Source organism: Abramis brama (assembly GCF_963993115.1).
Source record: "Abramis brama genome assembly, chromosome: 19".
Lineage (NCBI taxonomy): Eukaryota > Metazoa > Chordata > Actinopteri > Cypriniformes > Leuciscidae > Abramis > Abramis brama.
In genome coordinates this window covers 28,853,932-28,926,020 of record NC_139981.1, presented here as the reverse complement: position 1 = coordinate 28,926,020, position 72,089 = coordinate 28,853,932, and the positions used below count along the sequence as shown (strand labels likewise).

At 38.3% G+C, this 72,089-nt stretch overlaps 1 long non-coding RNA gene across 2 annotated transcripts; it reads left to right on the top strand.

Moving 5' to 3' along the window:
* Positions 1–24,132: 24,132 nt before the first annotated feature.
* Positions 24,133–63,906, top strand: LOC311069905. Of its 2 annotated transcripts, none has more exons than XR_014603575.1 (3): positions 24,133–25,198; positions 25,284–25,428; positions 63,605–63,906. It is a non-coding gene; the product is annotated as an uncharacterized lncRNA (long non-coding RNA). The 2 variants fall into 2 exon arrangements; XR_014603576.1 differs by lacking the exon at positions 63,605–63,906 and adding an exon at positions 26,576–26,814.
* The last annotated feature ends 8,183 nt before the right edge of the window (positions 63,907–72,089 follow it).

The following is a 72,089-nucleotide window of genomic DNA, read 5'->3' as shown; positions in this document are numbered from 1 at the left end:
AGAGGAAGTGACCTTATTTTAAGTTTTCAGAGGAACCAATTTGGTTTTACTCTCGTTTGACATTCATAATTGTTAATTCCATGATGGATATGGTTCAAAAATCAAATTAAACATTTTCTGTACATTTCTACTACTGATTTTTAGTCTGTATCTATAATAAGTTAAAAAGATGTTTCTTTTCACAGATCAATTTTATCTTATAGTTCTACAGAAAAAAAAAAAAAGTTTACAGGAAAAAATATAAACGTCACCATATAGCATTTCTAAGGAAGTCCTGAACTGCAACGTAAAAATAAAATAAAATAAAATAAAAATAAATAAATAAATAAATAAATAAATAAATAAATAAATAAATAAATAAATAAATAAATAAATAAATAAATAAAATTGAGCATTTCGAGATTAAAGTTGAAATATTTTGAGATTAAAGTTGAAATATTTTGAGATTAAAGTTGAAATATTTTGAGATTAAAGTCGAAATATTTTGAGATTAAAGTCGAAAAAATGTGAGAATTAAAGTCGAAAAAAAATTTGAGAATTAAATCGTAATATTTTGAGAATTAAGTCGTAATATTTTGAGAATAAAGTCGTAATATTTCGAGAATGAAGTCGTAATATTTTGAGAAAAAAGTTGAAATATTTAGAGAATAAAGTCGTGATATTTCTTCCGTAGAAGTTCTTTTAAATGTTTTTATTTTTTTGTAAAAAATAAAATAAAAATGCGCTCGTGAAGTTGAACTGCTTCTGATGGATCTAAATATAATAATAGCTTTTTACTTTTATCTGGGCTTTCAACAAAAGGAAGGGTTAGGGTTAGGGTTAGGGTTAGGGTTAGGGTTAGGCTTCCGTACTGTACCACAAAGAAATTGAAATAATGTATTTCCTCACTGAGAATTTAACAGTAGATAGTGGCATCAATTATATTACTGCACTTGTTTATTTTAAAATATTTATTGTAATATAATTGTGTTAATGCATAGATAACATATATCATGTGTTCAGAAATTGTTATACTCAACAGAAAGGCCAAGAAGAGTGCATAATTGACCATGGAAGTGAAGATGAGCACAGCCTTTAAGAGCAACATTAAAGAACAAATGATAATGATTCCCTCAGTTTGAGTATGGAAAGTCGCAGCATTCTACATGTTTTAATAGTACTCCAGATGGAAACAGTTCATACTATCGATGTCTCTCCAATCCTCCCTTAAGCATAACTCAATCAATGCCTGCACTGTCAGGACCCATGAGAGCGAAAGGCTGCATACTAACATGCTCTCCAACAACACTCACTGTATACGTTCCCATAGTCTCTGTGTAAAACAGAGCACTCCTGTGTTAACGGCGCATGCTCGAGCCATGATCCCGATGGCACCACATTAATTCACTTTCATGGTTATTTACAGGTCAGGGATGACGTGTAAACGAGCTAGAGTGTGTCTTTAGTCGTGAGGCTGAACTCCAGGCCTGGCTGCATGGTAAATAATGAGCTCCCATGGGTCATAGCTGTGCTGCCCTGGAGTCCATGTCCCCAAACTGCGGGCTCCTCATTACCTCACCAACAACCAATTCAACAACTTGCCTGGTGCGATTGTTGAGGTAAGCCGAGGCTTAGCAGCTCTGAGGGTAAAGGCTCCTAATCCAGCACTAAGAGCTGACGGTAGACGTGACGGTTTCTGGCATTTTAAAATTTCATTGTGTTACCGTCGCACTGAGGTAAAATATATACGGTCTAACAGCATAATTGCCTAATTCCCCCCATAGCCTATTTCTGAATGGGCTGACAGCTTTGCTTGGATGAAAACAGAAAATTTGACAACTGCGACATTTTCCCCAAACTGTTATATTGCATGTATGGCTACGAATTTAAATAAACTTGCAATAAAGTAAACATTTCACATAAAAATCTAACTCTCAACACTGAATATATATGTAATTAACATCACTGGTTCTTAACTGGGGGTCTCAATAAACATCTAAGGATGCCGCAAATGTCACTTGAAATCAAGATTGTTACAGTAAAATAATTTAACAATTAGACCTTTTCAATCTGGGATTTTTCACTCGTTTTAACGTCCACCAAGTAAAAAGTAAAGTATGGAATGCACTACATGACTTTTAAAAACTACACACATTTTAAAACACTATACTTGCCAATTTTGTAAATGGTAACAGAGGACCAGGATCATACATTAAAAAGTTATTGCAACAAACAACCACACAGAAAAATGTACCTTGTTGCTAGTAGACGCATGACAAATGAAAACAATATGTCTAAAATTGGCTCAAAATATCAAACATGTTTGGTATCCACAGACTGCGTGGGTTCATAGTCTGAAGCTAAAAAATCTGTCTGTGCCCTTCATGCACTGTAGGGCTTTTCACACTGTGCTTGACCCCTGGTTGTCGTCTTTTTAAACCCCGCTTGTAATATAGAAACCATGTTAGAAACACTTTTTACCAGAGCTGTAAAGAGTACCTAAAAACAATACTTGAGTAAAAGTACAGATACCTTACAGCGAAAATGACTCCATTATGATTTACAAGTCACCAGTTTCATTACAACTTTAGTAAAAGTCCTAGGCGCAGTTCTACAGAAAGGGCTTAGATTAAGCCAGGATTAGCCCTTAGTTCAATTTGGACATTTAAGCAGCTTTTATAAATGAGCCTTAAAAAAAATCTTACTGGTGTGCATCTTGAGACAAAACAATGGCACTGACATATTTTAAGATATGTCAGTGCAAGTTGCTTTCAATTAAAGCAGCATTTTAGTCTGAGATTGGGCTTAAGGCTTGTCTGTGAAACCAGGTATTAAAGTATCTGATTTTAACAGTACTTAAATATTTTACTCGCACTGAATGTAGGCTCAAAGACGCACTAGTCCTCAACACCTAAGAGGAATTAACACCTAAGATTGGTAACCAAACAGTTGATGAACAGTTTTTTCCTACTATGGAAGTCGATGGGGTACATCAACTGTCTGGTTACCCTATATTCTTCAAAATGTCTTCTTTTGTGTTCAGCAGAAGAAAGCAATTCATAAAGGTTTGAAACAACTTGAGGGTGGGGAAATGATGACAGAATGTTCATTTTTATGCGAACTATTCCTTTAAACGTCTACAAGCGCTGAAGTCTCAGTTGAGCTAAAAATAATCTAAATCAAATGATCTTTAAACGCCGCGCCGTTGTCTTCATTCACCCGCATGAGCAGAAGCGCTTTCAATTTGACAACATTTTTTGACATCTGAGTGGAAGGCATTTTTGCACAGAACGCTTTTTGCTCTTAAAAACACAAGACGCGCATAATAGTAACCAACTGCAGAGCCGCAGCGCTGATGAATGGAAAAGAAGGAAGGGTTTTGAGCACAAGACGTGGCACAACGGTCAAAGATGATCATTTAGCACATATTTAAATAGAAAAACTATTAAAAAGCTTACTGTAAACAGCGCTGAGTAATAATGTCATCTTCACAAGTCTTTATGATTGGCTCAAAGCAGACTTCTTATGTCATCGCGTTCTGACTTCGCACGTGCAAATACCTGTAATCTTCATTCCGCGTTCACACAGAGCACATTACCAGTAATTTACTGGTAATATTTATAACTTCCCTTACCGGCAAATTGCCGGAACCAATTTACCGGTATTTTTTAAATGGTCCTGTTCACACATGATCCATGTAAATTACCGTAGACTGTATGTGTGAAAGGGGCTACTGACTGTAAATATCCAAATAAGAACATTACTGTAACCCGAATTAATGTACTGTGTGAAACAGCATCTAATGAATACCCAGGATTAATTGTTAACCACGGGTAAATTGTGAGCAATGTGAAACGTAAAGCAAGATAACCCAGGACTCGGTTTACCCGGGGTTTAGAATAACCCAGGTTAACTATTCAAGTGTGAAAAGCCCTGTAGTGTATTCCAGTTATAAGTCTGATCACTTAGAGAAGTAATAGCACATCTTTCTCGAAAAAAACACAATAATTTATTATATCATTACATCTGTAACACATTTAGTATGGGACAAGTTACCCATCAAAGTTGAATTTTTAGCATTATAGGTTTGTTCAACACATGTTCAATGCATGTGTGTATCTGTGTGTGTGTGTGTGTGTGTGTGTGTGTGTGTGTGTGTGTGTGTGTGTGTGTGTGTGTGTGTGTGTGTGTGTGTGTGTACGTGTGTGTGTACGTGTGTGTGTGTGTGTGTGTGTGTGTGTGTGTGTGTGTGTGTGTGTGTGTGTGTGTGTGTGTGCGTGGAAGACAGTTCAGGATGCATTTGTTTTGCTGCCAAAGCATTCCCTGTCCTTGTGAGAAGAAAAAAAAACATTGGTCTGCAACACCTGAATGCAATTCCTCAGATTGCAGATGATATAAGCAGAACATTTTCATGCCAGTGGAAATGTGAGCTCTCACCAGCTGGCCTGGCCAGACCTTAGCCTCCAAATTCTATCCATCTGTTAGCTGACTCCCAATCCGCACTTCAAGGGCTCCTTCTGGGTAGTGTGGGACACTATGAAAAGCAGGAGAGAGACCGGCCGGCCTGATCTGGTTTTGATCTGGACCGAAAGAAAAGAGAGAGAGCCTAACTTTGGCAGAGCACAGCCTCATCGCAACATGCATGCAGCCTGAAGTCATATCAGAATTATAGTATTTATGTGATGAGCGCACATGAACCCCACCGTAATGACGTAATTACGCTGCTTTCAAGTCCTCCTGGGAAGTCCTTACTAACTAGTTCGGAAGTCGTAATTATAATGTGATTTAAGTTCAAGTGATTTTAGTCGGAATTCAATGGATTTGCTGAGCTATTTCATTTTTCTTTCTCTCCTTTTCAGTTCCTCACAAACAGGAAGTTTTCAGCTCTAATGAAATGAAAAAAGAGCAAATATTGCACATAAAACGTATAACTGATGTGTTTAATTAGTCTCATGCTGCCCGTCACCTCATAAACTGGATAAATTGGTATTATTACACTATCAGAAATTACCCAACATTTTATTTGACTACAATCACTTCAATACACATCAATATGTAAAACTCCCAAACCTATAATCAGGAGCTTCCCAGTAGGATTAGTAAACATTTCTCTCTATGTCTCCTTCACCTTGAGAGGCCATGGCAGGTGTAGAGAAGGTCAGCAGACCTCTGGCTCTCCACAGAAGAAGACATTTGTTCTGCGGCAGCTGCAGGAAGACTTTGCAGATGTTCGAACACACAGAATAAAGTGAACAAACAGGGGGTTCACCTTCCTGATTTTTGTGACAATCTGTTCCCACAGAATTTCTGTATGTTGTTACTACTATGAAAGATTCCAGTATTGTGGCAGTACAATGATACTTTGATTTATAACATGGTACTGAATGGTTAACAGATAACAGCATTTTCATGGTGATCCATGGTATCATGCTTAACATGTAAGTGATGAAATCAGCAGTATATATATATGTATGTATGTTTTAAAATAATGAAATTAGTTAATTAGTAAGTTTGTAATTTTTATAATTATGCATTAGGCAACATTTACATTTCATATATATTCACATACATATTTTAAACAGTATTTTGCTACATTATTGTGTCATGACCTCATAAATTGAATGTTTAATTAATTGATTAGATTAGATAAAATTGATAGATAAGATTAAATTAGATAAAAATAGATTCATTTAAAATATCGAATAGACTGCCGTTCAAAAGTTTCAGGTCAGTATGATTTTTATTCTTAAGAAAATAATCATTTTATTCTGCAAGGATGAATTAAATAGATCAAAATTGACAGTAAAGACTTTTACATTGTTACTAAAAATCTATTTTATTGTTATAAATGTTATTTTGAATATTCTATCAAAGAATGGTGGAAAAAATGTAAAAGTATATTTTTTATAAAACATAACTGTTTTTTAAATATATTTTACACAGAAATATTAAGCAGCATTACAGTTTACAACTGTTATAATTATACGAAATATTTCTTTAGCAGCTAATTTCTTGGCTGCTGAAAAGAAATAAATTGTTTTTATTATTAGTCTTGGCCATGAGAGAAATAAATTAATTTAAAAATATTTTACAATAGTTTTGATCAAATAAATGCAGCCATGGTTATTTCGCATGAGATACATATTTGAAAAACATAATAAAATCGTACCATCCCCACACTTTTGAACGGTAGTGTATTTTATCAAATTTTGTTAATCACAAATGAATTTGAAAAAAAAAGATTTAACATTCCTTTCAGTTCATTCACACTAAAAATGGAAGATCGAGCAAGATCTGTTATACTGCGCATTTTGACAAACACTGCATAAGGTGCCTAGTATATATACTATTTAAAGTCAAAATAGTACGAACAGCAGTATGTTATTCTGAACGTACTGTAGCCACTGCTTGGTGAAACAAATCTCCCTAAATGTACAGTAGCTACTCGAACTCATGTGAGACAGAAAACAGGAAATGTTATGTGAGGACATGAAGACGTTCCATTCATCCATTCTGATTTACAGTCATAATAATAATAATGCTCTCTCTCTTTCGCTCTCAAATGTAATCTCATTTGTGGCGTCTGGCTGTTCCTACGTGTCAGGCCACAACAAAGCCCACTGTTTCCTATAGATTTATGACAGAAGGAGAATTTGCCATGAAAGAGCATTTCTTTCCTGACCTGGTGCTGGGAGTCAGTAAATGATGAAGCCCATGTGTTGGGTTGTATAGTTTTGTGTTTTTTTTTTTTTTTCAGTAGTGAGCAGCAGCAGAAGTGGGTTCTCCACACAAGCCAACAGTGTGAACTGTGTGCACTACTTGACTTTGCTTTGGAGGCGTGACGGTGGAGGAAATGTGCGTGCATTCATGACCCTGCAGTGCACACACGCACACCTGTGTGCGCTCGGCTCCAAATCATCATAGAAAGTCATTTATCTTGACAATGTTACATGGATTAAGTACTTAATATGGAAAATGATGTCCATGGAACAGCGATCAACAGATCAAACACTGTGTATTCAGACCAGATGTTTTCAGATGTTTCTGTCCTCACTGAACAGCAATACAACACAAAGCAACACAATCACATTTAATGTTTAATAGATGTGTGAAGGATGATTTAAAATTTCACTGTGGGCAGCGTTATCACAATGAGAAGAAAAAAACTAGTGACAGACCATTTTTCTTATTATTAGTATAGTGCTTTAAACAATAAAGATTGCTTCAAAACACCTTCACGTTTAATAAACAGGAAAATAACAGTGATGTTAAAGTCACCATGAAATCAAAATTCTAATTTTTTTTATGGAATATTGCAGAATTTATTATAAAATAATGATTTATCAGTGCACATCATTATTTTCTTTTTTCATGTGTCCTCGTTATCTTTTTTTCTCTGATGATGTGTTTATTGGCGCGAGGGCGGGGCAACCTGTCACTCACATGTGATCGACCAATAGCAAATAACAATGATCCAACAATCCAAACAATTCCTCATGATGCACAAAATCAAGTCCTGCTCTACATTTTTTCTTGCTCGAGAAGCAGTTTTACTCAGATATATGTCACAATAGGGAAAAAATACTATTTTCTGTTTCTTGCCAACTTTCATGTTAAATAATCAATCAATTACGAAATTAATTAAATGTCAGCTGAGGTCTACAGAAGATAATAGTGTCATTATTAAGCTCAAGTCAGTTCAGTGTTGTTTCAATTTAGTTCAATGACAGTGTCAGTGGAGTTCATCGCACATGAAACAAGTTTAATTCAGCTAACAGCAACTCAACAGAAGACAATAGTGTCATTATTAGCTCAAGTCAGTTCAATGTTGATTCATTTCCGTTCAATGATAGTGGCAATGTTGCAGAGTTAGTGTCAGCTCGATTCAGTTCAAATTTTGTCAGTGTCTGAATTGTCTTTTAAACCCTTTTAAAACTTTATTTTGTGGCAACCGGTTACAATGCAGTGGTAGACACAGCATATAGTAATCAGCGGGTTGGTCATCTAATAATCAGGTGAATGAAATTAAGCCTATCTTTAGGGCAGTTAAGTATAAATAAGATGTAGATTAGATATAATTACTTTTTTACATTATGGTAATGAGAATGAGGTTTTTTTCATAATGGTAATGAGAATTGCTGGGGGAAATGTGCTTAATTATGATGAAAATAATCTTAATAAAAAAAATTAAAAGTAATGAGATATTATTTAAACTGTATTTATACTTAAATAATTGTTGGTGATTTATATATAAGGGTTAAAGGGATAGGTCGTCAAAAACTTACAGAGTTTTCATTTTTGGATGAACTAACCCTTTAAGTTAAGAGTTTTGTCAGGGAAAGATGTTGAATATTAGTTATGTCCATAAATGTCCACTAAAATCCAGTCATCCAATGACCTTTCAGAAAACTACATCTAATGTTGCTATGAAAAAAATGATTTGTTAGGTAACCTATATGTAACGAGGTTCAACAGTTATGGGAAGAAGGAGGCGGGAACCGGCGAACATTCAACATTTTAATGATAAAAATAAACCAAATACAAAATGAAAGTAAAAGCCAGCAGCCCCTCACGGACGACTGCTGGCCACACAAAACAGAAACAAAACACAACATAAAATCAGGCCTGTCCTCTCTCGCTCTTCACTGTCGTCGCTCCTCCTTTATGCTTCCGCTCCTCCGTGAGAGATTCGAGACCGGTGCGTCTCGCAGGTGTCGCTCATCAGAGTAATCACGCCCTCGGCCTCGTCCTGCTCGCCACACTATACTTCACATGTTAAAATCTAATTTAACTGGTTTTAATTTAAATTTAAAACTGTAATAATATTGCTGAAAAAAAAAGGAATAGATTAAGATATGGTAATAAAAGTCTTTTAAAGGTCACATCAGATATAAATAGCACATTAAAGGTAAAGTGTGTGCAGTATAACTAAACCATTTGTAAGTTAACTTCCTGAAGAGTGCAAAAACTGTGGCTCTGTGGTGCATCGTTTGAGCATGTGCCTCAACCAATGGCTTGGTTTGTCCATGGACCTGTTTGTCCAAACCATGAAAACCGAAGGGAACAATCATTGAGCATTATTCATGAAACACAAGCTGAACACATTTCTGTCATTAAACAACCAGTTTTGAAGACCTTTTACTGCAGTTTCCAGCTGAAATGAACATTATTGAGGGAGTAAAACACCAACAACAATTATGGGCAGATTATTGATTAATAAAGATGCCTTTGCAATTTAACAGATCTGGAATGATTTTGTGGGAAAATATTGCTAAGTCAAAATGTGCCAAGCTGATGTCCAAAATGTCCTATCCAAACACACCGAGTGCTGTGATAAAATCAAAGGGTGCTTCAACTATTAGTATGGAAGCTTGTTTTTTTAATATATATATTTGATATAATATAAAATAAAAAGGTAACTGCGACTTTTTATCTCGCAATTCTGACTTTTTGTCTCAGAATTGCATGATATAAAGTCGCAATTGCTAATTAGAAAGTCCGAATTGCATGATATAAAGTCGCAATTGTGTGTTATAAAGTCAGAATTGCATGATATAATGTCGCAATTGTGTGTTATAAAGTCAGAATTGCATGATACAATGTCGCAATTGTGTGTTATAAAGTCAGAATTGCATGATATAATGTCGCAATTGTGTGTTATAAAGTCAGAACTGCATGATATAATATCACAATTGTGTGTTATAAAGGCAGAATTGTGAGATATAATGTCGCAATTGTATGTTATAAAGGCAGAATTGTGAGATATAAACTCGCAATTGCGAGAAATAAACTTGCAATTCTGACTTTTTTTTCTCAGAATTGCATGATATAAAGTCGCAATTGCTAGTTATAAAGTCAGAATTGCATGATATAAAGTCGCAATTGCTAGTTATAAAGTCAGAATTGCATGATATAATGTCGCAGTTGTGTGTTATAAAGGCAGAATTGTGAGATATAAACTCGCAATTGCGAGAAATAAACTTCCAATTCTGACTTTTTCTCAGACTTTATAACATGCAATTGGGAGATATAAAGTCAAAATTGCATGATAGAAAGTTGCAATTAAGTGTTATAAAGTCAGAATTGTGAGATAAAAAGTCGTAATTATCTTTTAAAATGTTTTATTCTGTGGAGGAAACAAGCTTCAATATATTAGTTCAGGGGTATGCACACTTGAAATATGTCACTTTGGTTTTTAGTGGCAGACTTTACATTAAGCATGCTGATTAAAAGTTCTGAACTGATTTATCACAAAAACTAGCTGTTTTAACAGGGGTGTGTAGACTTTTATATCCACATCCAGAGTCGCATACTTCCAGTGAGTCTGGGTTGGTTTTAAATGTGAATATTATTGATTTTTCACAGAAATTTGTTCTGCCCGTGTTACATAAATGAGGTCCATTCATTTTACAATTCGGCTTGACGCCACAAAAATTACACACTTCACCTTTAACGTAACAACTGCAACATGTTCACATTTTACAGTGTTTCTAGGCCTAATCGCAAACAATAATCCATGTAAAGTGTGGTGAACACAGTGCAGATATACAATCCTGCCTCAGTTTTGTGTGTGTGTGTGTGTGTGTGTGTGTGTGTGTGTGTGTGTGTGTGTGTGTGTGTGTGTGTGTGTGTGGGTGTGTGTGTGTGTGTGTGTGAGTGGACAGTGGCAGTGTGAGGTGGATTCCAGTGCACTCAGGGGAGCAGTTAGAGCAGTCACGCTCTCTCACAGCACTGCTGAAGCGCTCCCACTGTCTGTTTCACATTAAAGTTTACTCACATAGGACCAGAAGGCACTGCTTTATGAAGGTATAAATTACCCACATAATTACACCATATGTAGCCCTCCCAAAACAACGACAGGCTCAGATGAATATTAAACACCCTTCCAGCCTACTGAAAGATAGATACACTGTCTGTGCGCGTGTTCATTATATCCAAAGCCACGTATATGTGCATCATAAACAATGCATCATTGGTTGTGCGGTATAATATCTTATCTTAATTTACTACGTTTCATGATTCGGTAGGCTTTCATGTAAACATTACAAAGGGTGGAACAAAGGCCACCCTTCTGCTGGGCTGATATAAACAATATGATTTAATGTACACATTAGGAGTGACGAGTGATTGAGGTTCCAGATTAATACAGAATCCACGAGAATCACTCAACAGAGTTCAAGCTTTAGCTTGTTCGTGTTTGGATTGGGATTCTGAAACCAAATTTCCCAGCCAATGGAATAACAGTGTTTTTTAAACAGTTTAATATTGAGGAAATAACACAGACTTTTAGATGAAAAGTGGAGCTATAAATAATGTGATGTAAGGAACAGGAAACCCACCGGTGCGTGGAATCAGAGACATGTAGGAGAAATATCAATGGGGGAAATGGTAACATTAATATGGCAGACTTTCAGTTAAAACTGCCTTTTTAGACCAGGGCAAAAAATATTCTTCTAGCCTGGTTTCAGTTAAAGAACAAAATGTCCTTTGAGAGCAAAAAAACACACATTGTTGTCAGATTTTTGTAAAAATTATTTTTACATGCTTTTATAAATGCTTTAGGAAAAAGTATGAACCTCATAAAATTAATGTTAATGTTAAATGTTAAATGTTAAACTTATATTTCTGGTGTCACGTGTGTTTGCAGCAAGGCAGACGAAGAATTAAGTTCCAAAACACAAAGTTTAATAATAATATTTCACTAGGCAGGTGAACAGGCAGAAGCAAAACACACTAAATGTAATGGAGGAGTGCAGGCAAGGGTGCAGCTTAAAGGCCCACTGAAGCGCCTTGGAACGCGCAGCTTTGTATGATGCGTTGACGTAATTCCACTAAAGTCCACTAAAACAGGGAGCTAAGATATTGCAAACATATTGAAGGGCTCCTCCCCCTTTTTAAAATAGCCAATAGCGTTTTAGTTTACCTCACAGATAGCAAGTCGTACTTGACAGCACCATGGAAGCGAATCTGAGCGCTGATGATACGTTAGATTCTAGAGAGCATTTGATTGGACAGAAGATGTGATGAGAAGCTGAAGTCTGCAGTGACGTCATAAAAATCTGTGATCCATTTTAGCTGAAGTGAGAGACTGTAAGTTTTGAATGTTTATATCTCCTAAATGCGAGTTTTGTCATTGTTTTGGAACATACTCATAACCTTAAGGCTAACATATTCATACTAAAAGCTAAAAAGCATAAATGTTGATTTCAGGGGGCCTTCAAAGATGGACTCAAACAAGGAAATTGTCTAATCTAACACAGCTGAAACCAACAAATTCATAACGACAGTGACCATGGAAACGAGTGGCGGGAATACAAACAAAGAAACACAGGAACTGATGAAATACAAACTAAAAGTCTGTGGAAACTGAACATAATGGAGTAAAAAATAAATTTGTCAAAACTTCTCAAGCCTCTTGGTTTAAGGATATTCAGGTATTTCTATTGGAAATCTAAACTAAACTAGATTAATTAACTTCTAATTAACGTCTACATTAATCCGGATACTTTGATGTGTCATGAGAAAATCATGCTAAATTCTGTCATCTTTGCAGGAGAGTGATATGAAGAGTGTGCAAAGTATTATATTTTATAATATTTTATAGTATTATATTTTATATATTTTAGCAACTGTGTGAAAGTGAATAGCAGGCACAATACCGCCGGGTATAAACATGAATATCTATTGGTACAATATAAGTCACATGACTAAACTTACATCGTCATTTTAAAACACCTCCGGCTTCACAGTCCACACACTACAACACAAAAACGGCGTTTTCAAATTTATCCACTTTGGAGTGCGTTTTCAAAAAGCTTTGTTTTATTAATAAAAACGCCATCTTGGTGTGGACGGAAGGCCAAAACGGAGAGAAAAACATGCGTTTTCAAACGAAAACGTATTAGTGTGGACATGGCCTAAGATAATCATTTTTGCAGTATATTCCTCTCTCTGCTCATGTCTCTCTCTCTCTCTCTCTCTCTCGATCGATGCATTTGAGATGGCCTGCTGGTAGGGTCATTAGTTAACATCAAAGAGGCAGATGACGGCCTCCTGTGAGGTGCAGAAAAAGAGCAGAGATTGATTACAGCCACAATTAGCATGAGCAGCACCTTTAAAGGAGCTCAGCCAGGCAAGAGGAGCAGAGAAGCTAGAGCTAAACACATTCACTTTAGCTGTAGCCATTTACAGCAGGAAGAAGTCGCTGCACAATACCCACTGATCTTTGACAAAATAATTAATAATAATTTAATAATGGCAAACATTTCCTTGACCAGTTCAATCAGGATCTTGTGGAGCTTTTTAATAATTAATGTGGCCCAAACAAAGGTTTGTAAAGGTGAATTTACGGGTTTTTTTTTTTTTTGGTTTTTTTTTAAAGAAGAAGAAGCAATTTTCGTATTGTTTTGTGGTGAAAAGTCACCATTAGCAGTTATTGGGTATTACATGGTCACTTTTGACTCTGTGGATAAAATAAACACTGTTTACACTTTTCATATATATTTTCTCACTAGTTTAATTGTTTAACATTTTTACAAGCATTTTTGGATTAAAATTACTCCTTTGTTTTGCTAAATCTAATTTCACAACTACATTGTATGTATACTAATTTTGCATAATATTTACCTTGGTTTTTATTTCATGACTCAAAATACATCTCAAGTTCTTCACTGATGCTATTTCACACTTTAAATCAAAGTTTTATAATAGTTTTTAAAGTTTAGTAAGTTCATGGTATTTTAAGACGTTTAATAATTAGTTAATAAGTTAAGGTATTTTAAGAAGGTCTGTCAGTGACAAGGGTAAAACAATAACATCTGTAGAAAAAATAAAGCAAAAAAATAAACGATGAAAGCATGGTAAAATCTTTCCAAAGCAGGTTTAATGTAAATCTTTCATATAAAAAAGAAAATGGTACACTTTATTTCGATAGTCCACTTTAGACATTCTACTAACTTTGCAACTACATTCAGTTCAATTCACATGTATTTGTATAGTACTTTTCACAATACATATTGTTTCAAAGCAGCTTTACAGAAAATACATGTACATTACAATTAAGAGTGATCTGTTATCAGGTGACTGTCAAAATAATGTCCATATGTCAGAAATGTACAGTTTTAAGTTAATACAAATCATGCCGTAAGCTAACATCATGTATTCATTTAGGCAGACACAATGAGTTTGCTAAAGTAATTATAACAAATTGTGATCATAATATATGGAAAATTTTGCTCGCCCCGACAATATCAAACATGTTTCACGGGATTATTACAACTATGATTGCGTCAGTACTTCCACAATAGCCAATGAGAGACAAGTCTACAAGGAGACGGAAGTGATGGAACTTTTGAAATGGCGACCGCGAAACGACAAGCAGCTGTACAGGTTCAGTGAACAACAGAGATGAAGGAACGGCTGGTGGAAATGTGGCAACAACACGACTGCCTTTATAATGTCTCCTCATATAATATCTACAGCAAGTTGCCACGACACAGTATCCCATTTTGTTTACATCCACTTCCCTGTGAGACTACGTGAGGTGCTAAATCTGGCATGATAATCTTAACAATATCTTGTAGTTCATGATGCGCCACGATTTTCAAATCTTGTAGTGTGTGCAGGTTTGAGATTTGAAAAAAAGAAAATCTGTGAAGATTCTCCTTATGTGAGTGATGCAACCAGATTTCACAATCGGTTGAGATTAAAAACTCCTGTAGTCTGAGCCCGGCTTTAGTGTACTAGTAGACTGTTAGGTAAGAGTTAGGGTAAGTTGAATAAGTTGACATGTACTTACAAAGTTACTTATAGTTACTTATAGAAGAATGTCTGTTGGAGGAGCATCAAAATAAAGTGTTAGCAGATATTAAGCAGAAGGTCTACTGATACTCTAATGACTGGTAGTTGACATGTAGTTGCAAAGTTACTTATAGAATCTCTAAAGTGGACAAATCAAAATTGTTACCAATAAAAAAGTTAAAATCTGTTTTAACAAATAAATAAATAATAAATGTAGTTCAAGAACACCAAATTGTGTATTTATGTGCCCATTGTTAAATTATGGAATTATCGGGACAGTTAATCAACTCATAATGTGTTCATCAGAATTAAAGCATTAGTTCACCCCAAAATGAAAATTTCCTAATAATTTACTCCAATGCCATCCAAGATATCCATGTCTTTCTTTCCTCAGTGGGAGAGAAATTATGTTTTTTGGGGAAAACATTTCTGGATTTTTCTTCTAACAATGGACTTCATTGGTTATCATCGTTTTTAAGTCCAAATCAATGCAGTTTCAAAAGTCTTTGAAGTGTTTAAACGGGCTGTACGCGATCACAGCTGAAGAAGAGGTTGTTATCTAGCGAAACGATAGGTCATTTTCAAAAAAGAAAAATAATTTATAGACTTTTTACCTTCATAGTTCAGATTGAGCTGATCAACAAACGGACAGGGAACTACGTCATCACGTTGAAAGGTCACGCCGGCGCCGGCAATACTATTTGAACTACTATTCATATTCATCAGAATGTTAATCATATACTATTCATATTCATATTCACTGAATACTATTACTATATATATAATAGCAAACAATACTATTTGTACTATCCTCCTACGTACGGTCGCATTGTAAACAGTGGGGCGGTACTTCTGCCGGCGCCGGCGTGACCTTTCAACGTGATGACGTAGTTCCCTGTCCGTTTGTTGATCAGCTCAATCCGAACTATTGAAGGTAAAAAGTCTATAAATTATTAAAAAGAATGAAAATGACCTATCGTTTCGCTAGATAACAACCTCTTCTTCAGCTGTGATCGCATACAGCCCGTTTAAACACTTCAAAGACTTTTGAAACTGCATTGATTTGGACTTAAAAACTATGGTAACCAATGAAGTCCATTGTTAGAAGAAAAATCCAGAAATGTTTTCCTCAAAAAACATAATTTCTCTCCCACTGAGGAAAGAAAGACATGGATATCTTGGATGGCATTGGGGTGAGTAAATTATTAGGAAATTTTCATTTTGGGGTGAACTAATCCTTTAAAATCAAGATTATGTTTTATTTGGAAAAACTGCAGAAATATGACAAACGTTGCAAAAGTTCCATGTAGGTGGTGTGGTTTAGTGGTTCAGGCTCAACTGAACACAGAACTGGCAAGGACTTGTGAAATTGCAAGCTGCAATGAGACTGCTTGACTGCAACAAACCTGTCTGTCTGGAAATTAAGTAAAATTATGTTTGCAAGATACCGGATTTGCCAGATTAAATCTTTAGTCTGAGACGCATGTTGGTTCGTAAACTAGATATCCACAACCAGAACTCTATATTCTACAGCAGACAATCTGGTTACAATGTCTACACTGTAAAAAAAAATCTGTAGAAATTACAGTATTACTGGCAGCTGCTGTACAGAATAAAACTAAAATAACAACCTCATGCAAAGCATTCTGGGAACCAAAATCTGAAGGAAAAAAAAAAACAGAAAAAGGTTGATGAAGATTTCTGGTTCCCGGAATGCTTTGCATTAGGTTGTTATTTTATAGTTTTATTCTGTAAAGACAAAGACTTGTTAATGTTTAATGTTCATTTAACTTTGAACAAACTGTTGCCAGTAAATAACATCAATTTAAATCTACAGTAAGTTACTGGCAAGCAGCTGCATAATTACAGCAAATTTTTTACAGTGTACACATATGCACAACACTACACATATCTATACGTGTTCTCTTTCCAAATTCAGAGTCTAACACTCACAACATTATTATAATTATAAATCTTTTTTTCATGTAGGTCTATTATTGTGCGGCATATTTTAGATAAAACCACCCCTAAATGGCACTTAAAAACAGAACAAGCACTGATTTTTTATTTTTTTATTTTTTTATGTCAGTCAGACAATCTCTTCCTGTACACAGTAAGTGGGTGGTTGTTGGTGGTTCTGGTCCAAAGCTGCAATGTGGACCAGACTTATTGTCACTAGTCAAAGGTCTGACAAGTGAGACTAAGTAATGGCCAACAAAGCAAACAAGTCAGGATTGTTTTGGAGAAAAACCTTAACTTGGGACTGGGCAAATCCACACATATACTTCCCTCATCTCCTTCAATCAGTACATTTCCTCTCTCTCTTAGCAGACCAGCAGCATGTCTCTGTGCTGACTCAACCTCTGACATTTCCACCACAGGATCCTTTGCAGTGGCCAAAACATGGGCTGAACAGCAGTGCCGGGAATGTTTTGACTCCTCTTTGTTGTTTGTAATGGCACGAAGACACGCATACGCGATTCCACCACTCCGAATCTGAGCTAAGATTTGTTATGGCACCTGTTTCTACTGTATACTGTGTCATTCATAGTGGTTGTGTGCTAGTCATTCAATAAGAGAGAAAAATGAAAGACAGCAAGTAATTCAAACAAAGTACAGTAAGATGGTACTTTGATACCATGGTACTGAGAGACCACCATATTCATATCATACTGGAGTAAGGTATTAAAAAACTGAATGACCATATCATAGTAATGTCTAAAACCCATTGTATTACCTTGGTACCAATTTCAAAAAACATGGTAATAACTTAAAGGCTACCACATAAGTGAAACAAAAACATGATCTATATGTTCTAAAACATACAGTTGCCTTCATGTTTACTACCTTAATAGGCAGTTGCCTTTTATAAGGCTGCATCCTAACTGAAGTAAAACTTCACAGAGGAATCTACTTACAAATTCATTTATTAGAGTTAGTGGGTTGCTACGCTAACAACAAATAAACACTAACAAAAAATACTCTCCCTTGTGAAAAAGTATACTTTAGCACACTTTTAGTAGGCCTACATATTATTTACAGAATAATATACTTTAAAAGAATATGCTTGAGTGCAAACTGAATGTACAGTTTTCGGACACTTAATTGCATGTTATTTGCAATTAAATGAAATTGTATTACAGTATAAAATGTATATTACATTCAATTAGTTGAACTTAAGAGTTCTACTGGTCGCGAAAATACATAACTTACACAAATTGGGTAAAAGATTTGAACTTGTATAGTCTAAAAAAGTGATGTTGGTAAAATTTTATTTTAAGGAGTTAAGGCTTAAAGGCTTAAGGCATGACACAGAGGAATCAATCCCGGCACCAGGACTCTCAGGGGTCTTGCGGGGGGGCTGGTCCCCCTCGGTTGAAAAACCCCAATACTATATACCTAAAATACCAGACCAAAGTTCCAGGACTGTATTTCTAGGACACTAGTTTTTTGTGACAGTGCCACTAGCCAATTCTACTCCAACAGAGTAAACCTGATTCAAACTTCAAACAAGCAGATGTAAATATTACTCCCACGGAAATTATTCATTTTTAATGATCTTTCTGTCCTTTTTTTAACGTGAGGATGGGCGTGGCCATTTTAAACTTGAATGTGCAAGGCTGTCGGTGCCAGCAGTCTCCAGTTAATTGGTTAGAACAATATATCAATTAAATGTATACAATTAAACAACTAAACCCTAAATAATAAATACAGAATTGAATAGTAAGTGTTATAAAATAATATGGGGGGGGTAACTAGAACACGCTAAAGACAAAACTGAAATGGTAAAACATGAAACCAAGACAACTAAACAAGACAAAACCCTGACAACTGTAGTAATAACAGTACATTATGCATAATAACAAGCAACTAATCCTAGACCAAATCCTAATCCTAATTATATGTAACCGGTACTCGACATGCTCTGAACGGGATTCGACCCGGGTCTCTGGCGTGGAAGGCCGGCGAGCTAACAAGTACGCTTAAGACCGCACACCTCTTGAGACTAGAGTGAGGTTTACACGCACAGCTCTTACTGGCTACATGTTGTTAATTAATATTACTCAGTACTTAAAAGTATAATTGCACTGTAAGGACACCTTAAAATAAAGTGTAACCGTGGTGTTTTTAAATGATAATATCTAAACTTTGTAGCCTATTATATAGTTGCACCATTTCTCTCACTTCATCCGCCATCTTGGATTGAAAACAGCCTTTACATCTGGTTCACTAGGTTTTTCAAAAACGGATTGCTGGTGACAACATAATAATAAATGCCCTTTCCTTCTCCAATTAACCTTTGTCAATGTATTTAATTTAATATGAGGGTTTGCTTTTAGACATGTTAGCTTCATTTATAGTAACTGTGATCCATCTGTTGGTCGACACAGCTGACAAATTGAAGGACTTCCTTCTTCTGTATGCATTATTAATAGCAGTGGTGGCAGTAGCTGCTTACTGGAAATGTTAAGAGCTGAAAACACTCTGCGGTGTTAGCTTAAGAACTAATGTTTACACCACTTTACATTGGCACACTCAGACACGAGGAGCGGACTGCCACTGTTGGGATTGAAACCTGAGAGTGCCTTTGCCTCTGAGGGTAACAGTGATGGGGTAACACCTCCATCTGCTGAGCAACACCATAGATCCACTGCATTGTACTAATGAGGACAGTCATTATCTGTATTTTGCATTGTGATTAATACAGCACCCATTTTATCACTGGTTCTTGGTTAAAAAAACGACTTTGGTACAAATTCCATGTTTGTGGAGTTCATATAATCTAATAAAATAAAATTAAAAAACTAGGATGAAAATGTGATAGTTTTGAACACATCAAATATCTGTATCCCCCACCGTTATATATGTTCCACCTCACAGGTTTTGACTTTCACTGTATTGACATTGTATTGGATAAATATAAATGATATATTGAACTGATATTCATTGTAGTTAAAAACTACCAATTTTAATGGCAAAAAATTTAGCTTTTGTTGGTGAAAATACTAAAATCACACAAATTGCTGTTTTAGACGTTCAGTTTTGGAAACAGGGTGGCAAAAATTGGAAACCTAATAAATAATTAATTTAAAAAATAAAACTGCTCATAGAATATTTAGTTTAACCTCCTGAGGTTCTGAAGGTTAAGCACCTCCTTTCACTGACCATTTGTTGGGAAATAAAAAGTACTAAAAGTACTCTATTTTGTACCTATGTGTAAAATGTTTTCTTTTCTTTTTTTTTACATAGAAAACATTTTCTCTTCCCCTTTAAAAGTTAATGCTTTTTATTTTGCAATTATAAATATTCATATTTATATGTTTAGTTGTATTTTTTAAGCTAATGGCCTAGAAACTAAAAAAAGACAGCAAAAACCATATCTCGCTTAAAAGCTGCTGCAGCTTGCTACGTTTCTTGTCAACCATAAACAGTCTGCTTTTATTTTAATGAACTATATTACTATATAGGTACTATAGATTGTAACTGACCCAGGCTCGTTGTAAAAATTAACCTGTGGCAGCATTTCTGTGAAATTATATTACGCAATTTTAAAAAAAACACTTTTTTTTTTTTTTTGAAAAGTCCAGTAAGTGGCTGTAAAAGCACATTTAGTTTCCAAAATAGATAAGTGCGAAGCTGGCAATGTTTTATTATGCTGGTTGTTGTAAGTATTGCGGCAGGTTGTTAAAGAAATGTCTGTTGAGTGGTGCTTAAAGTTTCATGCTCTATCGCATTTGAAAATAACATACCACCTACACTAAACCCTATGTTTAACAGCCATGCCATGCCATTTTAACTTGCCTCTTCATGTCTTTGATAAAACAATGATGTTTTGTTATACGCAATAGTACTATTTGATTTGCATGTTCAAATACATTAGTACTAAAATGGTAGTGTAATTATTGAAGAATTCCAATTATCATCATTGTAGCGCCCAGGTTTGTCTTATTTTGACAGATTTCTGAGAATCCTGCTGATTGTCAGTTCACTTCCTGAATCAACAGGAGTTTTCAATGAACACAGGAGCTCATTACTACTAATATATTCTCTACGGAATGAATTTCCCTTGCATTCACCCTCAGACACCGACTCTGTCCTGGCATCTGCACCTGCTGCTCACCTGAGACCCACGGTGGGTTCCAGAGGTTGTAACCTGGGAGTGGAAAATGTAAACAACCGTCTGAAGAAAGTGTCTCCACGGGTCTCGGTCAAATAGCTGTTGTTGACTCTCTCAGACAGAAAAGGGGACAGAGAGACTAGCATAGACTCAAGGGAGGGCCTAGGGGTAACTTTACCTTTTTAGACTATAATATCTCTTCTGGATGAAATTCAATAAGACAAACTTCTTTGAATTGAAGTGCTGGAGCGAAGCCAGGTCGATAACAATACAGTCGCTAAGCCAGAGAGAGAGAGAGAGAAATGAAGCTATTAGACTTATCCCTGAGCTTATAACCTACTTCCATAGTTGACACATTTCCACCCCTCGATACCTGAGGCACAAGTACTATGAGGATTAGTAAAGTAGCCAATGCAGTGCAGTGGATCAACACACATAAGGAGGCTGTGACAGAAGCTGACCTTTGCCGAATAAAGCCATGACAGATATTAAAACTAATATCTCAAGGTTCCTAAAGGATGAAAAACGAAATCCTAGTCGCGTAATGCCAGCCAGACCGGTTCAATTACCTGTTTTTATGTGTTCCTCAATACAGACCTTTGGGACTTGGGGCGGAAAAAGGAGAGAGAGCTGCTTCTCAAGACACGATCATGTTTTCAAAAAGTGTCATCTAAGCTGGCAATCCCCTGTCTATTATTCCATCGGAGCAATATAGTCTGCTTAGCACCGTAAATATCCTGTCTGATCAGGGTTTGAAAGGAGCAGGTGAAATGTCAAAGAAACTTGAATATGTTTTGTGTGTGTGTGCGTGTGTGTGTGTGTGTGTGTGTGTGTGTGTGTGTGTGTGTGTGTGTGTGTTATATCACGTTATAATTACTAAGCAGATTTGTTCCTCATAAGTAAACGTCACACCTGTGCTGTGGTATTTTTGTATGAATTTCCAGTAAAACTTTCAAAACAACCTTAAAACAAGGCAACCTATAATAATAATAATAATAAATCCTGAATTATTTATGAATCTAGACGAACTTGTCATTAACATGTCCAGGTCAAATTTTACCTCAACATCATAGAAAGAAATACAACATTTTATTTTGCTTCAAGAAAATTATTTAATTACTCTTCTTTTTTTTTAAGTCAGTTTAAATACTCATTCTTACTGTAAAAATGTAAATTGTAAGGTATTTATACATCATTGTAGTATTTGTTGCACTTTTAATACTAATTTAAATATAATAAATAATTGTAGTATGGTATTCTTATTGTACAGTAATTTCAGAAAACAAATAAACACAAATAAATAGGAATTTGCAATATAATTATGAAACTTAATTTTGAAAATAATGTCACAATGTAAATTTTTGATCTAGATTTGCAACAGGGGAACAAACGATTTACAGCTGGGGAAGGTGGTGTTTGGAAGGGAGTCCAGCTGTTAGTCTTATAATGTGTGGGTGGTCCCAGACGCGCATATCACTACCACCACCACCACATGATTGATGTACATTAAATCATGCACAGATCCATGCAACGAGTATCTAATAGGTCAGCTATGCTTCGCTTTATCACATAAGACCCAATCTCAAAATAAAATGTGCCTGCCAATGCTAAACTAATCCCGTACCAGAACGTTGTGGGGAATACCCTTGTGAAAAAGAAGTACATTTAAAAAAAAAAAAAAAAAAAGAGTAATTATTATGGAAATATTATACTTTAAACCAGTGGTGTACAGTCAGCATATTGTTCAGGGTGATACAAGACCCCACTGCGTAATTACCCCGCTTATTATGCGGCTACTTGGCACATAAGTAAATAATTGAACACACAAAAAAAAAATTTTACCTATTTGATTACTCAAAATGGCCTGCTTGAACGGTTTGTTTGTCAGTTTGTGGTTGTTGTCATGCAATACCAGACCACTAGATAGCATGATTAAAAAAATCAAAAGTATTGCAGGGAGCCATGGAAAAATATAGATGAAAGATGCATGGTTCTGCATTAAGCATGGACAAGTTCATGAACAAGCCAGTGCAAGGTAAACAAAGCAGATGATGAATCCACATTAAATTCACAAATACTGTGTCTACACAAGACACTAGCGGCGCGACGAGACAAAAGCAAATAGAACCCATTATAATCAGTGATGCCTACTGGATGTGGAGCAACACAACAAATCCCCGATAGTAAACTGATGCCATGTTCTATTTCGAATGTAGCCTCTGTTTTGGCAAGGCGTCTCAACATTGTTACCTGCCACGAAATATTAGCTACTGACAATATGAAACCGAAAAAGTTAAGAGGCCAAGTAGATAAGTAGTACTGTATTAATTACAATATTTTATTTAAATCCTATTGAAATTTGCAAATCAAGGTCATGTCTGAGAGTAGCTTTATGTTGCATATTTCTCAAAGAATCCTCTAAAAAATTTTTTTGCATTGATAATAATCAGAAATGTTTCTTGAGCTGCAAATCATAATTTCTGAAGGATCATGTGACACACAAAGATGTTCTTCTTTCAGACGAATAGAAATTAAAAAAATGTCCTGGCTCTTCCAAGCTTTATGTCCACTGGCAATGGCAGTGAATGGATGATATGATTTTGAAGGCCCAAAAAGTGCATCCATTCTTCATAAAAGTACTCCACACGCCTCCGGGGGGTTAATAAAGACCTTCTGAAGCCAAACAATATTTTTGTGAGAAAAATATCCATATTTCAAACTTTATCAACAAAAATAACTAGCTTCCAACAAAGGGCCATATGAATCAATTTACGGCGAAAGAGTAACACTTGACTTGAAACATTACGCATTGACGAACGCGGAAGCGCAGAGGATAGAGCAAAACAAAACACAGATCGCGAATTAGAAGTCTAAAACGAGAATTTTTAAAGAGAAATGTCAGCGAAGCTTGAGTTTGTTGCCCAGCCCTGTTTGTTTGAACCACGAGAGGTGTCGAAGCTTACGCTACTCCTACATCCTACGTCATCGTCAAGTGTTACTCTTTTGGCGTAAGTCGACTTGCGTAGGCCGCCTGCCAGAACCTAGTTATTTTAGTTGATAAAGTTAAAAATATAGATTTTTTTCTTAAACAAATGCATTGCTTCGCTTCAGAAGGCCTTTATTAACCCAATGGAGCAGAAAAGATTACTTTTATGACAGATGGATGCACTTTTTTGGGCTTCAATATATCATCCTCCATTCACTGTCATTATAAATGTTAGTCAACACATCAAATTAAGTGTACTTCTTTAAAGCATGGCAAAAGATTATTAAAACACAAATAATTAAAATGTAATTAAAATGAACTACATTTAAAATATTTTTTTTTATATTTGTGAACTTTTTAAACGTGTCATGAATTATATTTTTTGAATTTCTGTTATGATGGTTCTTTTCCATAACATTGAATGTGGTAATAAAGAGTTGGAAATGCTTTAAACTTTATCCATAAGATGGGGAAAAATCACTTTGATGAAGCAAAGATACATACATATAATATCAACATACAGTTACGTGAAAAAAAAGACAGAAGGACTCGAACCCGAAGACTCGAGAGGTGAACTAATCAATTCTGTATCCGGGACAACAGACTACATAGCTCAGTTTATGGGGATGTCACGGGATGAACGAACGTGTTAGATCGGGAGGTGAGGTAAACACCTCTTTTTTTCTTATTCTAAATGTGATCAACATTTGATGTGTTTGGGGAATTCTGCTGAAATAAACGAAATTACTTCATGAAATTCATGAAATTCATTTTGATGAATGAGATTCAAAGATCCGAGTCAGTAAAATGATCCGAACTTCCCATTTCTAAAGAGCATTGCAATGGGCTGATACGACCTGGCAGCAGTCTGGACTGGTCATGCAATCTCTTGACAGTTTCGGAAGTGTTCGGTAAACCCATTGGCGATTCATCAGTAAGTGACCAGCTTTATCATCTGCATCAAGGGAGATCATCTGTTCATGACTATGCCCTTAATTTCCATACCCTGGCAGCTGCAAGTGGCTGGAATTAACTTGCACTCATCACAACGTTTTGTCAGGGGTTGACACCTTCACTATGGCTACATCTCGCTGCATACGATGACACCATTGGTCTGGAGAAGTTCATCCAACTCGCCATTCGTGTCTCCCATTGTATGCTGCTGATGTGTCAGGAGACCACCCAGGGTCAGCTTTCCTCCCTGCACTGCCAGCCAGAGCAAGCCAGCCATCCAGAACCAGAACCTATGCAAGTTGAATCCACTCGCTGATGATCATATGATCAGTTCATGCTCTATTCGTCCTCCACGTCCTCTGGTGAGTTTTGTCCGAAACGTATGTGTTAGTTCTACTCCACTTACTTCCAAAGTGCTCATTACTGCCTTCGGTGTGTCTATTTCAGTCACCGCCCTTATTGACTCTGGGTCAGCCGGAAATTTAATCTCCAGGGACCTCTGCCGTCTGCTCTGCCACCAAAAGACCTTCAATGAGAAGAGTTACCAAGCCCAATCCATAGCTGGAAAACCTCTAAACTGCAGCAATATCAAGTGGGTCATGCTAGGGTCTTAGCTTTACGTCTTGAAAAATATATCTGCAAATTAATTCAGTGATCAATCCGGCTTTATTCCACATCGTTCGGCTGCAGACAATTTACGTCGGTTGCTACATGTAATTAATGAAAGTAAAGATAAAAATTCCCCTGTGCAGTTTTATCTTTAGACGCATACAAAGCTTTTGACATTAAATTGGGATTATTTATGGAGGGTGCTGGATAAATTTGGTTTTGACAAGAAATGTATTAACATGGTCCAAATAATTTATGATAATCCATCAGCAATTATAGCAACAAATGGCTTACACTCCCAACCTTTTGCTATCTTGAGAGGAACAAGGCAAGGATGCCAATGTTGCCTCTCACCAATGTTATTTGCATTGTCCCTCGAACCTTTAGCACAAAAAATAAGACAAGACCAAATTTCGATGAAGGGTACCCAACAAGCAATATCTCTCTACGCAGATGACATTTTATTACCTAGTTCTGGCATGAAACTCTAGATGGCACAGGCTGATAGGTCTACTTCATTTGATAGTGATCACGTCATTATCTACATAACACAGCTGACTGGTGGTTGTTGCATCAGCAGCCAATGAGCTGCGGCTCAACATTTAAACAAATAATAGTGTTGCTGTTAGCAGTCTGCAGCGTACTTTTAGAACACAACTGGAATGTGATTTCACATCTAGCATGGATATGAAAACAGTTAAAGTGATATAAGCATTTACGCTTTAAATGCCGTTCACAGATTTAGTGGATTACTTTAATGACACATTCATTTCCAAGAGCAATATTTTTATTAGCAATGCAAAATGGGTGTGGTTGATTCAGATGCTTGTCTGTCCGAGTCACGCTAAAAGATCAATCAATACAGTTAAAGCGTCTGTTTATAGTCTTGTGGAGTGATTTACTAGGCATAAGTTGGAGCATTATGCAGTTGTGTCTATGAAGCAGCAAATGGTCTATTGTTTGTCTAAGTTTGTCTACATTGTCTATGGATGAGAAGGTTTAAGTAAAATAAGCACAAAAAAATGATACGCTCTTTTATTTCAAGGGTAATGTTTTCATTAGCTATGCTTAATATGTTGATGCAGCATCAGAGCTCGCTCTTGTCATTTATTATTATTATTCCTTACCAGAGATACCTACTTCCGTGTTCGTCTCCAATCCTGCCTGTCTCCAGTCTCCAGTTCTCCAACTCCCTGTAAGAGGTTACATCTCATTTATTCAGTACCCTACGCTATACTGGTGTGTAGGGTGCGTGTGGTGCAACATACCTGTGTTCTACTGCATCTTTATCATTGTCTTCATGGTTGTTGTCTGCCTGCAAATATACTTACCATACACCTGTTTGAATAAAACTTGTTTATTGTAATTCACTACTTCTGCAAGTCTGTTTCCTGACAACTACAAGTGAACTTATAGGTATACTGATAGTTCTACCCCCTACCATATAACAATCAAAGCATGCATAGCCGTACAATTCAGTCAGTGGTGGGAACAGAGTAAAGTAGATTTGAAGTAAATTCCTATGTACACTACCAGTGGTCTAGCCACAGATACTCAGAATCAGGAACATATGTGTTTTCTTTATAAATCAATATTTTCAAACAAAGTAAGTTTATAAGACTAAGTAAAACTATGTGAAAAAAGTATTTAATAGACTACTCAATCAAAAGAGAAAGCACAACTACAAGCCAAGTATACTTACAATACTTAATTATACTTTTATGGATCTCGATCAAAAGATTCAGTACAAGTACACGCCAAATATACTTTTCGGTTACACTTTATTTCGATAGTCCGCTTTAGACAAACTATTAACTATAAGTAACTTTTCAACTACATGTCAACTAACTCTCATTAGAGTATTACTAGGCTGTAGTAGACTGTCAGAAGACTGTTAGGTTATGGTAAGGTGTTAGGGTTCGGGTTAGTAGAATAAGTTGACTTGTAGTTGCCAAGTTACTTATAGTCAGTAGAATATCTGTTGGGGGACCATCAAAATAAAGAGTATACTAGGCATACAGTCTACTAATACTCTAATGACAGTTAGTTGACATGTAGATGCAAAGTTATATAACTTATAGTTAGTAGAATGTCTAAAGAAAACCGACTTTTCTATCATTATACTATATTTTCAGTCAAGTATAGTGCAATTTTAAGAATATTTCTGAGAAGCACATAATACGTATTCTGTAAGTAGGCCTATACTTTCTTTCTTTTAGTTTAAAAGAAGTATACTAATATCACACTGGAATAAATTTCTTTTTGTAAGGGTAGGATTGTCAAAAGTGGAGAATTGGGCCCAAAATCGGCTCGATTATCTTGTAATGTGCGGGTGCCTTTACTTAAGTGGCCTTTTATTTCATTAACATTATATTATCTGTAATAGTGTTTTAAAATATATACTTTTAAGGTTTTAACACTATTATGCACATTCAATACAATTAAGTGCACTTATTTTTCACAAGGGTACAATGCAGGAAGAGTCTAGCTGTTCTATGTCCTACAAAGTCATTTTGTAAGAATGCTTTTAGTTTTTGAGGCACAAACTGACAAAGAGCAGAGTGACCTTCAAATAGTCTTTCACTATAAGTAACAGCTGTGAGATGGGAAATGGCGCTGAGAGGACACCTGTTCTTGGCAGGGACACAAACATCGAGAAATTGGGTGTACATACATTTTTTAAATAAAACAGTTGATTTGTGTGACAAGACTGTTTATGCTGACACTGATTTGTCCACACTGAATTCAGGAAAGCAGTTTGGGGTATAGGCAAAGAAAACTGCTTGTACATATTCTCTGATTCTCACAAACACAGGTTTACAAACAGCAGTTGAAATTGGTACTTCTCATTGATTTCTGCTGTTCTTATTAAAATTACAAATTTTGGCATTAATAAAGCGAACAAAAGACAGTCTCTTTTTGAACATTTTCCTTTTGATGACCGCCAGAAAATGTCTAGCAGACACTATAGCTATGTCAGGAACCCAGACATTCTCTTTTTGACATGAGAGTATGGATGTTGTTGGCATTAACATGGTATTATAAACTTGGTGGGTAGCAGTGAAACGCAACACATGTGGAATCGTATGGTTCACAGTTTTCCTCCCGAGTTGTTTTCTAAATACAGCAGAAAACAGGCTGCCACTAACCTAATACCCACAGTGGTACTCGTGTAATGACGCAAATGTTCTCCGGTTTAGCCCCAAATAATAGAGTGTACAGAAAGAAATCCACAAGGGGAGAGGGTGGAGTTGAACTTGGGTTTGAACCATGTGTGAAACCAGCCTTGGGACCATCAAATTAGAACAAAACCAATCTGTAAAGACAGATCCTCCTCACCACAAAACACTGCAGCATCCATGAGAAGAATGCAAACTGTGAGGAGATTACCCAGTGGGACAATGAGGCTGCTCTGCATAACATGCTTATGTCACTGGAGAGTGTGTGGTAGTTAGAGAAAGGGCTGAATCATGTACAGTACCTACAAATTATCAGTACAAGTAACATTCACTATTACTGATTATAAAAATACTAAACATTTGTGACCCCGGATCACAAAACCAGTCTTAAGTCGCACGGGTATATTTGTGGCAATAGCCAACAAAACATTGTATGGGTCAAAATTATCGATTTTTCTTTTATGCCAAAAATCATTAGGATATTAAGTAAAGATCATGATCCATGAAGATATTTAGTAAATTTCCCACCTTAAATATATAAAAAAATATATTTTTGTGAGTGCATGCAGCACAATCGTGAACATAAATGAACAACTTTAAAGGCGATTTTCTCAATATTTAGATTTTTCTGCACCCTCAGATTCCAGATTTTCAAATAGTTGTATCTCGGCCAAATATTGTCCTATCCTAACAAACCATACATCAATGTTAAGATTATGTATCCAGCTTTCAGATGATGTATAAATCTCAATTTTAATAAAATTACCCATAAGACTGGTTTTGTGGTCCAGGGTCACATTTATCCACCTTAGCTAAAGTACACAATTGTGTTTTGATGTTTGCTGTCCATATCAGGATGAAACATTCTAGTTGCAAGTCTAAAGGTGATTTTGAATACCATCCAAAATGCAAACTGCAAGAAATGCAAAAATAAATGTTTTCATACAAATTTAGACACTCCACTGATTTGCCACTCATAAGTTTAAATACTGTTCAAATGTTTGGGGGTGGTAATTTTTTTTACATACATTTATTCAGCAGTGACATCCAATTGATCAAAAGTAGCAGCAAAGACTATTACATTGTTACAAAATATTTTTATTTCAAATAAATGCTACACAAATGCTGCGGCTTCCAAAAATATTAAACAGCACCATGTTTTCAACATTGATAATTGATAAGAAATGTTTCTTGAGCGCAAAATCAGCATATTAGAATGATTTCTGCAGGATCATGTGATACTGAAGACTGTAGTAATGAGTAAAATTAAGATTTGCCATCACAGGAATAACTTTTTAAAATATATTCAAATATGAAATAAAATATAAAATCCATCAAACCAGCAGTCAATTTAAATATAAAAGACCCAAGAAAACAACATTAAATGTCACAAATATTTTGTAACAGTGCTGTGCAGAGGCGGCATTCAAATAGTCTTCAGCACTTTATGACAAAATAGTGAAGGCAAGCCACATTTCACAGCCTCTTATGAAATAACATATTATAACATTTCCAAAATTTTACATGCTCTGGACAACAACAACAAAAAAAAAATTGCACAATCAGTGATACCGGGTTGGGTGGTAGAGAGAATAAACCTCACTGAAAGCATCTTTTGATAAAGGCTATTTTAGAGAGTAGAGTTTCCCCACATGACAAGTTTCTCATATACATTGATGAGAGAGTAAAATAATGTACTCACTCAAAGACAGAGGAGAGGAAGAGAGGGAAAAAACTGGCTCACTTGTTTTCAAACCCTGTTACCCTTCCCTCTTAACAGATGTTGTTAATTACACAAGCGTGTTTGACAAAGAGTTCAAATTGCACAGTTTTCAACTCAAACAACTCTCACACAATTATTCTGCCAAGATTAGTGTGCATTGGCACGTCGTTTCATCTATTGTTTGGTTTGTTATTAGCGGCTGTTTTCTCAGCGTGTGCAGATCTGCACTGGCCTCATGATGACTAAATATGGTCCCCTGGTAATTTCTGTTCTTTGCATTGCAGCCATTGAGAGAAACTCCCAAAAGGTTTTCCAAGAGAGTTAGAAGAACTATGTTTTACAGATTTTGTTCAAATGGTGCTGTTTTGTAACAGATGCCTTATCATTCTCAGCCAGGGCATATGAAAGCAGTATGTGTTTCAGAGGTTATTCATGAATCAATTATTGTCAGTAGCAGTGATGCAGTAATCCAGCACGTTTACATTTTGTGTTTTTATTTTGATGTGCATTAATGTACATTGTCCTCATTAAATAAACAAACAAATAGATAAATAAATGTTGCTAAAGGTGGCGTGTGTAATATCTGTGCCACTATAGTGGCACCAAAGGAAATGGCACCAAAAAAAAATGTATTTGAATTGTGACATTATTTTCATAAGCAAAAAAAAAATTGTATTGGCTTAATGTTTCTAAATAGTCTACTTTTGAGTTTTTTGTTATTGATTCTGAGTAGATTCTCATTATTGTATTACAATAAAATAAAAAAAATACAATTATTCTTGTTATTTAAATCAGTCAAAAACACAATATAACAAATACCTTACAATTGACATATATGATTATTTTTTTCATATTGCAGTATAATGAAATATAATTTCCAAATAAGAAATAGTAAAAGTTCTGTAATAAAAATAAAAAAATTGTTTTGCATTAATTCAACTAATGAGATTTTTTTTTTGCATTATGGCAATTTATCATGATTTTTTTTGTATATATGTTTGTCATTTTTTTTATCTGCAAAAAATAACTATTTATAAAATAATTTTCTATTTGCAACATTTTTTGTTACACTTAATTGCAATAGTCTACTTTAGACTTTACGTCTAATAATAAGTAACTTTGCAACTACATGTCAACGAACTCTCATTAGAGTATTAGTAGATTGTTATCGTTCAGGTTAGTAGAATAAGTTGACATGTACTTGCAAAGTTATTTATAGTGAGTACAATATCTGTTGGGGAGCATCAAAATAAAGAGTTAGCAGATATTAATTCTCTAACGAGTTGGTTGACATGTAGTTGCAAAGTTACTTATAGTTAGTAGAATGTTTATGTGAGCTATCAAAATAAAGTGTTACCAAAATAAATGTTATATTCCATTGTATGATTTTGAGGTAAAATATGATCTGAACATGTTGATGACAAGTTTTGTGAGATTCAGCCAAAAATAAAATAAAATGGCGATGAATAGTTAAAATATTCCAGCAATGATTTATTTGTAAAATTCAGAGAAGCTAAATGTCTGCAACAACATGTAGGTCTAAGTCTATTTCAGGTTGCTGGCTTATCGTTTGTGCAAATAGCATAACAGTGCATCTGCTGTGGTGTTTGCAGCACGTTATCAGAAACCCAACTTTACATAAGCTCTCTGCACACAGCCGCTGATAAAGAGGTACTGCGGATACAATGCCACTGTTCTTCCTGTGAACACACAGAAGACCCATCAATATCCTTTCCACTATCTGAGTCAATATTAGCAGGGAGGTATTTGGCCTTGGTAGTATTGAAACACCTCCGCTGGGGTGGGCAGGTGCCTCAACCCTACGTGTAGATTCTAGCACATTGAGTTCACATTCAGCGTTCGTTCTCACCCCCAGTGTGTGTATATGTGTGTCTGAGCTGCCTTGTTGGTGTCACCTTGGCTTCCGTCCCAGGGACACAGCACAGGCTGTTCAGCACTGTTTACCCAACTGCACCTCTGGACCTCACAGAACTCACAAAAATTTAACTCTGTTTCATACCTGCACACAACCGCACAAATTATCATGACTGGCACGCAAGGACAAGGGACAAAATTACAAATAGCCAAGAATGTTAGCAACTACCTTTCCATCCTGAATGCCAACATGTACCCAATTCCCTTAAGTGAACATGGAATCAAAATGGACCCAACTTACTCATTCCTAGTCTTGTTGTACACAATTTCGTCATTGTAAATTCCCAAAAATATGTATCTTTGTAATTTTTTGTCAAAACATTTTCTTCCTTTTGCATTATGGTAAATTGTCATATATTTTTTTGTAATTTAACTTTTTTGTCTTCTTTTTTTTTTTTTTTTGGTCTCAATCCAAAAAAATGCATTGATCAATGAATGCAAATGGTTTCTAAAAATATTTAAGCAAATATTTAAGATATTTATAAGATTTAAGATATTTATTTCTATGAATTTGAGGTAACATATGATCTGGACATGTTCATGACAAGTTTTGTGAGATTCAGACAAAAAGAAAAAATGGTCATGAATAGTTCAAGTATTCCAGCAATAGAGTTGTAAAAAAGTACCGATTTCGGTAAACAAGGCTTCACGAGGCTTTTTGCTTTTATAAAATGGTCACTAAGCAATAAGTTGCTGGCCGCAGTTCGCTTATCGACCACCGGTGTCGCTAATAACAAGGGTTTTTGAATTCTACATATAGCCCATTTAAGTGTATTTCAGTTAGCTGTCTTATAACTAATATTTGTCTTAATTTGTGTAAAATGTATATAAAATATAAGGCTTGTTTTACTGCATAAAACTTGTTTTCATTGAATCTATCTTTAATGCGAGTCTATTTTCTCTTACTGTGCTGGCAGATTTATTCTACGGTGGCCGAGAGAGCTCAATGCGCTGCAACTGAAGAAAACACATGCAAATAGAAAAAACACCCGCAAATTAAGAAAACATCTTCATCAGTTTCACAACACATGTGTGCTCCAAATACTCACAACACAACCAAATACAGAAACGCGCTGCAAAAGTTCACAACACAAACAAATACAGAAACGCGCTGCAAATAGGACAGAACACAACGGAAATGTTTCCGGGGAACCCAATAAGTGACGGACGGACGGCTGGGACGTGCTTATTGCTCGTGAGCATTACCTATGCCCTACTCTCTTAAAAGGGCAGACGGCAGAGCCCTTGAATTGGGCACTTTGGAGGGAGCAGGGCACTTGTGTGCCATTATGTTGATGAAGGGAGCAACGAAAGACAACGTAATTTCCTCATTATTTTCACCTGGGATGTTCCCATGACAACGCAGCGCGTGTCCATCAGCTGAATAGCTGTTCTTATCAGAAATATAGTATTATTGCTGTTAACATAACTGTTGCAAATAAATATACATTTTATACAACAAAGTTTTTAAAATATGCGTTATATCTGTGTGTGAGTGTCTCAACTTTAAAACTTGCCGTCTCATATTTGGACCCTAGCTGCATTCTAACATTTCTTATGAAACTTATTTTAACATAACATGACAAAATGTGTATGCTTCTCAAGCAAACAAACCTGTTTTAAGGACTTTTAGATATTATTATTATTTATTTTTTTATTAAACACTAATTCAAATAACTAATTAAACAATTTAGGCCTAGAATATTTTGCTGTGTAATGCAACACAGATAGCCTATGCGTTGCATTCTTCGCATTGTTACCAGGGACTCTAGCAGCCATTTCTCCCCTTTCATTTTATTTAAACCCTTTTCACATACTGTGATGATGCATTTCCACAGTTATCAACATCGCAAATCTAGTAAAGTTTTTCATATTTTCATTTTTAAAAACTTTAATATACATTTACAACCCTATATAGTGTTATATTACCTTGTCAGTAAATGCCAACAAACAAATTAACGCTGCTGCGAGGGTGTTGGTTATACAACCGCAAAGGATTGACGGCAAATTTGACATCTTCTGACCAACCTAATCAATCTCTCTATATTTTTAGATTGTCCATTGGCATTATCTGGCTTCTTATATGGTCAGTCATCTCACTGAGGTCAACCACTGCAGAGCAACAGTATGTCCCAGGCCCAAACCTTGAATGTCCCAAATTTCGCCTTCGCCTGAAGCCACTTAATATATATCCCATCATGCTTTTCATTTGACCTCACCATCAGCCTGAAGAGGGCAGCCTGGGAGATCGTTCTCTCCAGTGTCAGTTGTGTTGAGAGAGCAAGGTCACACCTGCAGGTGCCTGGCGGGGTGATAGATGATGTTTCTTTAAACTTTAGAGAGCATGGTTCTTAGGGACCGGCTGTTTACTCTCTCTTGAAGTATAATGGGCTTCTTTGAAGGGGCAGAACTTGGCAGACCTCAGACTGGGAGAATACCGTGTGATTAGTTAATGACACATTCGGCTTAAATCAAGCATAATCACCATTAGCCACTCAGGCAGCTCACATCAGCTGTGGTATTTCCTACTATTGGCAGAGCTGCTTTTAATAGCTTTGCACATTGTGCAGGAAAAACAGGAAAGAGGTTGAGAATGTGACAGTTGCATTGCCAGCCCTCATTTAGACTTCATTAAATTACAGCTGGTCTGGGCCTGAATCAGCAGAATTGAGAAAGGAAGTTTGATTCTTTTCCACAATATATGTTCTTGCTGGAATGACAGTTTTCGGTTAGCTAGTCTTCTAGCCAGGATGAGGTGGTAACTTACGCTAGTCTGTTTTGATAGTTTTGTATTGATTTGGGTTATTTGTCAGGACCTGCTGGCCAGCTAACCCTTGTGAAAAAGAAGGTGCGCCCTCAATGCGCACTTTTGCCGAGCCTGCACTGATGTGAGCTCCACAGCAGACTTCTTCCTGACAGTCAAAGCGGCGTTACGTCACGAAAGTGCAAGACTCAAAGGAAGGCCGCGAGTGTTTAGGGTGCCGTTTCGGGACAGGGCCTAATTGTACTGAATGTGCACTTGTAGAGTACCTCAAACTTTTTTTTTAACTGCACTTGCATTTAATATAATATTAATTAAATAAAAGGCCACTTAAGTGTACTTAAAGAGAATACACTTTCATGACTATGTTTCTTAACAGAAAGTACACTTTTAAAAAGTGTTTTACTGTAAACATTTCATATCATTGTTTTAATAATCATTTGTCATGCTTTAAAGTACACTTATTCTGATGTGATTTTAAAGAAATAGTTCACTTCAAAATGAAAATTCTGTCATATTCACTCGCCCTCAAGTTGTTCCAAACCTTCTGCTGAACACAAAGGAATATATTTAGAAGAATAACCAGACAGTTGATGAACCCCATTGACTTCCATAGTAGGAAAAAAAATGGGGTACATCAACTGTCTGGTTACCATCATTCTTCAAAATATATTCTTTTGTGTTCCGCAGAAGAAAGAAATTCATACAGGTTTGAAACAACTTGAGAGCGAGTAAATGATGATAGAATTTTAATTTTGAAGTGAACTAATCCTTTAACCATATTTCAATGTCAATTGAAGTAATATTGAAACTTCCCACTAAAGTGGGTCAAAAAGCACTCTTTAAAGTGTAACCGCTGATTTTAACCCCACTTTATATTGTTACAATGTCGGTAGTAGGCTATATGTAAATTAACGAAGTTTACTCTTTTTCTGTGTTACCTGGACCGAGAAATTCACGTTTATTTGTAAGGACTTTTGACAGCTCCAGGGCTTTCGTGAAAACTACAGATTAAACTTCCGCATTTTTGTATCCCCGTGCAACAGACAGTCGGATCGACAGAGGATTATTAACAGAACAGTTATTGTACGTAGATTTGTGACTGAAAATTGTATCGTTCTCTGTAAACTCTTTAAACAGCATTATGGTAAAAATGGAACACTGTGGCAACAGCTTTCTTACCGGTTGTTGGCTTACTCGTTGTCGTTTTGCTTCAGGTGATTCCGAGGAACTTACAGAACAGCAGTTTCTTTCAGTTTTATTCATCCGTTTGGCCTAAAACACTGTGTTCGTGGTCATCCAGTTTGATGTTGACTACAAACGATCTCTCTGTATACGATTCTTTGCAGCTTTAGCCACGCACTGGATTCTTCACTGGAAACCGATAGCTCACTCACGCTAAATGTTTATTATTTGAACTGTTGCACTCGGGAAATATACAAGTCAACCATTACGACTAAAAGTTTGCTAATAAGTATTTCATACTAAAGCAGGGCGGTATTTGACTCTGGTCAAGCGTATCCATAGCAGACTGGTGGGAGTAGCCTTGGATGGCACCATGCCCAGTGCATTATAGATGTTGAAGTTCCTATACTGGCAAAAGGAAGGGGGAAAAAAAGCCCTTTTTTCTTTCTTTTTTTCTTCTTTTTTTCTAGTCAGGTAGCGCCGATTCAAATTTGTTTCGCCTTTCTACTGCATAGAAAGCCAAGTTTTATTAAAAGTCCATTTTGCCAGTGATGAAGTACAATTTTAAGTTCTACTAATTGCATTTAATATAAATTTAAACTATGTACAGCATTTGCAAATAACATGCATATCATAATAAAGAGGGTATATTATTTCTAAACTCTTTTTAAAAGTATGCTAAAGTGTGCTTATTTTTTCACAAAGAAAAAACACCAGCTAAACTAGCTTATACCTACATTTTTTGTATGTTGTAAATTTTCAGCCCTGTATGATTGTTTCTATTACAATGTGACTGTCTACAAAATCAAACAATATACACTCATTTTCTGGTCTTAGTCTGGTCGAGGCAGACTGCGCGGGATCATCAGCTAAGACTTTAGGCATGATTGAGAATTGCTCCTATATTGGTTCTCCATTAGACTGTTGCCCGGAAAAGTCATGTGGCATTTTTAACTCTATTGACAAGTGGATAAAGCAAAGCAATTGACAAAACGACACAGTAAAAAGCATTTTGGCAAATGGACAAAGAAAAGCAACTAGCAAATGGTTCTTAAAGATGCAATTTAAAATGTGCATTTAAAAATCATTTTTAATTGTATTTACTTTTGTATTGTTTTAACTGCATTTTTAAATAATTAAATAAACTGTTAAAAATGTCAGTTTGTTTTTCAATTTAAAAATGATACATTTATCATGACTATTAATTTGTCCTTTTAAAAAGTTTTTTTATTTTATGTTTGAATTAAATTGATAACTTATTCTGATAACTTCCTTCATTTGATTTTAAATGTTACTACCAGTCCAATACTACTGAAACGACTTCAAAATCGTGTTTCACCTGGGGTAGCAACAAAATATGTACTTTTACCATCACAAAGTGACTATGGACCTGCATTACAGTTCCACTGTGCGTGTCAGAGAGAAAGAGTCTGCATTCAGGTGCAGTGGGTTCACGGGTCATATGAGCTCCTTTGCTTGCATTTTCTTTTGCTCCAGAAGCAGGTATGACACAGGCATAGGATGTTTAAAGGAGAGCAGATAATCTTACAGGCTGCAAGGATCAGTTAAGCTTCTTGTCAAGTGCTCCTCTTCACAAATCTGGCCCTACGGCACAACCGTGAGATGTCAGGGTGACAGTCTAGACAGCAGCTGTCTCACTGAGAACTTTTCCAAAACTCCACATGAGACATCAGTCCCTCCTACATGCAGGAATCATTTGTCTCTATTCAAGCCCAGTCAGTAGGGAAGCAGGGCTTTCGCTGCATAGTTTGCTTGAAGATAAGGGTTTCATTGGGCCGTGTGCCCCACGGAAACATTCCATCAAAACTGTCTTCAAAGTAAATACGGGCATTGACGCTTGCAGGCATAGAAGTGTTAAAGAGCACCTGTCAGAACCCATATAGAAGCTAAACAAGTTGAAATGTAATAGTTGGTCATTCATTGCCATTGTTTGATATGTTTCTATCTATATTATTAGAGGTGCTTGCATTATTATTATTATTACTACTGCTCATATTAGTGTTAGATATCTAACCTTAAGTATAAAACTTTGGCACGTAACCATAAACATTTGAAATCATGTGGCTTTTTGAGGTGTCCTTCTAATTTCTAAGCAATGAGACTCAGTTTTCATTTATGGATGATAAAATGGGTTTTAGAAAAATCATAAAGACTTACTTAAGAGGGACCCAAGTATAGACATATCTATAGACCAGAATATCATAGACACTTGGAGTGGGCAAACACCCAAAAGACACTTGTGTTGTAACTATACTAAACAGTCAAATGAATCTGATTGCTTTAACTGTTACTAGCATTCATGTAGTTATTTATTGCGATTCGTATAACTGTGTTAATTTGTTTACAGTTTTAGAGGTTGAGTAGCATTCCACCCTCATGTTGTAAGCCAACAGGGTCATCTGTTCAAAAATAAGCTGTCTTAGAGCGACACCTAGTGGTCATTTTGTGCTGTAGTTTCTTAACACTGTAGAAGTTGATAGCGATTCTCATTCTCATCAGGCTTAGATACAAAATGGATTCTTCTTCTTTTTTCTATAATGGAGAACAATATTGGTCTAGTCTGACTGATTAATGCCTCCACCAGTTATAAGAATATGTTTAATTCATGATGCAGACTGTGTTGACTAAAATATGAACACAACTGTGAAACCACAGAAGGAAAACTATACCATTCAAAAGTCAGATTTCTTTTCTTGAAAGAAATTGATACTTTTATTCAGCAAGGTTGCATTAAATTGATCAAAAGTGACAGTGAAGACATTTTTAATCTTACACAAGATTTTTATTTCAAAGATAAAAATAAATAAATAATGTATCATGGTTTCCACAAAAATATTAAGCAGCACAACTGTTTTCAACAATGAAAATGATAAGAAATGTTTCTTGAGCAGCAAACCAGCATATCAGAATGAAGTGTGACACTGAAGACTGGAGTAATGATGCTGAAAATGCAGCTTTGATCACAGGAATGAAATGCATTTTTAAATCAATTGAAATAGAAAACAATTATTTTAAATTGTAATCATATTTCATATTTCATAATTTTAATCTTATTGAACGATAGTGTATATTTTTAGTATAGTGTATATTCTTTCAGGACAAAATACTTCTTTAAAAATACATTGACGTATTTCTGTTTTTCTTAATTCTATTATATAACCCAAATGAAATGGAAATTATTGTGTTCCTCTCTTATTCATTTTAAAGAGGAAATGTTGCTAAAATAAATAAATAAATAAATAAGCACAAAAATGACTGAAATTAATCCTAATTCTACATTAGAAACTGCTTGAAAGTTCCATCCATATAATCTATCCAGCCAGTTTTGGTTTTGCAGTCTATTTGAGAGGTTGGAGGACGAGAGCATGCTGTTCTTCCCAACAGTGTTTTCCAGCTACTTCATTCAGATCATAAAAGTGAAGGGCCCAGGGTTTACTACACCCTTAACCACAGTTACAGTGGACTCACATCAATGTTGAGCCCACTGCATACGAGCTTCCCACATACAGCCATAAAACACAAACATCACACGGAGAAGAGAGCCTCTCCTGACATTCTATAAAGTGTTTATTTCATTGGAGGGGAGAGGACGAGTGCAGAACGCCACACTGGAATACCTTTCCTTAACCTTCAAACTCTTCTAACACCATTGAACAGCTAAATCACTTTGCCTAAATAAATAAATGCAAACATATGTCAAGCTTGAGAGGCATAATGTAAGGTGGAAGTTCATTTGATGACTTCATCAAAACTGTCCTAATTATGAGGTAAACCATTCACTTTATTTACTACAACAAGATTTTACAGTAAAATTACTTGTATTGTCTTGTAAAATATCAAATTGATTTTTTTTTTATATTAACTTTAATATAATACTTTTTGTATTATTTTGTTAATTATAATGTTCTTGATATATGGTAAGGTAACTTACTATTAACCAATTAACTTGAATTATTAATGGTTTTTACAGCACACTGCCGTACTTTTTGTTAATGTATCTCATCACATTTTATGTAAATTGCATTCAACAAATAGAATGAAATTGAGAAAGGCTGAGCTGGAGATGATTCTATGCAATCAAACAGCCCAATGACGTCAACCTCATATAAAACGCTTATTAGACAGTCACTTGGAGTGTAGGGACATGCATTGAAGTAAATGTGCAAAGCAACTCTTTAGGCATAATGACCATAAGAGAAATGTTTGTCAGCTGCTTTGCTAAAGCCAGCTGTCGTTTAACTGGGTGGAAGTCTGAGGACTGACTTGATCTCGCTCATCTCCCTTTCAAATGCAAAACACACACTTCCCTCTACAGTGTGTGTATACAGATGTTCCTTAAAACCTATAATCTGCCATTTGGGAGAAATCTGAATTCACAGCCTTCAGCTACAAGGCAGAAACGTTCTTCAGGAAATATATGTAGCGACAGCTGCGGTCCGCTCCCACTAAGACTGCTGAATAAACCACTGTCTTGGATCAAATCCATTACACACCACCTCAGCATGCAATATCCATCATGAAGAAGGACCTTTAGGAAGGTCTGAGCACTTTGAAAGCTTGGCAAAATTTCAAAACTCAAGCATTTGGTCAGCTTTCGCACAGGTTTCGTTTTAAATAGGCCTATAGCAAATTGGCATACACAATTTTGAATGGATGTGAGTGAGAAGTATAAATGACAAAAAAAAAAAAAAAAAGCCACTTGCGATTAACCATAAAAACTATATTTAATTAGTGTGAATGAATTCGAGGCTGTAAGGCATGGAAGTTGGCTACAGTCTGTTCAATACATCACACTGGAATAGTTCACCCAAAATGAACATTCTGTCATCATTTACTCAGCCTCATGTCAATCAAAAAATGCACAGCAGAATACAAATTTTTTTGAATGCAACCCTATATAACTTTTGGCCCTCTAGTGGTTGGAAAATAAAACTACAAGTTACTTGGAGGAACATTGTTTTGGTAATTACGTGAGTTGTGCTTTAAAGCAGGGCTCAGTAATTTCGGGATTTCTGGCTTATTCTCGCTTTTTGCTCGCAGGTTTCTCTCTAGAGCTCCCCCTACAGCTTCGGAATAGATATTTGACAACACTGTTGTAAAAACTCGTTGGCGATTCTCAGACACCAGAGGCTAGTAGATCAACGACATCAAAGCAGATGGGACATTCTTTAAAACGTCTTCTTCATTCGGGTTCGAACAGCGTGAGGGAGCGCAATAATGACAGCATTTTAGCAGATTGCTTTTGGCCGTAAAGCAATTCGTTACATCGCGAGACCTGATATCACGCAATACTTCCTGACGCGGCGGCCGGCGGCCCGCCGGCTCAAAGTTGCAAGTGCGGATTTTCCGCTCACGGGCACCAGGGGGGTGCGAAACGACCACCATTCAACCCGAAATAAGTAATATAACCATTCCAGTGACTCCGAAGCTGTTCAGTTAAGGTAAAAAAGTTACTTAGTTCACCTTTAAATCCGCTATTCTGCATGGATGAATCCGACAACTTGAGGCGCACAGATGGACTCATGGTACAGACGGATATCTCAAACATATGTCTTATGAGCAGGTGACGTGACGTGAAGGACAAGTACGGTAACCCTTACTCTGAATTTGTCCTCTGCATTTAACCCATCCAAGTTGCACACACATTAGGATCAGTGACAGCAGTGGCCAGCCATTGGCTGCGGCGCAGGGAGCGATTGGGGGTTAAGTGCCTTGCTCAAGGGCACCTCAGTCATGGGTATTGAAGGTGGAAGAGAGCGCTGTTTATTCATTCCCCACCTACATGTTCCTACCAGTATTGAGAATCGAACCCGCAAGTATAAAGTAAGCAAGTAAAAGTATATTGTTGTTTTAAAGTAACGTTACAAAAGTTTAGCAGCGCTACATTAGAGGTAGCATACAAAGATAGAAAGGCAATAAGGCACATCCGAATTCAGTGATTGTGCCACACCCTTTCTACTAAAATACTTTCACCTGACTGATTTTTGAAGGCAGATGAACCTTGCTGTCTTTGATGTCCCACAATCCTGTGTATTCCATTCCATGACAGTTAAGCTAAAAAATAAATATGTCATTTGATGTCATTTCTAGCAAGAAATTAGTACTGTAGTAATTAAATATTCACTTATAACTAAAGCTCTCTCTATTCTGTTGTAGATCATTAAACTGTTATGCTGCCTTAGAAGTCTGTCCGAAATCAGTTTCGTGAGGTACCTTTATGCACAAACACTGCCTGCAAAGTCATTGCCTGATAGGGCAGCAAGGCAACACGTCAGCTGCCTAAGCTTTTGGACGCATCCCTCTTCTCACCGAGGGCTTGGACAACCTGTCACTCACATGAGATTGTAGCAATAGCAAACCACAACGATCTAATCAATTCCTAATGGACTAAATGGAGTCCCGCCCTAAAAATTGTCTTGTTCTAAAAGATGTTTCACTCGGATATACGTCAAAGGGAAGAAAAGACTACTGGCGGGGCTAGTTACAGGTAAATAGTTTAAAAAAAATTGTAACTGGTTAAATGTGATGCAATGCAAACTATGTTTACTGGTACTGCCCCTATCCCTTTTTGCTTGCAAAATCTTTTCAGTTTGAGGTTCAGTTGTTCAGTTTTCAGGCTTCAATTAGGCCACTGCATATAGTAGTAGCATGACCTTTTTTCCTTTATTTATTTTATGACGTAAACTCGCATGGATGAATGATGAAAGTACTATACGCATCTTCTTTTATGTTCCACAGTAGAAAGAAAGTCATACGGGTTTGGAACAACATGGGGGTGAGTAAATGATGACAGAATATGACAGTTCTGTCCCTTTAAGACATCAAAACGATATTGTTTGGCAAATGGAACAGTCTCTTAAAAGATCATTTCAGAAACCATGGAGCTGCATATATGAGCGCAAGCTTAAGTCTCAGATCAAAAACCTGTACGCGTGCCTTCAGCATGCCGTAATTTCCTCTTAATGCAAAACCCCTGTGAAAGAGAGTGAAAAAACGTAAGAAAATGAGAGGGGGCTGGGGGGGTGGATGTAGATGCTCGAGGACCCTTAGGCTCTGCGGCAGGGACCGGGCTCACAGCCGAGTCTGACTTTCAAAAGTAATTTGTCCTGCTCAGCCCAGTGAGGGTAAATAAAAGTCTCTTATCCTGATTAATCTATCCTTCTGCACCGAACAAGGTGAATGGAAGTTGGCACAAATGAGGGTGAAGAATGTTTGGTGTGCTAGTGTAAACAGCCCGTGGGTCAGGCTCCGCTCCATCACTCATGGCAGGGGCCGTTCCCCTTGGGTCCAGGCCCCGACCATTTATTTAGAGCCAACAACAGCACTGGTGAGGTCACGAGTAGTGATTAGAGAGAGGGGAGGTGATCCCACCGAGTCGGGGTTCTTCCCACAACTTCCTCTATTCTTTTCCCATTCTTTCCGTTATGCATTCATCACACACAGGGAATGTTTAAAACAGCGTACTGCTCCCACTATTTGTGTAGAAGCTGAAATTTCTATAATTACTTTGAATATTCTGAGCACATGAATGGAATACTGTATCCCACAAGTAACCAGATCCCATTAATTCATGTCGCATGTCTCTTGATTTGACAAATGTTTTAACAAAATTGGATTTGGAAATGGAAATGCAAAACAAACACATTTAAAGGTACCAGTCAAAGGTATGGAGTCGTATGCCTGGATTTATATTTCTCATGATCTTAAAAATAATTTTATCTAAAATGTTTATGCTTAAAAGCTTGAAATGATTTTTGTAGACAAACAAACCATATGAATTCCTTTGCTACAAAAATATTTTAATTCAGTTAGTTAGATAAGATGGAACGGATAACAAAGTAAAATCAGCCAACAAGTGTCCGGCATAGTTCTATTTATTCGTTTATAGTTTTGATTACTTTTCTATTACACTAAAATGTGGAAAATAGTAGTAAAGAATAGGGCTTTTCACGCTTGAAATTAACCCCGGGTCATTCTAAACCCCGGGTAAACGGAATCCTGGGTTATGTTTATTCACATTTCACACTGTTCATACTATACCCAGGGGTTAACAGTTAATCCAGGATATTCATAAGCTTCAGTTTCACACTGCACATTCCTAAACCCCAGGTCAAAGTCCTTATTTGCAACGCACCACGTGACCTGTTTACATAATAGCTCTAGCATTGCGCACCCTCATATTACACATTGCTGACAGTAATATCAAGTTTTTTCTGAGTGAACTTTTTGAAATATAAAGGTTAGAATGAAACGGCCATTTCTTCACTCCAACTGTCGTGTTTTCCATCGCTGTTCCATCGCTCCAGAGCAGCGGTGTTAACCCCGCATTTAAATTACAAGTGTGAAACGCTCCTTTACCCGGGCTTAAAAGAATGTTTAGAATGACGATAACCCAGGGTTAAGCGCAGTGTGAAAAGCCCTAATGAGTCCAAACCTTGGACTAAAAGTGAATTTCTTAGATGATAGCTAGGTGAACATCAAGCTGAATACACGTTATAGTGAAGTCATAAGACAACAATCTCAAAATGATTGTTGGCTGAAGGCCTTAATGGAATAATTCACCCAAAAATTACAATTCTGCCCATATGTTGTTCCCATTCAGTCAGTCACGTTCAACGTTACATCGGACTGACATCATGGGGTCTCGCCTGGGATCCCAATCACCTTCAAGTAGTAATAAAACGAGCCAATGAATATACATACAGGTATAATTAGGACAAGCATTACTAACCAAGCAGCTGCACAGAGATCACTTTTTTCCATTCACCTCTACAAAATAAGAGTAAATTTATGCAAAGATAGCAATTTGAATTACTACTAGGCAATTACTTTGTAAACAGCAATTTTAATTTCTATTTTACCTGCAGATTGTTGTGGGATCTCTCTGCCAGTGTGAAGGTGCATTCCAGCGGTGTTTGCATCCAGCCTTGCTGTGCACAGAGTGCAGCATTCACCCCTCTGCACTTCGGCTGAAAGAGCAGTTCCCTAAAAAAAGAGCAAGCACGAGAGGTCAGCGTCTTTTTCAAGATGTCTTTCCGTTGGTGTGTTTCTGACTTCTTTTGACAGCCATGATCGCTGTCTCTCATGCCTGGCCAGACAGCATGCAGAGAGAGCGTTTGTGGATGGTGCATGCTCTCAATGCGAGAGCATGTCCATGTTGGCATCTTCTTCCCCCTCCGCTCTCACTACCCTCGATGGCAAGGCCGCCAAGGGTTATGTGGACATTCCACAGGTGGAGCGTGCAATTGCAGTGCACTTGAGCCCGCAAAGTGCCGCCCCCTGGCAGAATCGTCCGCACCTCCGGTCCAAGGCGAGTAAGATGACAGCAGACCTGGCTGCTAAGGCTTACAGCGCCGCTGGACAAGTTGCCTCTGCCCTGCATGCCATGGCCATGAGTAGTTCTGAGCCGGGGTTGTTGCAGGGACTGTGCACAGCGACTGACCTCGCCCTCCGGGCAACGAAAGTCACATTTCGGGCCCTCGGCTAGACGATGTCCACTTTGGTGGTCCAAGAATGTCATCTCTGGTTGGACCTGGCTGAGATGAAGGACTCCGACAAAGTTCGGTTTCTCGACACCCCCATCTCCCAGGCCGGCCATTTCTGTGACACTGTCAAGGACTTTGCCCAGCAGTTCTCGGCAGTCCAGAAGCAGACGGAGGCCATAAAACACATCATGCCCCCTCCTGACTCTGCCAGCACGCTGCCACAGGCTGTCCCTGGCCTTCAGGGGAAGACCAAAGCGACCCTGAGATGGGTGGCCCAGAGATGGATGGAGCTGCTCTGAATCAGGAGATGGTGAAGGCTCCTTCCCCCGGAGGAGGGCCGGGTAGAGAATCTACAGTTTCATTTTATTTCTGTCCCACCGCTGGCCCTGTACCCACATTCTCAATAAAAGAGCAATTTCCTCAGCCTCTGGGCCATACTGGGTCTGTGCTGACAGTGAGAGACGCTCTGCTTCTTCACTCTCAGTTACACCCTCATTTGCCACGGGTGGGAGTTCGCATTTCAAGGGCATACTGCCAATCTTGGATCTGTGTGTCTTGAATCTGGCATTTCACAAGCTTCCGTTTTAGAGGTTCATGCAGAAACGCATCTTCACGTGCCTTCGCCTTCAAAATGCGGCCTGCAAATGCGTCCTTCTTTTCCCGTGAATATTCCCAGGATACATCAAAAGGATTCTTTGCAGCTTTGCCTACCCCAGAATTCATTGCGCGCTAGAGACAAATTGCCAGATTACACTTTTATATGTAAGTATTGTGTTTCAATTTAATAATGTAATGAGTAATCTAATGTATCTAATGATAAAAATGAAAGAAAAAATATATATATAATACAATAAAGGTACAAATGTTGACTTATATGTTACCAGTATGTGATTTTACATAAGCTAGTTTATACTATTTAGACTTTATTATGTACATAAATTGACCATGGTGAACATTTTTAGATGTTTTTTCTTGTTTTGTTTTTAGGCAGTTATAACTATATATATATATATATATATATATATATAACTTATACAAAGTTGTATATATAAAATCCAGTACAAATGTTACTGGCGCTCGTCACAATGGCTGTCATAGTTGCTAGGCGACAAAACCAGACCGTCCCATTGAACAACTCCCGGGACACAGTAAGCAACAATTTGTTAATATGACAAAACATTTTGTTAGTTTAAAGTATACCATGCACTTTTTATGAAAAACTGACTTTTTACACATAGATATAAGAATTTTATATTAGATATTGTTTAAAAAAATATGAACAGCATATAATAGAAACACTAAAAATATGTCTTATAGATCAGGGATAGGCAACGTTCGGTCCTGGAGGGCTGCTGTCCTGCAGAGTTTAGCTCATAGAACGGTTTTGCATGTTAAAATATTTTATGGTTTGATTTTTGAGAATGTGAGTTAATTTCTTTTATACTTCCCTCTTTCTGAGAACATCTCAGTGACATGGCAGCCTACGCCTGAGTCAGCCCTACAAACCTGTTGGTGGACAGTGGAAATATGCACTCATCCTAGATGATGTCCCACCGGCAGAGGCCAGGATCTCCTGCTCAGCTCAATAAAAGTCTACAGAAAAATGTTTTCTTCCAATCTGTTTTATGTATACTGTTAATTGAAAATTGTTAATTGTTTTTATTTTGTATTTCTTATCTTAAATGTAACTGTAAATGTAAAAAGTAAAAGTAAAAATGTATAGAACAATTTATCAAATTTGTATCAAATGTACAAATTAATTGACATGACAAAAATAAATGTACAGAATAAATTCTTTATTACATTTACAAGTTATAACTTGCATTACAAAAATAAACAATGCATCAATTTTTTTTTTTTTTTTACAAATTGTAACTTACAAAAAAAATGATGTATACGATTGTTTAATTTACTAATTTTAATTCACATAACCAAAAGTTTATTTCTCTACCAATCTGTCAAGAAGAGAAAACAATCTGCCCATTCTTTCCCTGCCCTGTCTCTCTGAAACTTCATGTCCTTCCAAAATATATTAATCAGCTCCTCCTCTCGGTCTCGTTTCTCTTGGCTGGTGCTGGTTCCTCGTTCTATCCTTCGCGGCCGGGGGAAAAAAGAACGGTAGGAGGGTTGCCAGGTCTATGCAACAAAAGTAGCCCAAAAAGCCCATCGGCTCTTCTCCATCAGGCGGCTGAATTCTCCACTGGATTGTACATCTGAGGGATGTTTTGGGGCTGTTGGAGCACCAAAATCGTACTTACGGGGGTGGAAATCAACCAACTGAAAAAAAGTTTACCCACGTCAACAACTTAAAAGTATCCCAATTCCGCGGGAAAACCTCGGACTTGGCAACACTGACGGTAGGCTGCAGTAGAAGGATCCTTCGACTTGGGACAGCCTTCGTCGCGCCACTGTGATGCAATTGGCCTTCAAATGTGGCCTTCGGAGGATGCAGCCCCTGAATTGGGACACAGCTCCTGTCTCCTCGCGTCTTTACCAAGGTTGTGGAGGCTGCCCTTGCCCTGCTTAGGAAGGTGGACATTCGCATACTCAAATATCTTGATGACTGGCTCATTCTGGCCCAGTCTCGGAATCAGTTATGTGAACACAGGGACCTGTTGCTCAGGCACCTCAGGGTCTTCGGGTCAACTGGGAAAACTTTTCTCTGTGTGGAGTTGGACTCAGTCAGTATGACAGAGCGTCTAACCAACGAGCGTGCACAGTCGGTGCTAAATTGCCTGAATACTTTCAGGCGGAAGACAGCGGTTCCACTGAAACTATTTCAGAGCTCCTGGGGCACATGGCATCCACAGCCGCGATCACGCCGCTCGGATGCTTATGAGACCGCTTCAGCATTGGCTAAACAGCCAAGACCCAAGATGGACATAGTGCCACTGCACGCTCCATGTGGCCACCACACTGAGCTGTCGCCAAACATTCAGCCCTTGGTCAGACCTTACCTTTCTATGGGCAGGAGTGCCCCTAGAACAATTGTCCAGGCATGTTGTTGTCACAACAGATGCCTCCACCACCAACTGGGGTGCCATTTGCAACGGGCATGCTGCCTTGGGCTCCTGGACAGGACCTCGACTGCAGTGTCATATCAATTGCCTCGAGTTGCTAGCAGTATTCCTTGCCCTGCGCCAGTTTCAACCATTGCAACTTTTCGATCGCGCCCTCGCCTCTCTCTCTCTCTCTCTCTCTCTCTCTCTCTCTCTCTCTCTCTCTCTCTCTCTCTCTCACACACACACACACACAAAACATCAGCCTGCTTCAGAGCTAAGGCGGGGCTACAGATTAGGTGTCCCTAAAGAACCTGCGTATCTAACAGTAGTTCCGCATTACATTAATTAATTTGCAGGGGTTTTTTTGAGTTTTATTTATTTTTATACCGTGTATTCTCCGTGTAAATGTATGCATCGAACCGTGAAGCCCGTACCGTTTCGGTTCAATACGAATAAATGTAACGTTCCACCCCTAATATATATATATATATATATATATATATAAATATAAAATGAACACCAGGCCTATAAATTGTTAAAAAGGAACACTTCAGTAACACTACACTAGAGATATATGGATTAACATCTGTTACTTATGTTTCCATTCGTTATGACATGAAACTCATAATGTCATAACGAATTGATGCGTCGCGTCTGAACGCGTTGTTGTCTTTGGAGCTCCATCGATCTGATTTATAATTCTTGATTTTCTCTTTAAACTCACTTACAACGATCAATTTCTACCTTTCCTCACTGAGAAGCACTGCTGCTCAAACCTTATAGTTACAACGCGGACTGTTGAGCAGACGTGTCTCAAGCCTATTAGTGATCCAATGCCGGATACTCTTAAAGGTTACTCCCTTGGATCACGGCTGAACGCGTCTTCTCCACACTCACTTACAAACAAACATTTTTTTGCCTATCGTGCGTTTACTCTACACCCGTACCACTAAAAAGACGGATTATATCCAAGACTTCAGCCATAAATTAGTATTAATATTGATAGCATCACTGGTAGCGTCGTTGCTAACTTAACGTTACTGTCCATCTGTTAAAATGGCGAATATATCAGATGTAAGTAGTCTACCTTTTGGTGCAGGTGAAGACACATTTGAACTTCACGCACTGCAATCTGAGCTGGAAGCTGTTGAGAAACAGATCCACGACCTTTTAGTGAGACAGGCCGAGCTGATAGACCGGCGTTTGGCTCTTGAAACATCACGCGCCGATGCACACAAATCAGTGATTAACGTTACTAACCCGCTGACTCCGACCTCGTCTACTCCGTGCGTTTCTCAACATCGGTCCCGACCGTCGAGGTCGCGATCAGCCATGGTCTCGTTCACTCCGGCTCCAACACGCCATCACGAAGCCTGGATGGTTCTGCAGCGGAAGACGCGAGTCAGGTCTAGACCAAGAAAACTCTCTCCGACCCTCCCGGTTTTCGAGATATCCACACAAAACCGCTTCTCACCTCTTCGCGAAACAGAACGCGATGCTGTGATCATCGGCGATTCCATCGTTCGACACGTACAAGCTACGTTAAGTAAAAGTAAGGTGCATAGTCACTGCTTTCCTGGTGCTCGTGTTTCTGAAATCGCTGCTCGCGTTCCCGAGATTCTGAACGAGCGCGTCGGAACTGTGGTCCTGCACGCGGGAGTGAACGACATCAGGCTGCGCCAGACGGAGGTTCTGAAGAAAGACTTCAGGAATCTGATTGATACGGTACGCAGCACATCGCCTGAAATAACGATCATTGGTCAGGACCGCTTCCCACGTACCGACTAGGTCATGAAAAGTTTAGTAGATTATTCGCGCTAAATGAATGGTTAATGTCATGGTGCAATGAGCAGAAACTGCTCTTTGTAAATAATTGGAATCTGTTTTGGGAGCGTCCTAGGCTTTACCGTGCTGATGGCTTACACCCAAGCAGATTCGGATCAGATCTTCTGTCAGATAACATCTCCAAAATGTTAAATACCTTTTGACTAGTAACCAAAAGTCCAAATCATAGTCTCTGCTGCACCAATTTAACTGATATAAATACTAGTGTTGAACATTGCATAGAAACTGTGTCTATTCCTCGTTTAGTGAGATCAAATAATAAATCTACTGCAGGATCTAGAAAAAATCTAATTGTTATTAAACCAGAAAATGTTGCTATTAGTAATCAAAAACAATTTCTAAAGCTAGGTCTTCTAAACATTAGATCACTCACACCTAAGGCAGTTATTGTAAATGAAATAGTCACAGATAATAGCTTTAATGTACTTTGCCTTACTGAAACCTGGCTTAAACCAAATGATTATTTCGGTCTAAATGAGTCTACTCCATCCGGATACTGTTATAAGCATGAGCCCCGTCTGATTGGTCGTGGCGGCGGTGTTGCAACAATCTATAGAGATATTCTCAATGTTACTCAGAAATCGGGCTATAAGTTTATTTTGTTTGAAGTACTTGTACTAAATGTTACGCTCTTAGATGTTCGAAAAACATCCCTATTATCTCTAGCCTTGGCTACCGTATATAGACCGCCTGGGCCTTACGCTGATTTCCTAAAAGAGTTTGCAGATTTTCTCTCAGACCTATTAGTTAATGTCGATAAAGCATTAATTGTTGGAGACTTTAATATCCACGTAGATAATTCAAATGATGCGTTAGGGGCTGCATTTACAGATTTATTAAACTCCTTTGGGGTCAAGCAAAACGTTACCGGACCAACTCATCGTTTTAATCATAACTAATAGAAAACAACCAAAACAATCCTAGGTTCTTATTTAACACCGTGACTAGACTAACAAATAAACAGATGTCACCTGAACAAAATATTCCGTTACAGTTTAGTAGTAATGATTTCATGAAGTTCTTCACTGAGAAAATAGAAAACATCAGAACCACAATTGTAAACGTTCAATCCTCAATCGCGCCTTATAATTCAGCCTCAATTATCACCCCGCAAGAACAATTACAGTGCTTTACAACTATAGAACAAAAAGAGTTAAATAAACTTATCACTTCATCTAAAACAACAACATGTTTATTAGATCCTATACCAACTAAACTACTGAAAGAAGTGTTACCTGTAGTGGAAGAGCCTCTCCTAAATATTATTAACTCATCTTTATCTTTAGGTCATGTTCCAAGAACATTTAAACTGGCAGTTATAAAACCTCTCATTAAGAAACCACAATTAGACCCACATAATATAGCAAATTATAGACCCATTTCAAATCTACCTTTTATGTCTAAAATACTAGAAAAAGTTGTGTCCGCCCAACTGGGCTCTTTCTTGCATGAAAATGACATCTATGAAAAGTTTCAGTCAGGATTCAGGCCGCATCATATCACTGAAACTGCGCTCGTTAAAATCACAAATGATTTACTTTTAGCTTCTGACCAAGGCTGTATCTCAATATTAGTTTTACTTGATCTTAGTGCTGCGTTCGATACTATAGATCACACAATACTCTTAGATCGACTACAAAATTATACTGGTGTTCAAGGACAAGCATTAAGCTGGTTTAGATCGTATTTATCTGACCGCTACCATTTTGTCTATTTAAATGGAGAAAAATCGATCATAACTCCAGTAAACTATGGAGTGCCGCAGGGATCTGTGTTAGGCCCTCTGTTATTTTCAATATATATGCTGCCACTTGGAAATATTATAAGGAAACATGGAATTAGTTTCCATTGTTATGCTGATGACACTCAAATCTATATTTCATCACGGCCAGATGAAAACGCTTAATTATCCAAATTGACAGAGTGTGTTAAAGATATAAAAGATTGGATGACGCGCATTTTTCTTTTATTAAATCCAGACAAGACAGAGGTACTAATCATCGGTTCAAAAAACCACCCACAAAACCTCTCACAATACAACTTTAACATAGTAGGATGTCCTGTTACTTTATCCTCTACAGTAAAAGACCTGGGTGTTATATTAGACTGCAACCTGTCTTTTGAAAATCATATTTCATATGTTACAAGAACTGCCTTTTTCCACCTTAGAAACATTGCTAAGCTACGTAACATGCTATCAGTTTCTGACGCAGGAAAGTTAGTTCATGCATTCATGACCTCGAGACTAGATTACTGTAATGCTTTATTAGCTGGTTGTCCTGCAACCTCAATAAACAAGCTACAGTTAGTCCAAAATGCCGCCGCTAGAGTTCTAACTAGATCAAGAAAATATGATCATATAACACCAATTTTATCATCACTACATTGGTTACCTATAAAGTTCCGTATTAATTACAAGGTATTGCTACTGACTTATAAAGCCCTAAACGACTTAGCTCCAGTCTATTTAACCGATCTTCTATCGCCCTATAATCCATCGCGCTCTTTAAGATCACTAAATTCGAGGCTTTTGGTCATACCTAGGATATCCAGATCCACCAAAGGAGGGAGAGCATTTTCACATTTAGCTCCAAAACTCTGGAATAGTCTTCCTGATACTGTTCGTTGCTCAGACTCGCTCTCCCAGTTTAAAACTAGATTAAAGACGCATCTCTTCAGCCAGGCATTCATATAATACTTTTAATCTTACAGTTAAATCCGACCTCTAGTTCATAAACGCCAGAGGAGAACTGGCCCCCGACTGAGCCTGGGTTCTCCCAAGGTTTTTTTTTCTCCATTAGGTCACCTGATGGAGTTTTTCAGTTCCTTGCCACTGTTGCCTTTGGCTTGCTCAGTTGGGGATATTTGGGGATATTTAATTTAATTAATCAATCAACAATACTATTGACCAGCATTACCAAACGTGGACGTTCCACTAGAAACAAACATTGATGTATTGTTTTAATTTAATACTGTGAAGCTGCTTTGATACAATCTATGTTGTGAAAAGCGCTATATAAATAAACTTGACTTGACTTGACTTGAAAGGAGATTGGAGTAAAAACATGAAGCCTAATGTTTGGCACATTTTGCTTTTCAAACGCACAGCGCAAGTGACTCAAACTCACAGCGCGTGCAGATAACATTTACTGAAGCGATTGAGCCACTCCAAACTATGGAATATTATTGTTACCACATTATGCATATCTACATTTGAACAGATATCCACAAACACAGTATTTAACTGTAAACACTGGTCTACACATTATAATATTCACCATATTAGAGTACACGCTCATACTAGCCTATTTTTATATCATGCTTTGTTTTATTATCAAACATAAAAACATCCTTGTGTCGTACATGTATACAAATTTATACCTTTCAATGCTAAATTTATATACATGTACGACATTAGCCTTCTTGTTTTTACTCCAATCTCATTTCATAACATACATTTTAGTCTGGCACCAGTTTGACTAGTTGCCACAATGTAAAGTTTATACAACAATAACATGCTTACTATTATGGGTGGAAATGTCTTACCTTAAAAATCGTTCTCATCTTCAAATCACATTCTTCCAATTCTTCTGAGGTAAATCCAAGGTAAACAGAACAAACACAGTCTTCCAAACTCGATGAAAATCAGAGGAGTACTGATTCTGAAGTCTCTGATTCTTTGTTTTTGAGGTGATGGGGCATTTACATGCCTGCGTTCCTTCACGTGGATGGACAATTTGCATGTCAATTGCTCTTGCGCGCGTGGGTGTGGTCACATTAGAGCTAATGAGGACGCGTTTGAGAAACTGTACATCTTGTTGCTTTCATACGGATTACTTAAACAGAGAATATTTGTTTTTGATTTAATTTACATCATTTAAAAATGATGTCAAGCTTTGTAAAGATGTGTCATATGTCTCAAGTCTGTGTGACAACCATTCGCTGACTTACAGATCATTTTCTGTCCTGTTTCAGAATGAACTTCACATTGAGAGACGGCAGAACGTGCATCATGTTTATTTACTTTATTTTACGAAAAACACAACATTTTGTTTTTATTATGAGTGTATACAAATAAAAGACATTTAATATAAGTGTTGTATAACACTTATATGTAAGATCAAAATCAACAGAGTATTTTGAGTCTCTTTTGATAAGAAAAAAAGCGAGCTGGTCATGCCGGTGCAACCGCCAAACCCAGGGGGTTAATCGAGGATAGTAAGAGTGCAAGGGCTTTAGATACTGCTTTGGATGCGACTAGCTTAGTGAATTCTGTACATTGTTCGGTTCCGACTGTAGAGCCCGTGCAGCAGGGCAACTGGCTGACCGTGAGACGCTGTAGTGGCATGACAAAACACCGCTCTTCTCCCCACTCATTCAAACACCCACTGAGAATCCTGTTGAATGTGCCCTATAGTTATTAGCGATTCTTTTATACGGAACGTGAAAATAGAGACACTAGCCACCATAGTCACATGTTTGCCGGGAGCCAGAGCACCTGACATCAAAGCAAATTTAAAAGTGCTGGCTAATGCTAATCGTAAATTCTCTAAGATTATTATTCACGTCGGCACTAATGATGTTCGACTTTGCCAGTCGGAGATCACTAAAATTAACGTTAAAGAGGTGTGTCAACTCAGTACGATGTCAGGCACTGTAATTTGCTCTGGTCCCCTTCCTGTTCGCCGGTGTGATGAGATATTTAGTAGACTGTGCTCACTCAATGGCTGGCTGTCTAAGTGGTGTCCGCAAAATAATATAGGGTTCATAGACAATTGGAAAAGTTTTTGGGGCAGACCTGACCTGTTGAAAAGAGATGGTATTCATCCCTCCTGGGATGGTGCTGCTCTTCTCTCTAGTAATATGGCACATAGTCTTAGAGCTCAAACATGACAATCTGGGGCTCATGTCAAGAAGCAGACAGACTGGCTAAACCGACCGTCTGCTAGCTGTCTCACGTCACTGAGGTCAGATAAATCCCATCACATAGAGACTCTTTCACCTAGATATCATCACATGTGTCTGTTCCCCGAACTAGGAAATACAAAAAACTCCCAAACCCATTTAAGGGTAAAAATTTGATTGATGTTCAACAAATAAAAAACAAATATAATGCAGATGAACAAGTGATAAAGCTCAGGTTGCTGAATATTCGATCCCTTTCTTCAAAAGCACTTATTGTTAATGATATGATTACAGACCATAACCTAGATGTGCTGTGTTTGACAGAAACTTGGGTAAAACCAGACAATTACATTACTTTAAATGAGTCCACCCCGCAAGATTACTGCTATAAACACAAGGCTCGTTTAAAAGGAAAAGGGGGAGGTACTGCTGTAATTTAAAGCAATATCTTCAGTATTACTCAGAAGTCTAGTTTCAAATATAATTATTTTGAAGTGATGGTGCTTTCTGTAACGTTATCTTGCGTAAGTGATAAATCCCGTTTAACATTTGTGCTGGCTACTGTATACAGGCAACCAGGGCACCATACAGATTTTATCAAAGAATTTGCTGATTTTCTATTGGAGTTAGTACTGGCTGCAGATAAAGTCCTAAATGTTTGCGATTTTAATATACATGTAGATAATGAAAAAGACGCATTGGGATTGGGATTGACCTGAGCCCCAGATTGTCATTGTCTGCTAAATGAATAAATGTAAAATGTAAATGGAATTAGCATTTACAGACATTCTAAACTCTATTGGAGTTAGACAACACGTGTCAGGAACTACTCATTGTCGTAATCATACTTTAGATCTAATATTGTCACATGGAATCAATGTTGATGCCTTTGAAATTCTGCAGCAGAGCGATGACATCTCAGATCATTATTTAATCTCATGTATACTTAATTTAGCCAAGGTTGCAAAGCTGACTCTGTGTTAAAGTATGGTACAACTATCACTTCTGCCACTAAAGATTGCTTTATAAATAATCTTCCTGATCTGTTTCATCTCGTCAGCATCCCAGATAGCCTACAAGAACTCGATGTTGCAACAGAAATGATTGACTCTCTCTTTTCCAGCACTTTAGACACAGTTGCTCCATTGCGCTGAAAGATTAAAGGAAATAGTCCAACACCGTGGTACAACGAGTACACTCGGGCCCTTAAGAGTGCAACCAGAAAAATGGAGCGTAGCTGGAAGAAAACAAAATTAGAAGTTTTTCGCATTTCGTGGAGAGAGAGCACGATTGCATACAGAAAGGCCACAAAACAAACACAACCCTAGGTATTTATTCGAAACAGTGGCTAAATTAACGAAAAATAAAGCTTCAACACCGGGCATTTCCAAACAGCACAGCAGTAATGACTTTATGAACTTCTTTGCTTACTAGATTGATAATATTAGATAACTATGCAACCGTCTACTACAGTACCGCATCAGACAGTTCATTGTACTCTCCCTGAGGAAAAATTTGATTCATTCATTGCTATAGGAGAGAAAGAATTGTCTAAACTCGTTAAATCATCTAAATCAACAACATGTGTGTTAGACCCTACCGACTAAGCTATTGAAAGAGATGCTTCCAGAGATCATAGATCCTTCTTAATATCATTAATTCATCTTTGTCACTAGGATATGTACCGAAAACTTTTAAGCTGGCTATTATTAAACCTCTTATTAAAAAACGTGACTTGATCCTACAGAACATACTAGAAAAGGCAGTATCCTCACAACTATGTTCCTTTTTAGAAAGAAATTATATCTGCGAGGATTTTCAGTCAGGATTTAGACCGTACCATAGTACTTAGACAGCTCTCACTCGAGTCACAAATGATTTGCTCTTATCATCCGATCGTGGTTGTATCTCTCTATTAGTGTTACTGGATCTTAGTGCTGCATTTGATACCAACGACCACAACATTCTTTTGAATAGACTCGAAAATTATGCTGGCATTAGTGGAATTGCACTAGCATGGTTTAAATCATACTTATCTGAACATTATCAGTTTGTAGCAGTAAATGAAGAGATGTCATATCGATCAAAAGTTCAATATGGAGTACCACCAGGCTTAGTACTAGGACCGTTGCTGTTCACTCTGTACATGCTTCCCTTGGGAGATACCATTAGGAAGTATGGAATTAGTTTTCACTGCTATGCTGATGATACTCAGCTCTATATTTCTTCGAGCCCCGACGAAACGCACCAATTCACAAAATTAACGGAATGCATTGCTGATATAAAAATTTGGATGACTAGTAATTTCCTACTACTTAATTCTGAAAAAACAGAGTTTCTAATTACTGGGCAAAAAACCTCTGCACGTATTAACCCAGAAAACTGTCTAACAACTGATGGCTGCTCTGTCAAGTCTTCGTCGTCGGTTAGGAACCTGGGTGTGCTCTTTGATACCAATATTTCATTTGAAAGCCACATTTCTAACATCTGTAAAACCACATTCTTCCATCTTAAAAATATATCTAAATTACGACATATGCTTTCAATGAAAAATGCGGAACAGTTAGTTCATGCGTTCATGACCTCAAGGCTAGATTATTGTAATGCTCTACTGGGTGGTGGCCCTGCACGAATAATAAACAAAGTCCAGTTGGTCCAAAACGCGGCAGCTAGAGTTCTTACCAGAACCAGGAAATATGACCATATTAGCCCCGTTCTGTCAACACTGCATTGGCTCCCTATTAAACATTGTAAGTAGTCAGCAATATTTTTTAATTTATACAAAGCACTAAATGGTTTAGCTCCCCAGTACTTGAGCGAGCTCTTAAAGCATTATAGTCCTTTGCATCTACTGCGATATCAAAATTCTGGCCAGTTGATAATACCTAGAATATCAAAATCGACTGCTGGCAGCAGATCATTCTCCTATTTAGCACCTAAACTTTGGAACAGTCTTCCTAACATTGTCTGGGAAGCAGACACACTCTGTCAGTTTAAATCTAGACTAAAAACGTATCTCTTTTACCTGGCATTCATATAGAACATTACATTTCTATTATTCAAAACAGTTAAGATCAGATGGTGAACCTGCGCCTGGACCCATCCACGACGCATCCCTGAAGTGCCAGCCTCATCAGCCCTGTGAAGGCCTCATCGACACGACAGCCATCGGCACTGATCCTCAACAAACTCCTCTCCATACCAGCGAGATGACTCCGACTTCCAACCAGATGGAACTGGATAATATTCTGAATGTTCTGTGTCGCGATCAATGAAACGGAAGCAAGGATGCAAGTAAAACTCTTTATTTGTAGTATATATGAAAGTACAGATCCTCTGGCAGGCTGGTGACGCAGGGACAAGATGGTCAGCAATCCGGTGATGAGGTGACGTGATGATGAAACAGTGAAGAAATCCAGGTGACGAACAAAAACCAGTAGAACATGGAACAGGAAACGAAGACACGAACTGAAACTCCGACTGGGACTGGATACACACACACTGGAGACATCAAACAACGATCTGACAAAGAGAGACAAGTGCGATGAGTATTTATAGGTGATTGAATTGACTGCAGCTGGTGAGGAGAGTGAGATCAGCTGGATCGCTGATACTCTGAGTTGAGAGGTAACGCCCACTCGCACACACCCACACACACATAACAACAAGTACACGAGACAAGAAGGAAATAGTGAATTCATGAACCGTGACAGTACCCCCTCTCCTAGGAACGCCTCCTGGCGTCCCCAGACTCCCTTACCTGTCGATTGTAATCATCAATAAGGGAGTGATCCAGAATGTCTCTAGCAGGTACCCAACTTCTCTCCTCCGGACCGTAACTTTCCCAGTCCACCAAGTACTGGAACCCGCGTCCCCTCCGCCTTGAGTCCAGAATACGATTAACCGAATATGTAGGCTCCCCTTCTACGAGTCGCGGCGGGGGGGGGACCGGGGCAGGCGGATTAATACAAGAACGAAACACGGGTTTTATTTTGGAAACATGGAAGGCGGGATGAATCCTCCTGTACACTGGAGGGAGTTTGAGGCGGACTGCCACCGGGCTAATAATCTTGGTGACAGTGAACGGGCCAATAAATTTGGGAGCAAGTTTATTAGAGACGGAGCGGAGAGGAATGTTCTTGGTAGAAAGCCACACTTTTTGACCAACGACGTATACGGGAGGCCTAGACCGGTGGCGATCGGCTTTGGCCTTGGTGCGCGCCCCGCCCCCACTTGGAGTAGAGTCTCACGGGCTCTAGTCCAAGTGCGGTGACACCTCTGGACGAAGGCGTGAGCGGAGGGAACCGCGACTTCAGATTCCAGACTAGGAAAAATTGGTGGCTGGTAACCTACACTACACTCAAACGGAGACAGGCCCGTAGATGACACTGGTAACGTATTGTGGGCGTACTCCACCATTGACAGTTGTTGGCTCCATGAGGAAGGATTCTTGGAGACCAAACATCTCAACGACCTTTCCAGATCTTGGTTGGCTCTCTCAGTTTGACCATTGCTCTGGGGATGGAACCCTGAGGACAGACTGACAGTCGCTCCCAATAATTTACAAAACTCTTGCCAAAATTTGGACACAAATTGGGGTCCTCTGTCGGAAACCACGTCTGTCGGGAGGCCATGTAAGCGAAAGACGTGATCAACGACGGTCAACGCTGTCTCCTTGGCTGAGGGTAATTTGGGCAAGGGAATGAAATGGGCCGCCTTCGAGAACCGGTCCCGTGAGATGATTCGCAGAGTTCGCAAAGACACCCTCAAGACGCCCGGCTGCAGTCGCATACGAATAAACAAGATCAGAGCTGCAGCAAGCCTCCTCCGCAGAACAAGATCTGGATCCTCATTCTCATCAAAGTCAAAATCGGAGTCCGAGTCTGGAACACACTCTCTCACTTTATTCCTACGGAACTCATCCAGCTCTCTTTGCTTTCTTTTCTCCCTTTCTGGGACAGAAAGCGAATATAACTTGCCCTTAGGCGGAGACTTACCTGGCAGTAAATCTATGGCACAGTCATAGGGACGATGCGGAGGAAGAGAAGCAGCACGAGACTTACTGAACACCTCCTTCAGGTCTGGGTACTCCGCGGGCACGTTAGACAAATCCACTGCCTCCTCCTGAAACACAGGGACAGAAACAGACGAACAGGCAGACACAAGACTTAAATAACTAGCTTCGGGCAGACAAAGCTGTTTTGAACTGTTTTGGACTTCAAAACAGAAATGACTATTCACTGCCAAGTCTGCCATTATATAGCTTGGAAGAGCCAGGACATTTTTTAATATAACTCCGATTGTATTCGTCTGAAAGAAGAATGTCTTAACACTAGAACTCCCAAGACGGTCATTTTGACCGTTTTTAAATTTTACAGTGTAATAACTTTGTTAAAATAAAATAAATGTGGCTGTAGGACTCTGACTTTTCCTAAATATGTGCATATTTTATTCTGACACTGTTATTTTATTAAAATCACAAAACACACAACAGTTCTGACTATTTCTACCTAGAATTACCATAACGGCCATTTTGACCGCACGCATTATAAATATCATAAGTCCGCTACATTGCAAGTTTCGCGGAGGGACTTCATCACACGACTGGCGAGCGAACTTCGCTCCAACCACATGGAATAAAAAGCCATACAACTGGAGGAACTGCAAACAAAATAAAACCAAGGAGACATGTGCCAGATGTCACAAAGTGTACTGCACACGAAAGGCGGTGTTTACCTGTGTGGAATGTGCGTAAGCGTCAATGATGCGGGGTGTTTGCGCCGTTCAAATGGGCAGTTAACCTGATTTTGTTCGTTAATATTTTTTGTTCACTGAAACTAATCGTTCTAAACCAGTTCGTTTTCTTGTTTAGCTAATGTTCAAGTTTTTTTCTTAGCCTGTTTGTATACATTTTCACATTCATTTGAATTAAAATTTTGTGTCCTGTTTATTATTACCTATCATTGTAGATCCATTTATTTTTAGATTTTGTATTGATTATTGAACTTATTTACAAACAGGGCTGTACTAAACAGTATGAAGCTTTGACGTTTCCTAACTTTTGTGCATGTCTATTCACGTGGTGAGTCCGGTGAAAAACAATATTTTGACGCAAAACGTTCCTCAAATAGAGGCAGCACCTGTCGGGGGAATCTTTCTTTTGTGCTTGTTTTAAGGGCTATGACGACAGGAATTAAAAGCTTCATTGGAAAAGAGAAGGTTAACATGTACAATAGATATGACATGACGAAAATGACGTTCAGTACGGCCATATGAACGTCAAAGTATGAACAGTCAGAATGACCGCTATGGTCGTTCTAGTAGTTATGGAATTCCGGTAGTTCTAGTGTTAAACACCTAGGATGGGTTGAGGGTGAGTAAATCATGGGGTAATTTTCATTTTTGGGTGTACTATCCCTTTAAGGGAATGGGGTTTACATTAGTAACCTATATGTTTTTTATATAATAGGAGCAATTCTGAAGAACCTTAATGTAGCTCTTCTCCCTAGAGTGACAGTTTATCATGACTTATGAGAACAAAAACTTTAACTGAATAATGACACTATAGTCTTATTGCTGCTTTTGATGTTGTTTTATAATTGAACTTTGCAACATTGACAGTTACTGAACTAAATTGAATCACGGGACTAAATTTAGCTGAATAATGACTCTATTGTCTTCTGTAGAGCTGCTTCACAGCTTAAACTGAATTGTTTCATAATTAATGTATTTTGCAACATTAACACTGTTATTCCTGTTATATTTCTTGTTATTTTCCCTGTTTTTATTGTGAAGCTGCTTTGAAACAATTTGCACTATATAAAGAAATGTGACTCGAGTCGACTTATCAAGCACCAAAAATTATCAATATGTCAAAATAGAAGGTTAGTATGAAGAACAAACATGAAGCTAAAGCTCTGTAATCTCACTTGTGATGACATTCAGATTCAAAATAGGAACTTTTATGCTTCATGCCATGTTTGATGTCTCATGTGTGCAGTAACTGCCATAATTTTAGAGTTGAAGTAGAAATTAATATTTTAAATGAATTGCAATCTAAATTTTAGCCTGTTTGATTGTGGAACACTTTTAATATTGCACATGAGTCATATAGACTACTTTTATTATGCTTTTTCAAGCTTGATAAACATGGTGTACGTAGCTGCATGATGGAAAAATTCACAGCATATGGGTTGTGAACAGCATGAGGGTGGGTAAAACAAATGGCAGAATTTACCATTTTGACTGCACTATTCCTTTAACTACTCAAGAGTTAAGCCACTTGCCAGTTGCAGTTACTGTTATTAATTTCTCACTGTGTCAGGTTATGAGACTGTAATACTTCACTGGGCTGTGCTGCAAGAAGGGAATTCATGAATGCTAATTGGACAGAGTGTACTCCTCTTGGCTGTGATGGTTGTAGTTTTATGAGACCACAGGCTGTAAAAAAGTTATTTGACAGACCACCTCACTCTCTTTCAGTACGGCCAGGCATTGACTTTCCCCATCTCTACGGCCCATTTCCACCCCACACATGACCAATGTCACTGACAGCGTTATTAGCGCTGATCTACAGATGAGGTACACTCGCTAACCTTTCCACACTGACCATGAACTTCCCAGAATGCCATTAGTTTGTCATTAGCCCCATGAAACACACAGCTTTTGACAGTATATACAAACACATAGTAAAAACAAATAGGAGAAAGAAAATCATAAATTATAACATTGCCGTCACCTAGTTGGCACGACACATCACTGCTTGTACAACCATATTTTGCACTCCTACATATGATACAACAACACTTTAAGTGACCCAAGTACAATTTTTGGCTCATGGTTCTTTCCCAATCCCATAACCCATCCCTCCCTATCCTAATCAAAATAAAAGCAGAAAGGCCAAAAATATAACTTACAAAAATTACATAAAGTGCCTTGCATAATTCTTTCTTTTTCACTTTTCAACAAAGACAAAAGGCATTTTAGCGCAATGAAATGAAGAGCAAAGGATGTGCATTAGGTATGAAATTGATGTTTTATCCACTGTATGTATTTTATGCTATTACATTTAAAATCATATGCTTATTTACTGTATTTCTCCAACTTTCAACCATTAAGGTATTCCAATGCCCAACACTCTGTCTGAGGATTGCATATTGTGGCGAGCAGGACAAGGCAGAGGGTCGTGAGAGAACGGCATGAGGCCGGTGGCATGATTGATAATGAGCTACACCTGTGCAATGCACCGGTCTCGTATCTCTCATGGAGGAGCGGAAGCATAAAAGGAGGAACGACGACAGTGAAGGACGAGAGAGGAACAGGCCTGGACTTATGTTGTGTTTTATTGTATGTGACAGCAGTCGTCAGTGAGGGGCTGCTGTCTTTTACTTTTGTTTTGTTGTTTGTTTGTTTTTCTATTATTAAAGTATGTGAATGTTCGCCGGTTCCCACCTCCTTCTTCCCAAAACATCTAACCTTGCTACACATATATGTAAACAAACTGAGTTTGAAGTCATAAAGAAGTCACTCAAGAAGTCATAAACTCAGGGTAAACAGTCCAAACAATCACAGGGCACAGAAACACAGCCAGACAGGAAAATCCAAGAACAGGCAGAGATCAAAACCATGAAACCGGGAAACAGGCGAGAACGCTCAGAATTGCAGTAGTGACACATACAAGACTGAAGGGCTGTTTACACGACTCCGTTTTCAACTAAAAACGTAAAACTTTTTATGCATTTTGCCCGTTCGTCTACACGACAATGGCGTTTTGGGTACCTGAAAACACAAAGTTTTGAAAATGGGCTTCAAGGTGCACATGTAAACAACAAAAATGCAAATCTCTGAAGACGATGACATCATGCACATGCGTATTACGTGTTCAGGCTATAGTGTTTTATCGCCATCTAATGGCCTGGCAACAGAATACGTCTCGATTACGTATGTAACCATAGTTCCCTGAAGAGGGAACGAGACGCTGCATCGAAACGCTGTGGGAAAGCCTCTGCGAAATTGCGTCATGAAGCATGTATGAAACCAGTCCAATGTCATGACGGAACGTCATGTGACGTCATCTACCAGGAAACTATAAAGCACACCTGAATACCAAACAGCGTCAGCTTCTGATAGGCTGAAGCAAGTTGATCACGGGCATGCCGGGAGTATGGCAGGGTGACACAGCGTCTCGTTCCCTCTTCAGGGAACTAGGGTTACATACGTAACAGAGACGTTCCCTTTCAAGGGAAGTCCTTCGCTGTGGGAATGCTAATACCCACGCCGCCATAAGAGAAAGTGTCCGTCTGTGTGAAATCACTGTGCACATCTAAGCAAAAGCACCTGCCCCTGGATTGGAGCCGAGGTCCAGGTAGTAAAGCTTCACAAATGTATGCGGTGAGGACTAGCCTGCTGCATCACAAACATCTTGGAGGGAAACTCCTGACAGTAATGCTTTGGAAGCAGCCATACTCCTAGAGGGGTGGGCTCATTCAGCAAATGGTGAAGGCTGACTGGCTGACTCATAAGCAAGTGAGATGGCCTCGACCACCCACTTGCTCATCCTCTGCTTAGATGCCGGGCACCCGTTTGTGGGTACCCCAAAGCAAACAAACAGTGTTCAGACTTTCTCCACAGTTCTGTGGACGTAAGCATCTAAGGCCCTAATTGGGCAGAGCAGATAAAGTTTCTCTAGGTCTGACGTCCGGAGGAGGACAAAAGACCTGCAGTACTCTAGGTCTTACAGTATTAGTAGGAACCTTAGGAACGTAACTTGGTCTTAGGGTGAAGAAAACCCTTTACCATACCAGGAGCAAATTCCATGCATGAGAGAGATACCGAAAGTGCTTGAATGCCTCCAATTCTCTTGAGAGACGAAATAGCGAGGAGAAAGAGAGTATTTAGAGAGATATTCTCAGAAACTCAAGCCAACAGTTTCCACAGTTCTGGGCGGGGGTGAAGGATTGACCCACTTGCCTGAGAGAGTAGGTCCCTCCTGATTGGAATCTCCAGAGGAGAGCCGTTGAGGAGAAACACTAGGTCCGCAAACCATACTCGGGCCGGCCAGAACGGGGCTACTAGCAGTAGACCGACCCCATCCTTGCGAACCCTTTCCAGAACTCCTGGGAGCAGAGCAGTTGGGGGAAATGCGAAATGCACCATATTGTCCAACCCAAGAGGGGCTGGATGGCTGAGTGAGATCCACAGTGGACAAAGTGTGGTCTCTTGGGATGTGAACAGGTCAGCCTCGGCTCGACCGAAGTTCTCCCAAAGGAGCTTCACCACATTGGGGTGGAGTCTCCACTCCCCAGGCCTCGGCCCCTGCCTCGACAGGATGTCTACCCCCTGATTTAAGTATTCTGGGATATATATCGCTCTCAGCGTAACTTGCTTCCCCTGGGCCCACAGAAGGGTCTGGTGAGCCAGCTTGAATAAGGGGCGTGATCGCAGCCCCCCCTAATGGTTTATATAGGAGACCACCAATGTGTTGTCTGAAAGAACAAGCACATGATGGCCCCTCATGTCTGGGAGGAAGTGTTTCAGAGCCAAAGTTCTTTCCATCAAGCTTCGCCCCCGAAAGCGAACCTCAGGAAATTTCTATGTTTCAAAAAACACCAGGGACATAGATTCACATAGAGCGCTTGCTGAAGACACAGAAGCTGACGCTGTTTGGTTCAGGTGTGCTTTATAGTAGATGACGTCACAAGACGTTCCGTCACGCCATTGGACTAGTTTCATACATGCTTCAAGACGCAATCACGCAGAGGCGTTCCCACAGCGTTACAAACGCAGCTCGAGTTGGAGCAGCGTTTTTAGTCGTTCTCGTGGATTCGTGTGAATGGGGATCGCTTTGACAATGGTGTCTGTATGCAGAACACTCAAAGGAAAAACGTATCCGTTTTAAACATATCGTTGTTGTTTAAACGTACCCTTAAAAATGAGAGACTGAACAAACCAGGCTTATATAGGGTGAGTAAACAATGTAATAAGTAGTAGCTGAATGCAATCACACATGATGTCCGGGCAAAGGATTATTGGATATGCAGTTCTTGATGGAATGACAATGATCCAGGGAGGAGTGCCCTCTAGTGGATATCAAGGGCATTCTGGCTGGTGATCGTGACACATGCCTTGAAGGCATAATTATTTTAAGTCTACACGTTTGAAAGCTTGTTGTGTCCCAACAGAGAATGAACCATTGACAAAAGTGCTTTTTTGTAAATAACTTTAGCAATAATGTCATGTTCCTTCATCTACCAGCCAATGGCCATTCCCCTGTATACCACAAACTGTACTGACTAAGCTTTCTTCCAAGTTGATTATTTATGTACAGTTTCACTCTCTCTCTCTCTCTCTCTCTCTCTCTCTGAAGGATTGTAAGACAAATGCAATATCCCACATCACATCATTAGACATGAGGCTGTTTAATTAAACCCTGAAGCAATGCCAACAATAGCCATCATGAATTTCTCCTCCACCAAGCATTTAATTAGTCCCTTAGACCCACCAGTTTTCCAGACGCCTTCCACTTACGAACTGCCTTTCAAAGACTTTCCAAACACATGAAACTTCACTCTGCATGTTCTTGAAACCAAAGTCCCCAAGGTTCTACTGAACAAACAGATGAGCGCCAACTCTGAGCATAATGGATTTTAGAAAGCATATTTTACTGCCCTCTGTTGGGCTGGGGTGATTTGGCTGAGTGTAGACAGTCTACATTGAAGATAACAAAAATAAAAGAGTGAAAGAGAACTATTTACATAAAGGTTAAGTCTGTGATTCCAGCACTACTAAGGACACCAAACAGAACTGCTATTTTTTATATTGTGATTTTCTTTTTACATATTTTTCCTAATGTTAGGGACATGTGGCAGTTTAAAAGTACAATAATGCAAATAATCTTTCCAAAATTACCTTTTCCTGTATATTGTGTAAATGTATATTTCCTTATGTGAATGATCAATATATTAAATGATTTAATGGTATTTTGAAAATATACAGAATACATTGTGTTAATATATTGCAATATATTGAATAATACATATAGCCTGGAAATCCAGACCTAAATCTGAAAGATTAATGGTCTGGCATCGACTAATGAAAATCGCCCAGCTCGAGGGGCGGCACCAAGCATGGATTTGAAAATCTCACTGCACGCAATTGGATAACACTATGACCAATCACAACAAGCCCCATACTCTTAGCAACCAGCGGAGCTAACTGGTAGATTAGACTCTTGCCGTATCCGGTCGGCAAAACAGCAAAAACGCCCTTCTTGCAAAGGAAGGATACGAGCGCCGTCTTCTGTTCCTCTTTTAGATAAAAAGCCAAGTCTAACTCGTTCATTGTAGCGGCCAAAGCCGTTTCAAACAACTTGTGTTCATCCATAGCCACCTTGCAATGTTTACTAATGATTTCGACGTCACAGCGCTGTCGTCATCTGTTTAGCTCGCCTCTGGCCCGCCTACAGTATATCAGATAACCCGATGTGATTGGTGCAGCTCTGATACAAGGGCATATTTATTGAGCATCATTACTTGACGCCAGAGTAAACTCGCTGAGCAAATTCAACTTGTGCTCTCGCGAGAACTCTGGATTTCCAGGGTATAATACATAAGGAACTGAAAAATATATATGATAATATTTTTATATATATATCATTATGCATTATCAGGCTATTAATTAATTGTATACATCGCATGTTCAGAGCAATTATAAGCTGTATGAACTGAAGGGATCAATTATCTGCGCAATATTGCTGTGACTGAAGCCCAACTGTTTAATTTTGCATGAGTGGCACACAAATTACCGTAGCCAAGTTCACCACTGTGCTGAGTGTGCTATTGCGACGCTGATGATAAAAACGCTAAGGAGAAAGTAAAAACATTATCTAAAAACAGCCACTAAAGCCCAGTTCACACCGCCAGTGACATGCAGCATCAAAGTGATATGATCCCATTAATTTCAATGGAGGGCTGGCGACTTCCGGCGACAGTGGCCATTGGCGACAGAATGTGGGCATGTCAAGTGACGCGAAACACACAACAAAAGTTCAGAAATTTCAACTTTATTTAAATGAAAAGTGATTTTTGCGTGCGACAATCAGTAGGAGTGATGTCAGTGGAGTGCACGTGATTTATCTGCTGTATAGTGCAGTGTCGTGGCAAGATGGAGGAGAAGTTGATCAGTTAGCAATTTCCCTGCAATTTTACTGTTTAACAGCTGGGAATAAAACATTTTATATTATTATATACTGTATAATTATATTTCTACTGGAATATTTGGGATTTGACTATGAAAAGAGACTGTGCAGATTTTATTATGTTTGAGTTTTGAGTTATTCAAATAAAATCAAGATGTGTATTAACCAATTGTCACATTCACATTAGTTTGGAGTCGTAATGTTTTGTCATCACCTAACTTCATCACTCATTTGTTGTCACAGACACTAATTACATTCAGCTGCGCACTCATCAGTCACCATCATTAACACCTGTATATGTTCAGTTCTGTTTCAGTTCAATGTCCGGTATCGTCAATGTTAAGTGTGTGTTGCTGACACCACATTTTGTGAAAGGAGGTTTTTCAAATTGGCGAAAGGCTGTGGAAAAATCTTGTTTTTTAATCTCTGAACAAGATTGCAGTGTTAAGCAGCACACCAATTAATGCTTTGATGTCTGATATTGTGGCAAAAGAACAAAAAAACTGCTCGGATGGTTTTGGAGCTGGCTTTCAGGTCAATAAAATGTTTAGCCCGCGAAGGGCTGCCTCTGAGGCCACTCTCATCGTGACGGAGTGTTATGGCAACCTTTGCTGGAGCACACATATTCACTACCCGCTGCAGTCCGCGAGTGGCTGCTCAGAAGGGAGAATTGGATGTCAGATACAGTGCAACATGAAATACTGGAACGCTTGTCATTTGTACTATGTGGATCCAAACCTTTCCCAGCAGAGTGTTTTTTTGGATTTTATAATGCACCTGACACTACATCTGAAACCCTCTTTCTCTGCATCAAGGACATCTTCTGTCGACTGAACCTTCCTTTGGAAAAACTCCAAGGCTACTGTTTCGAAGTTGCCAATAACATGTCTGGTCGATTCTCTGGAATACAAGCACGACTTAAGGAGGTTTGCCCTGGTTCATTATTTGTACACTGCATTATTTGTACACTTTTTTAGTGATGAAGAAGTTGTGTGCAACATTCTTGGGCTGTGTCCAACACGGTGGTGTGTGAGGACAAAAGCAATATCAAGGATTTGCAATGCCTATGGCCCACTTTTGGAAACACTACATGCACTCCAACAGGATCCAGGTGTTCTCAAGCAAGCTAAGGGAGAACTGTTTTTGGGCTTCTCTGTTGTTAGGCAGTCTTTGGACCTTGCAAGGCCGTAGCAAGAAGTCTGCAGAGTGAACAAGCAAGTGTTTTTGGGTTCACTATATGCTCAAAGAACGCATATGCACACTAAGAAAGGAGAGAGCTGTGGAGGAGATTTTGGCAAAAACAAAAGCCTGTGCATCAGCTAACAGCCTGAAGCTGCCAGCGAACTCTAGCGGGACAAGCAGGATGCCAGCTCGTTTTCACAGCACGACAGCGGTGGAGGATGTTGTGTCAGAAAAGGGTGAATCACTGTGTTGAAGTGAATATTATGAGGCACTTGATCTAGTGACATCAGAAATCGAGCGCAGGTTTGACCAAGCTGGGATGACTATTGCCGCAAAGAGGGAGCAAGTTCTCATGAATTCCGCATTGGAGACAGAGGCCGACCTGAGTTCCCTTCAGCTTCCCAGTAACATGGACAGAGTGTCTCTACATCTGCAACTGAGGATGCTGTGCAACCTCACCAACATCCACAAACAAGAGGACTCTTTAAGGAGGTGGAGAAGCTGCTCCAGTTGTGTTTTGGTTTACCTGTCTCTACTGCTTCCTCCGAGAGATCCTTCTCTGCACTTCGCCATCTGAAAACTTGGCTCAGTAACTCTGTCACTCAGAAGAGATTGACTCATATGGCATTACTACATGTCCACAGAGACATTTTGGATCACATTAATGTTCAGGACCTCATAAGGGAGTTTATCAGCGTCACTCCAGAGTGCAAATCCACGTTTGGAGTGCTAAAATATTCATGCTGTAAAATGCAGTTTTTTCGCATATATGACACAGTGTGTACTTGTTGTTAACTCCTGTCACTGCCGTGCAGAATATTTGTATAATATTTAGTCTCTCTGGTTGTTATTTGTGACATATCTCAAAAACAGCAGAGGGGTTTTCAGAATGTGGCCCATTGCTTTAAGTCTGCTTTAGTGGCCTGGTTTAGTCTGTCAGCCGTTGCTGTATCTGTCACTTGCGTTGAACCGGTTGTAGAGTAAAACTTTAGCATTCTTGTAGTCCATCTGCTCTCTCTCGCTCTCGTTATCTCACTCCTCTCCTGTGCCCGATGTTTATAACATTTCGTTTAAGTTGGCTATTTTTCATATATTTCTATCTGCTCTTCGAAATATTTACCATTGCCCATTAATTCAGCAGTTGTAAGAATTAAAGTTATTAAACTGATGCACACTTGTTAATGATGCTTCTATTACGTACCATGGGTTTATCAAGCCGGGGTCCACAATTCTTTTTGTGTGCATTGCACAGCTATATCATCGTTTTGACTTTCTGCCCTGTGTGGGGTTCTTAAAAGCATTAGATGTAAAATCATAAATGGGATATGACTGAGTAGATAGTATGATTTTAAAATGATATAATTGTGGTTTATAATCATGGAGTGTAATAAAAACAAGTTACAGACTGACAGCTGTCTCATAACCTCTGTGAAGTGAACGTGTATCGGTATCCATATACGCTCGTCTGTATGAAGTGCTTGTATCCTCACTGTCCTTATTATAAAATAATAACCTGGATGTGGGAAACATCTCTCTTTGTACTTTAAAATGTTTTTAAAATTTTGTTTAAAATATTGTTAAAAACTTAAATATAAATGATCCTGGCCATTCAAATTAATACAAAAACAATGTCGCAGAGCTTTTAGTATGACGTCTGTCATGGTAGTCAAGGAAAGCGAGGATTCACTTGCAGGAAAGGAATTTATTTAAAAAATAATAAACAAGAACAGAACAAAAAACTCCCTCGTGGGGGGAAAACAAGACAGGCCAAAAACTCAAGAACATAACATGGGGGAAACAGAGACAACGATCCACCCAGACTGCAAACAAGAGGGAACTAATAAAGGGAAACTAATCAGGGGGAACAGGTGGGAGAACTCAAACAATAATCAGATAACAAGTAGGGCGGGGCTAACAATAACACAAGCACATGGCTCAACATAACAGACACCCAAGTGCAGAACAAGACAGGACAGACATGTGACATAACCCCCTCCTTAAGGAGTGGCTTCCAGACACTCCACTAGAACGGGGGGGACAGACCAGGGCGGGACGGGAGGGACAGGCCAGGGCGGGACTGGAGGAACAGACCAGGGCGGGACTGGAGGAACAGACCAGGGCGGGACGGGAGGGACAGGCCAGGGCGGGACTGGAGGAACAAACCAGGGCGGGACGGGAGAAACAAACTGTCCATCGGGCGACCAGGGTGGAGCAGATTGTCCATCG